The sequence below is a fragment of the Sus scrofa genome, unplaced genomic scaffold, assembly GCF_000003025.6.
Source record: "Sus scrofa isolate TJ Tabasco breed Duroc unplaced genomic scaffold, Sscrofa11.1 Contig1558, whole genome shotgun sequence".
NCBI lineage: Eukaryota > Metazoa > Chordata > Mammalia > Artiodactyla > Suidae > Sus > Sus scrofa.
In genome coordinates this window covers 4,423-76,511 of record NW_018084906.1, presented here as the reverse complement: position 1 = coordinate 76,511, position 72,089 = coordinate 4,423, and the positions used below count along the sequence as shown (strand labels likewise).

The following is a 72,089-nucleotide window of genomic DNA, read 5'->3' as shown; positions in this document are numbered from 1 at the left end:
TCTTAGAATCCTGCAACCACCACAAAGCTCAAAAGGAAATGTGGCATTGAGGCTGAGATAAGATGTGATCACCTTCTGCAACCTTCCAGATAGGTGCTGGGTGGCACCCACACCCACTTCCCCTTCCTCCGGGAGACCCAGGGTGCTCTAGTCTGCCACCCTGCTCCTGGTCTGCCTGCAGCTCTTTGGAGGAGGCTGCCAGGAAGACATGACCACCAGCTGACCCTCGAGGGACATGTGGGGGCTCCTCACCCCACCCCACCCTTGTCCTTGGCATGTGGGTGCCACTCGCCAGACCACAGCCAGATTTATTTGAAGGACGCAGCACTGTGTGGACCCTGGACTCACTGCACCCTGTTAAGGCCGCTACATAAACTTTAAGATTCTGGCACACCAGGCACAGAAATCTATTCTTCCTGCTCCCAAGACAAGCCCTAAGTCCCCTTGCTTGTTAAACCAGCCACCTACTCAGTCCAAACTGTGGCCTGCCTTCCAGCATCCTGTCCCCACTTCCAACTTCCCCCCGGAACTCACAGGGCTTCCAACAAACAGGTCTGCCCACTCCTCAGACAGAGGGGGATGAGCCAATCAGTGCAGCTCATTCCTGGGCATGTGATCCAGCTCAGCCAATCAGAGTGACTTTCCCTTAGGCATGATTGCGCTCTCTCAGCTGGGCAGGATCCTGTGAGGTGCTGAGGAGGCCAGTCTGCTGGTCCAGGGCCCAGGACACGTCTGAGGGCTGGACCAAGGTAGCCCTGGAGACACCGGCAGTCACTGAACTCAAGACACAGTTCAGTGTGACACAGCCACAGTGGATGCCCCACCCTGGTAAAAGGCCCCCGCTACAGCCCCCAAGTTCCTCCTACCCCGCGGGCCCCCTGGCCCTGTGACGCCATGGTCCCTGCGGTGCACGGCGGGGAAGCACGCTTTTCTGGAGGTGAGGACCGAGTGAAGGTAAACCACCTCCTGACTTTGTATACTGACTGTAGGTTGAGGTGATGGTGCTTTCCGGAGAGTGGGGGAAGAGAACATGGGAGGTGGGCAGATTTTGGCTCTCACGTGCTGTTCTAATGGGACCCCCAGGAGAATTTCTGTCGCATGGAGTGGTGTTTTCTTGGCATGGTGGAGGTCGCTCTGGAGAAACCTTGAGTAAAGCAGATGGCAGGGCTGGGCCTGTGATGTGTGATCCCCGGCCCATCTGCACAGTGTAGCAGGTGCTCTTGGGAAGGACACCAGGGCCAGAGGGCATGCGCCAGCCTCCGTGGTGGTCATCACATTTGATCCTTGAAAATGTGTCAGAAATAGACAAATATGTTCATCTCAGCTGCCTTTTAAGGGAAAGGGGTGCCTGGCTGTATGCTGGGTCTGGATGGGTTTGGTCTGAGGTACTAGAGCCACTTTTTTCGCGAGTCTGATGCTCTGAGCATTTGGACCTCCAGGACACGTCTGAGGAAGGGCAAGAAATAGGGAGTGAGTCAGAGGGTCCCAGGTGGAGGGATGGGTTGGGGTAGGGTCAGAGCATTGTAAGAGCAGTGTTACCTACTCTTCCAGCTGAAGTTGTTTCTCAATCGTTCGCTGTATTCCAGTGCAGGTTGTTCTTTTCCCCATTCTCAACCACTCTCACCTTCAGCTTAAAAAGAGAGAAGGGCTTGCTGTAGTCACATACATTATGCATGAATAGGGTCCATTTATGGGACTGGTAAAAGAAGTTAATTTTTTCCATCAGAATCAACATGGAGCAAAACAGCCCACATTCAAAAAAGGCCCCAGGATGCAAGGGCACCAGGAGGAGGAGCCCTCAGGGTTGACCCTCCCACTCACCTGGGGGGACAGTAGGAGTTTTTTTCTTTTGCAGAGGATTCAGTGGGGGTTGGCACTGACCTTGCCCACATCTCAGAAGACTGGGTAGTCCCAGCCAACATCAGGAACACAATAGTGAAAAGTGCCACAATAATAGCAAAATAATGCTGAGAATTATTCAGTAATTTCTAACAGCAATAGCTCTTCCTTCAGAATTGCTTAAGATTGGCATCTTTTTGGCTCAAGAGAGAACATTCCTTATTAGGGCAAAGTGAAAAGGAAAGCAACAATGCCCAAAAAGAGACAGAAAATGAAAAGCCACAAGCTTCTGCCAGTGAAGAGAAGGCAGTTTCTCTCTGCTGGTTCAAGAACAACTAGGCTGTATGGAGTACTCTATAAACAGCTGACTGTGGACTCGTTTGTTTTATCTCCCTCATTACAACATCAGTGTGTGCTGCCGAAAATGGCCAATTCTATAGCAAAGAATCATTCCTCAGAGAAGCTTCTGGGCCTCATTGCTGCTGAAAATGCTTTGGAAACAGAATTTTTTTTTTCTTTCCAGATTCCATAGGCCTCTGCCAAAGATGTGACCTGAACTGATTCTCACAGAATCCATATAAGGAAGGTTTTTACTTAATCTAGTCCAAATTTGCACTGCTTTATTCAAAAGTCATGTCCTTGAGAGGAGTTTAATATGCTGCCTCTCATCCTATCAACTCACCCAGTAATCCACTGTTTAACTAACCATCAACGAAGCAACATCTAGAAGACCTGTGCTATGTTTCAGGCTGTGCTGTGCAGTCTGCAAGCAGCCTTCACTTAATCTTTGTAACAACACTATCGGGTAGGCATTTTTCATTATCCTCATTTTACCCATGAAGAATGGATGCACAAAGATGTTAACTACCTTGCCAAGATGGAAGGAAAAAGGCTGGGTTTGATGGGCTCCTGACTGCAGACATGTAACCCACACTATGCCACTTCCCAGCATACACTTCCTATGTTAATCACCTATAAGTCCGTTTGGAATATTCACTTGTTCATTCATTCATGTATTCACTTAACCTTGATTAGGTGCTTCTAGCTTCCAGGGATACAAAGATAGGTGAAATCAGACTCCTTATTTCAAGAAAGACACCATCAGGCTGAGAATAGTGTTGAAATGTGAAGGATAAAATCTTCATTCATTCATTTTCTTAATTTGTGCTGGGTTTACCATATTAGAGGTTTGTGTTTTATTTTTGCTGGGTTTACCATATTAGAGGTTTGTGTTTTATTTGTTTGTTTTTTCTGTGCTTGGAAGCAGAGAGACCTGCAATTGCAGACTGTAATTTTTTCATTGTTCCATTTTTCTCTCTATTGTATTTTGCATTCAGAACCCACATTTTTTTTTTTGCAAAATCTTCTATCTGCATCTGTCTACTGAAAATATTTGCATCCCAAACTAATAGGAAAGTAAAAGCTCCATCAAGCCAGTTACATGACATCAGTGTGTTTCACTGATTTCTAATTTTTGTGTTAGCCAGTATATGTATACCAAACATTCCAGAGGCTAGTCAGGCTACATTGAGTTTCATTTCACCTGTAGGGTTATTTTATTTTGAATGGAATTAGTGTTTTAAAATGAAGAGGTTTTATATAAAAATCCAGATTTATGGCTTCTCTTGAAAAATTGTAAGCTCTACTAAAAAAACACTGAGCTTTGAGCCAACATGACAACAAGGGCCAGTGCCAAATAGTGCCAGGCCATCCTCTTCAGTAGGGCACATCTGGTTCTTCACAGGCCACATCACTCCCTCCCTATAGTATCCCCATTATTGAGATTCTGTGCACAGTTGTCATCAATTGTCTCACCTATGTTTTTGTTTCCTTATGGTATGAGAATACTTCTGCATCTCTGTCTTTAATCAAAGATAGAAAGTAAAAATCAAGCTAAAAGGACTCGAGATTATTTTTCTATCTTTTTGTATTTTTGCCTTGCTCACTTATTTTGCCTGGTCTCTGTAAATATGCCTCTGGCATGGGGTAGACAAATTCCATTGCAAATCAGACTAACAGGAGCTTATGTAATCAAGTCCTTGCAGAGAACTTAAAAGTGTGTGACTGAAAACTGCATATATTCAACATGTATCATTTATCTATTGCTGCATAACAAACTTCCCCAAAACTCAGTAGCTTAAAATAACCATAAAATAGTCACTTATTTGGCTCTTGAGTCTGTAGGTCAGCAATTTTGCTTGGACTCAGGTATGTAGTTCTTGTGTTGGTCTCACTTGGGCTCATTTATGCATCTGTGATGGCTGGTGGTCAATGCAATAACTCATGTGGCTGAGTGTTGGCTGGCTATTGGTTGAGACAATGAAGGCCACTGGCCTTTGTGTCTCTCACCCAGCAAACTAGCCCAGGCTTGTTCCTGTGGTGGTGGTGGTGGTGGTGGTGGTAGGATTTCTGTGTTAGTCTGCTTAGGTTATCGTAATAGAAAACCATGAACTGGTAGCCTAAAACTACAGAAATTTGATTTTTTTTGTGGTTCTTGTAGCTGGAAGTCCAAGACCAAGGTGCTAGCAAATGTGGTTTCTGATGAGACCTCCCTTCCCAGCTTGCAGCCAGCTGCCTTCTCACTGGGTCCTTACATGGCCTTTTCTCTGTGTAAGCATTCTTTTTGTCACTTTTTCTTATAAGAACACCAGTCCTATTGGATCAGGGCCTCACCCTTTTGACTTCACTCAACCATAATTTCCTCCTTAAAAGCCGTATCTCCTAATACAGTCACATTGGGTGTAAGGGCTTCAACCTATAAATTTTGAAGGGCACACAGTTCAGTCCATAACAGGTCCCAAGAGCAACCAGAAGGCAAGCACCCTGTGTAACATTCACTGTTTTCTCCTTGGCCAAAACAAATCCTATGGCCAAGCTCTGAGGCAGTGGTGGGGACTACCCCTGTGCATGGATACAGGGAAGCATGAACAATTGAGGGATTGTGACAGCAAAACCCCACAGATCCCAGGCCAGTTCTGTTGAACAGCTATCTAGTTGACATAAATAGGCTTTAAGTGGATGCAGTGGTCTGCAGGTCATTCTTCAACTTCCAATTCTAGTCAGCTGACTGTTCTAAGAGGATGATGGACACCCCTTCCCCTTCCAATGGCTGGTTGAGGGGTGGGTGTGGACCAAGTGCTGGACAAAATGGAAATATAGTCTGAGAGTACTTAGGGGAAGGGTTTGGGGAAAGAGAAGTTCCTTCTGCTGGACATTGTTGATACCTGGGCAGCTGCAGCCACTATGCTGTCCACTTGAGGATGAAGCCAATAGAGGGGAAAGGAGCCCCAAGAAATGCATAGAAATGCACCAGAGCCTGATGTGCACATGTGGATCCCATTCTGCCTGTGGGTTTCTTATTGCACGATGTCATAAATGTCCTTGTTGTTTGGAGTGGCCTGAGTCGTGGTGTTTTGTCACTTAGATGTAAGGCATACCAACCAACAATGATACTGACAGGAGAGGTTAACCCATGCAGAGTCACAGAGAGCAAGCAGGCTTCCTGAGGGGTCCAGAATCCCCTTCTCACACTGGCCTTGTGCAGGCTCCTGTCTCAGCTTCCTCTTCCAAAAGGGTAGGAAATGTCTATCCTATAAGCCCCAAACATGGATTTATGATCAGATGAGATAATGCATAGGAAAACATTTCAAACTGTATAAATTGTCAAACCAATGTAAAGAAAAGAGAAAACAGCATCTTTAAGGTTGAAAGAATTGATGGCTAATAGCTAGAATTTATGTCATATCAAAAATCCATCCATTTAGTCAAGTCTGTAAGATGACTTGTCAGATGTGTTTACTATTACAGAGACCAAAATCACCAATACCTATACAACAGACCTCCTCCTGTAATTAAAATTGCAACTAAGTCAAAAGAGTCTGAGCATTGTGTATGAGCTGAGGGTGGTTAAAGGTGGGACAGTGGGCAGAACCAAGTCTGTATCAGTCAGGATAATTTCAGCTGCAAGGAACCAACACCCAACTCACCCCAACTTAGAAAATAAAGGAATTTACTGGCTTAACTGGTAAGGGTCTAATAGTAGGGCCTCAACCAGACAATTTCAGGTGAGGCATAACTCAGTGGTTCAGTGATGCCATTAGGAACCCAGCCTCCCTCTCTCTGCCCTCTGCTTTGATGGTATCACCATCACATTCACACATGGCCAACCAATAATTGCCAGATGCATGATCAGGGAAAATCATCCATGTAGTCATTGCATTTTGCTGTGGAAAAAAGCATCAGTTTTTCAGCCCAAGTATTCAAAATATATACCAATTTTTATGTCCTTGAATCAAGATACATTTTTTAATATGCTGGGACCCTTAAGAACTTGATGAGACGCAGACGTCCTACATCACAAAGAGGTCCTATTTGTGCTGATGCAACCGATGGTCAGTTTGGAAATGACTTGCTTGAAAGCTCTCTTGCTGGAATGCAGCTTGCCTGAGTTTTGGTAAACACACATTTGAAAACTTGTTTTCATTGAGATGGGCTGAAATGCCTGGGCATCAGTTCCCCACATATGAAGAAATATGTGAACCTGAGGTGATAGCAACAGGGACCAATTCTAAATATCTCCCACTGAGATTTAAGGGAGTAAATAAAAGAAGGAAGACCTTGTTTGCATTAATTTACTATCACCCACAGTGGTTGGTATGCTCATTAGAATCTGGCATTTATAAAGAATTTTAAATTGCCCTTGGTCTTCTTGTCCTTTTGCTTAATGATGCCCCTGAGCCAGCCATAGATATTGAGACAGCTAGTACTTACATCTGTGCAGAAGTTTTTGTGCTGATTTCTACTTGAAGGTTGACAGAGCACGTGGTGTGTAGAAGGCAGAGTGGCTAAGTGCTAACAAGCATAAGCCTTATCCCCAGGATTTCGAACAACCATGGTCTGGTCTTTCTCAACCCAATTGAATATATATTTCTGTACATAAGTGAGCCAGATACCAAGTGGAAATCACATTAGATATGCAGAAACATCAGCAAACTTCAGTCTCTAGTCAAGCAGAAAGAAAGAGCTATAAATTCAAAATATCCTGACAGTACATGACATCCAATGAGATGTCAGAGATTCATGCCTGTACTCCTCAGGACTAAGGAGCTTTGGGACAAAAATCTTAAAATCAAATGTTATTTTTGTCCTATTCACTCTATTGGTAGACCCAAGAATAAAACTCCATTTCTTTAGACACTTATAGTTCCTGACTTTTCACAACTTCATCCCTCTCTCACCCCTCATTTTATTTTAATTATTCTGATAAATCACCTCTTATAAGCAGGTCACAATATATTTGACACCAAGAACTAGGTGTTTGTATGCCCAATTATTTGGATGTTCTGAGACCAATTTCCAGTGCAGGTGTGGAGCAGGGGGATGTTCCCCCAACACTACCAGGCAATCCTCCAGGATACCAGCTGACTATCCTACAGTTGAATTCAGTTCTGGCACTATCTACCTGGAAATAGCACCAAATTCCACAGGTAATGACTCAATTTGGGCTGGACTACCACCCCCACTTTAGATGCCAATTCCAAATCTGTCCTCCTCTGGTTCAAGTAATTTGCTAGAGTGGCTCACAGAACTCAGGGAAGCATTCTACTTATTAGATAACCAGTTTACTACAGAGAATACTATTAAAGGATAGGAATCAACAGCCAGATGAAGGCATACATAGCCAAGACATGGGAAAAGGGCTCAGAGCTTCCATGTTCTCTCCAAGCACCACCCTCCCCCCATGGCCACATATTTACCAGCTGGCCCCCATCTTTAGGTGCCTTTTTCTAGTCAATCCACATAACAAAAGACACCCTTTTGCTCTTATCACTTCAAAAATTCCAAGGGTTTTAGGAACTCTGCAGGAAATGGCACAGAAATATGTAGTTCTTATTATATATTTATTATAATTATAAATCACAATGTCATATCATTGCACATCCCCATATTTCTGTTTGTTTCTCCTGTGCACAGTAAATCACATAGCATACAGTCAGTGCCCAATACATATGGGCTAACATTTTGTGAACTGTATAACCATCCCTCTTGACTGTTTAGACATCTATTCCCAAATACCACTGAGATGTGATCTTCCCTGGATGGCTGAGCATGGGTTTGTGGCTGTGTCACACCATTATTTGAGCAACTGGGAAGTTATAGGACAGCATTTTTCATGTTCTCTAATGAAATTATTCCATCCTGTGACCTTTGACAGTGCTAAAGCAAAAGTAAAGAAGCAACTGTTAAGTAGCTTCTCTTTCCCTCAGAGAAGATAACTAGAAGGGATTTACTTTATCATTCCTAAAATCTCAAAAAAAGATTTGTTTTTCATAAGACATTAAAAAAAGTTAATGACCTGCCAGTAAATGTACATCTGACAGTTGTTGCCTTTGCATCCTTAGAGGGAAAAACAAGATCAAGAGTTAGACATTCTGTATTCTCTTTAAACTCTTCCTCCTTCTACCCCTAAGTACAGAACATCAAAACTTCCAAAGCTGGCCTTGCTGCCATTCCTTTAACCTGAAAATGAGCAGGCAGGCCTCATCGCAGAGTAATTTTATACAACTAAAATTATTTAAATTTCTGCAGTAGACTTTTACAAAACAGTATCTGTACTAAGTCCAGAGGAAGGTCTTTTAAGGAAAATAAATCAATTAAACTTTGTAAATAAGCTAAATAGATCAGGGATACAGTTTGGGCTCTTTGAGTCCAGTCCTTTTTAACAAACTCAATTTAGTCTGATGTCTTGCAGTTATAGACACTGTGGATGAATTTATCTGTACTGTTCTGAAACCACCATCCCCATTCTAAAATTAGCCTGGTCCTATATCATTCATTTAGGTACACGTGGGGATTTGTGTCTTCATTAACCAACAGTTCTTTCACATTCCTGGTCTAAAGCTTTCCATTACTGTTTCCTGGCACTGACAGATACAAGTGCTGAGAACTTTATAGTATAATTAGTGGTTGGCCCAAGAAAATGGAATTATTCTTTGCTGCCTTTGAATAATTGATTCAGATATTTAATATTTATCTCCAGTGATTCTGAGACTCTTTGCTAATCCTGCTGCTCCAAAGCATAAAAGACATTATATTTTTTCATGTTTGAAGAAACCTCTCAGTTGTAGTAATATCTAACTGATGTAATATTTAGTTGCTGGCATATCCCATGTTGGATATAAGTTGCTTTGAGTCAACTTCTTTTAATTCAAATAATTCATTTATTCTGAAATGATGAATTTGAAGAAGAAAAGAGAAATACAGTTAGTCCAGGTTACCTTATATACCCAAGAGAATTACAATATGAGAGAAGAATAAACTTGTAGAATCAATAAAGTAAGAAAATTTCAGAGCATTGAAAATACAAAAGTTTCATGCTGAATCTTCAAAATGAAAGGGTTTCAAGGACCTAGAAAAATTAGTGAAATTACAAAAGAGGCCTACATTTGTTGTACATTCTAGGTAGCTCTTTTTTTTTTCTAGAAATAATTTAGCATATATCTCCAAAAGATAAACACTTTAAAATAATCACTTGTTTTGGTCTTTTTAGGGCCACACCTGAAGCACATGGAGGTTCCCAGGCTAGTGGTTGAATCAGAGCTGCAGCCACTGGCCTAAGCTACAGCCATAGCAACAGCAATGTGGGATCCAAGCCACATCTGTGACCTACACCACAGCTCACAGCAACTCCAGATCCTTAACTCCCTGAGTGAGGCTAGGGATTGAACCTGCATCCTCATGGATATTAGTCAGGTTTCTTTTCCACCCAGCCATGATGGGAAATCCACACAATACTATTATTACACATAACAAAAAAAATGGCAGTAACTTCTTAATATCTCCAAATATCCACTGAGTGTTAAAAATTCCCAGGCAGGATTTTTTTTTCTTTCTTTTAGAATTGGCTTATTCATATTAAGATCTACACCAGGCCATACCTTGGGATCTCTTTACAGTTTCTTCCACCTTTCTTTTTCATTCCTTTGCAATTTGTCAATGATGTCATAGAGTCTTCCATATTCTTAATTTTTCTGATCATATCTCTGTGGTGCCATTATATGTGCTTCTTCATTCCCTGCCTTCAGGTTCAGTATTTTGGCAAAAATTCCATACATAGTGTCATATTTTCCATCAGGAGACAAACAATGTCTGATTGTGTTTTGTTTGTTTGTTTCTTTTATTTTTCATTTTTCTGTCTTTTTGCCTTTTCTGGTGGTGCTTCCATGGCATATGGAGGTTCCCAGGCTAGGGGTCTAATCGGAGCTGTAGCTGCTGGCCTAAGCCAGAGCCACAGCAAGGCAGGATCTGAGCTGAGTCTGAGACCTACACTGCAGCTCATGGCTGTTTGTTTCTTTTAAATCCCAGCATTCCCTGGAGATGGCTGCCCCACTCAATGGCTGCATTTGAGGTTAAAATTTTTTTTTTATTTCTATCCTGTCATTCTGTTATTCTTGAGCTGTTGGAATTCATCAACATAAGGAGAAACCTTCTCAAGTAAACTATTTGATTTTAAAATAAAGGCAGGGAAAGTGCTCCCTTCCCTACCCTTATTTGCTAGTTTTCAGAATAGGGTTCTTCCAGAAGAGCCAAAGTCAAAGGAGGTTGTTGTTGTTGTTGTTGTTGTTGTTGTTTAACACATGTCTCTTAACACAGCTGGTGAGTTTCAATCCTCTGTTGTCATTGTTGTTAGTGATACTCCAAGTGTGCCAGCTCTGGCTGGGGAGGCTGCTCAAGCCAGCTTCCAAGCCCTCTGACCCAGGACCCTTCTTTTTTGCTTCCTTTGGCAGGATCAGATCATCTAGTATCTTCTTGTACACATCCTGCCCCAGATCTGGATTCAGACAGATCTCTGAAGAGTTCTATTTTGTTTCAGTGGTGAATGTTTAGCAATCACAGTCTGGTTGCTAGGAGCATCCATTGCTAATAGATTACTCTTGGTTTCTGGGATTTTGCAATGGACAGAGGCAGGAGGTGTGTATTTTAAGCAAAAACACATCAGGAGTCTATACTGATATTTCCAATTCAAAATAAAGTTGCAGCACTTTTAACTTAAATTTCTTTATATTTTTTCCTCTAAAGTTGAAAGTCTTATTTACTGATGACATGAACACAATTTGTTTTTGCCTGTAACTTGCTTAAGTAGCTTCTAAATAGAAATACCGAGGTGGAGACAAGATGGTGGAAGAGTAGGGGGACACGCTCACCCTCTCCCACAAACACAACAAAAAAACCCACATCTACAGGATAAATGACTCACACAGAACAGCAACCAATCGCTGGCAGAAGAACCTAAACTCCAATAATGGCAAGAAGTTCGTGACATTACTAGGTAAAACAAGAAAAAAGAGAGTGAGAGAAGGTGAATCCGAGCAGGATGGGCACTCCCGAAAGGGAACTGTGGAGGAGAAAGGGATCCTGCACCCTGGAAAGTCACCTACTCGGGGGAAAGATCAAATGAACCAGAGGAATCTCCAGATGCAGAGAAGAGTGTAGCAGTAAGTTGGAGTTCTGAAAAGCAGATTGAGAACCAAAAAGGCCATCTGAACTACGGGCACAGTCACCAAAAATTGAGATGACTGGGTGGGGGCTGGGTTCCAGAGGTTAGTCTCTGAGAAAGGGCTGGGGAGGGTGGGGTGGAGCAGAAACTGCTTGGGAGGTCTAGAAACCAGTCTGTCAAGTTTGAAGGGGCAGAGACTGCCTGGGAGACTAGAAAACAAAGCTGTCACAGAGGAAGGGAGCAATATGCTAAGGGCGGGGAAGTGGAAAGCCACATCAGAGGGAACCTGGGAGAAGAGCCTGGTCTGTGCCCATGCTGGGGAGGGGAGAGAAGAAGGGGTGGGTCCCCATACAATACTCCCCACGCCACAGCAAGCTTACCAGCCCACTAGCTATCAGAAAGCTGTGCTTCCCAGCACATCCCCTCCCCCCACCCCAATACCCCCTACACACTCACTGGACCTGGGGCTGCCTGCCATCTGGGAGGGCTGGCTACAACAATTGCCTGATGCCTACCACCACAGGGGCTGTCCCTGCACAGGACTGCTTGCCCTTTGGAGGGGCTACACCCCTGCAGAGCAGCACCAAACACCACCAGCCCTGAGAAAAGGCCTGTAGCCCAGAAAAGCTAGAACAAGCCTAGCCAGGCCATGAAAAGATCTGCCTAATTCTTGGAGAGTCTTTCTGAGTTGGGCTGCCCTGGGAGGAGCCTCCTGGCTTCGCAGTGGCCCAGATAGCTGCTCCAGCCCCCAGGGGGTGCTGCACTCCTGAGAAACAGCTTCCCAACACTGCCAACCCCCAGCGAGAACACCACAGCCTAAAAACACCAGAACAAGCTCTGCCTGAGCAAGTGAAATCTGCTACCATCGTGGTGTGGACCTCCCAGTCCTGTCTGCCCTCAGGAAGTCCTCCTTTGCTTCAAAGAGACCCTGTTAGCCCCATCAACACTCCAGAAAAGCCACACTGCCTCAAAAAAGACTGACCAACAACACCAGCCCTCAGGAAACATTCCACAGCAGTGACAAGGCAAACACTGCCTGGTCACGGAGAGTACAACACCCTCAGGAAAAAGAAAACAACAAGCAAGATGAAGAAGCTGAGAAACCACCCCCAGTCAAACCAACAGGAGAACTCACCTGAAACAGTCAGCAATGGAACAGATCTCTGCAGTCTGACAGACCTTGAGTTCAAAAGAGAAACAGTGAAAATACTGAAGGAATTAAGAGAAGATATGAACAGTAAAGCAGACACCCTCAGAAAGGAACTAGAAAATATAAGGAGGAGCCAAGAAAAACTAGAACATTCATTTGCAGAGATACAAACTGAACTAGGGGCAGTAAAACCCAGAATGAATAATGCAGAAGAACGAATCAGTGATATGGAAGATAGAATAATGGAAATCACCCCATCAGGTCAGCAGACAGAAAACCAAATCAAAAAACATAAAAGCAATATAAGAGACCTATGGGATAGCATAAAGCGGGTCAATCTTCGCATAATAGGATTCCAGAAGGAGTAGAAAAAGATAAGGGAATGGAAAATATATTTGAAGAAATTATCACTGGGAACTTCCCAAATCTAAAGGATACTGAGTTCAAGATACAGGAAGCACAGAGTGCCCCAAACACATTGAACCCATATAGACCCACACCAAGATACATTAGAATAAAAATGGCAAAAGTTAGTGATAAAGAGAGGATCGTAAAGGCAGAAAGAAAAAAACAGAATGTTACCTACAAGGGAACCCCCATAAGAATATCAGCTGATTTCTCTACAGAAACACTACAGGCCAGGAGGGAATGGCAAGAGATATTTAAAGTGCTAAAAGGAAAAAATATGCAACCTAGAATACTCTATCCAGCAAGAATATCATTTAAAATAGAAGGGGAAATGAAATTTTTTTCCAACAAACAAAAGCTAAAAGAATACAGCAACACAAAACCCAGGCTAAAAGAAATACTGAAAGGGCTTCTCTAAACCAAAATGAAAGGAAGGAAAGGGAAGAAAAAAGAAAAGAATAAAAAAAGAAGTAGAAGAGGAAGAACTAGGACTGAGGAAACCACAATCAGAGAGCAGTCACTCAAATAAGCCAGCATACAGATTTAACTACAAACATGCTTCAAAAAAATAAAAAGAAAAAATAAAAAAGTCATCAAAATCATAAAATGTGGGCAAGGGATATTAGGAAATAAATAGACACTTCTTGTTTGTTTGTATGATTCTCTTCTTAATTTTAATATAGTAATGAAGTGTTTGAACCTCCAGGACCATCAGGCTAAAACACACAATTATAGGAAGGGGTTAGCATACTTAAAAAACACGGCAACCACAAGCCAAAAACAAATATTGCATTCGCAAAAAATGAAAGAAAAAAAACATTCCAGCAGATAATAACAGGAGAACATCCAACCAAAAAAAAAAAAAAAAAAAAAAAGGAAGGAAGAATGGAGAACCATAAAATCATCTGGAACACGAGGTTCAAAATGGCAATAAATACTCATCTATCAATTATCACCTTAAATGTCAATGGAATGAATGCCCCAATCAAAAGACACAGAGTGGCTGAGTGGATAAATAGGCAAAAACTTTCAATATGCTGCCTACAAGAAACTCACCTTAGGACAAAGGATACATATAGATTGAAAGTGAAAGGGTGGGGAAAAATATTTCATGCCAGTAGACATGACAGAAAAGCAGGAGTCGCAACGCTCATATCAGACAAAATAGACTTTAAAACAAAAGACATAAAGAAAGACAAAGAAGGAAACTACTTAATGATTAAGGGATCCATCCAAGGAGAGGATGTTACTATTGTCAACATATATGCCCCAAATACAGGAGCACCCAGATACATACAGCAAATATTAACGGACATAAAGGGAGGTATTGATGAGAATACAATCATAGTAGGAGACATTAATACCCCCCTCACATCAATGGACACATCCTCTAGACAGAAAACCAATAAGGCAACAGAGATCCTAAAGGAAACAATAGAAAAGTTAGACTTCATTGATATCTTCAGGACACTACATCCAAAAAAATCAGAATACACATTCTTCTCAAATGCTCATGGAACATTCTCAAGAATCGACCACATATTGGGACACAAAGCTAACCTCAACAAATTTAGGAGCATAGAAATTATCTCAAGTATCTTCTCTGACCACAATGCCATTAAATTAGAAACCAACCATGGGAAAGGAAAGAGAAAAAACCTACTACATGGAGACTAAACAACATGCTACTAAAAAACCAATGGGTCAATGAGGAAATCAAGAAGGAAATTAAAAACTACCTTGAAACAAATGATAATGAAGACACAACCTCTCCAAATCTATGGGATCTGCGAAAGCAGTGCTCAGAGGGAAATTTATAGCAATGCATGTCTTTCTCAAAAAGAAGAAAGATCCCAAATTGACAACTTAACCCTCCACCTAAATGAATTAGAAAAAGAAGAACAAAAAAGTTCTAAAGTCAGCAGAAGGAAGGAAATTATAAAGATCAAAGAAGACATCAATGAAATAGAGATTCAAAAAACAATAGAGAAAATTAATAAAACCAAGAGCTGGTTCTTTGAAAAGGTCAACAAAATTGACAAACCCCTGGCCAGACTCACTAAAAAGAGGAGAGAAAGAACCCAAATAACCAAAATTATAAATGAAAAAGGAGAAATCACAATGGATACTGCAGAAATACAAAAAACCATAAGAGAATACTATGAACAACTATATGGCAACAAATTTGACAATCTGGAAGACATGGACAACTTTATAGAATCTTACAGCCTGCCAAAACTGAATCAAGAAGAAACAGACCAACTGAACAGACCCATCACTAGAAATGAAATTGAAGGTGTCAAAAAAACACTCCCTACAAATAAAAGTCCAGGACCAGATGGCTTCACAGGTGAATTCTATCAAACATATAAAGAGGAACTGGTGCCCATTCTCCTTAAACTCTTTCCAAAGGTTGAAGAAGAAGGAGTACTCCCAAAGACATTCTATGATGCCACCATCACCCTCATTCCAAAGCCAGACAGAGATACCACCAAAAAAGAAAACTATCGGCCAATATCATTGATGAATATAGATGCAAAAATTCTCAACAAAATCTTAGCCAACCGAATCCAACAACATATCAAAAAAATTATACACCATGACCAGGTTGGGTTCATCCCAGGTTCACAAGGATGGTTCAACGTACGCAAATCAATCAACGTCATACACCACATTAACAGAAGAAAAGTCAAAAATCATATGATCACCTCAATAGACGTAGAAAAAGCATTTGACAAAGTCCAACATCCACTCATGATCAAGACCCTCGCCAAAGTGGGTATAGAGGGAACATTCCTGAATATAATCAAAGACCTTTATGATAAACCCACAGCAAATATAATCCTCAATGGGGAAAAACTGAAAGCCTTCTCACTCAAATCTGGAACAAGACAGGGATGCCCACTCTCACCACTGCTCTTCAACATAGTTTTGGAAGTCCTAGCCACAGCAATTAGACAAACAAGTGAAATAAAAGGCATCTATATAGGAAGAGAAGAGATAAAACTGTCACTGTATGCAGATGACATGATACTACACATAGAAAACCTGAAGGACTCAACCCAAAAACTACTTGAACTGATTAATAAATTCAGCAAAGTGGCAGGATATAAGATTAACATTCAGAAGTCAGTCGCATTTCTGTATACCAGCAATGAAATATTAGAAAAGGAATACAAAAATAAAATACCTTTTAAAATTGCACCCTACAAAATCAAATACCTGACCAAAGAGGTAAAGGACCTATATGCCGAGGACTATAAAACTTTAATCAAAGAAATCAAAGAAGATGTAAAGAAATGGAAAAATATTCCATGTTCCCGGACTGGAAAAATCAATACTGTAAAATGGCCATACAACCCAAAGCAATCTATAGATTCAATGCAATCCCTATTAAATTACCCATTACATGTTTCACAGAACTAGAACAAACAATCCAAACATTTATATGGAACCACAAAAGACCCAGAATCGCCAAAGCAATCCTGAGAAACAAAAATCAAGCAGGAGGCATCACTCTCCCAGAATTCAAGAAATACTACAAAGCCACAGTCATCAAAACAGAGTGGTACTTGTGTCAAAACAGACAGAACAGAATAGAGAATAGAGAACCCAAAAATAAGCCCTGACACCTATGGTCAATTAATCTTTGACAAGGGAGGCAAGAATATAAAATGGGAATAGGAAAGCCTATTCAGCAAGCATTGCTGGGAAACCTGGACAGCTGCATGCAAAGCAATGAAACTAGAACACACCCTCACACCATGCACAAAAACAAACTCCAAATGGCTGAAAGACTTAAATATACGACAGGACACCATCAAACTCCTAGAAGAAAACATAGGCAAAACACTCTCTGACATCAACATCATGAATATTTTCTCAGGTCAATCTCCCAAAACAATAGAAATTAGAGCAAAAATAAACCCATGGGACCTCATCAAACTGAAAAGCTTTTGCACAGCAAAGGAAACCCAAAAGAAAACAAAAAGACAACTTTCAGAATGGGAGAAAATAGTTTCAAATGATGCAACTGACAAGGGCTTAATCTCTAGAATATATAAACAACTTATACAACCCAACAGCAAAAAAGCCAATCAATCAATGGAAAAATGGGCAAAAGACCTGAATAGACATTTCTCCAAAGAAGATATACAGATGGCCAACAAACACATGAAAAAATGCTCAACATCGCTGATTATAAGAGAAATGCAAATCAAAACTACCATGAGATACCACCTCACACCAGTCCGAATGGCCATCATTAATAAATCCACAAATAACAAGTGCTGGAGGGGCTGTGGAGAAAAGGGAACCCCCTTCTGCACTGCTGGTGGGAATTAAACTGGTACAGCCACTATGGAGAACAGTTTGGAGATACCTTAGAAATCTATACATAGAACTTCCATATGACCCCGCAATCTCACTCTTGGGCATCTATCCGGACAAAACTCTACTTAAAAGAGACACATGCACCCATGTTCATTGCAGCACTATTCACAATAGCCAGGGTATGGAAACAACCCAAATGTCCATCGACAGAGGATTGGATTCGGAAGAAGTGGTATATATACACAATGGAATACTACTCAGCCATAAAAAATAATGACATAATGCCATTTGCAGCACCACGGATGGAACTAGAAACACTCATACTGAGTGAAATGAGCCAGAAAGACAAAGACAAATACCATATGATATCACTTATAACTGGAATCTAATATCCAGCAGAAGTGAACATCTCCTCAGAAAATAAATCATGGACTTGGAGAAGAGACTTGTGACTGCCTGATGGGAGGGGGAGGGAGTGGGAGGGATCGGGAGCTTGGGCTTATCAGACACAACTTAGAATAGATTTACAAGGAGATCCAGCTGAGTAGCATTGAGAACTTTGTCTAGATACTCATGTTGCAACAGAACAATAGGTGGGGGAAAAAATGTAATTGTAATGTAGACATGTAAGGATAACTTGATCCCCTTGCTGTACAGTGGGAAGAGAAAAAAGAAAAAAGGAAAAGGATCTGGCATTGCTGCAGCTGTGGCAAAGAAATAGGTTTCTTGCAGGATGCTTTACTGTGCTTTTGCTTCAGGACAAGTGTTCTTTTCTTTTTAAAATCTGGTCTACTTTCATCTTTTTCATCCTAGTTTCTTCAGGTACAATTCCATTGCTTCAAATACCAAGACTGTCTATTTTCTATTGTTGAACTGTATTTTTGATCATCTCAGCTATTTGAATTTTTTAAAATGATCTGATATGAGAGTTCTTTGACATAAAGATATTCTTATTGAAAAGGGTTTGTCCTCTGATGACCAGATATCTAATGTGGGGGAAAAAACAACTATTTTTCTACAATATAACAATAGCAGAAAATCAGTGAATTTTATGTTAACAAACCTGGTTAAGCTCTTTCTATGAGTTCGACTATTTTAGATTCTACCTATAAACAAGGTTATGTAGTATTTGTCTTTCTGCTTCTGACTTATGCCACTTAACCTAATGTCCTCTACTCACAGAAGCAGAGAGTATAATGGTGATTACCAGGGGTTGTGAATAGGGGGAAATGGGGAGATTTTTGTCAAGGGATACCAGGTTTTGGTTGTGCCAGATGAATAAATCCTGGAGAGCATTAGCACAATGTGACTATAGTGAACAATATTATGTACTTGAAATTTGTTTAAGGGGTAGATCTCATTCTTATAACCAAAGAAAAAAAGAAAAAATCATTAAAATACCTGAAATTTTCTTTAATTCTCCATCTTTCACCAATCCATAGACTAATTCTGGAAAAATAAATATTTTTCTCTTTCCCCCCTTAAGGTCAGGGGGTTGGGTTAAGTCACATCTGGGATCCTGAAGCTTTAATGATCAGCTTGTGTGTGACATTTCCATGGGCTCTGAGCAATGACTGTAGCTCTGGTCTTTACCAAGAGCTTTGTTGACCCAAATGAGGTCCGAGTGTCTCAGCCTACTGGGAGTACTTATAAGGCCCTGATTTGTCTCTTCCTTTAAGGGAAGTGATGAGGATTAAGGATTCGGGCTACTTAATTGTACTCATGGTAACTCTAATAAATCAAAGTAAGCCCCAGACTCTGATCTGGCAGAGTGCAACAGTGGAAAAACCTGGAGACTGAAAGAAAAATTATTTGCTGAACACCTGTTAAAAATGATGACAGATTTTATTCAAGACTAATTCAGTGGGGTCAAAACAACTGAATTAGTGGAGAAAGACTGAGCTCAATTCCAATTACAACAAGGACAAGTGAGGATTTATGGCCAATGAACAGAATGTAGGGGTCAGTGAGGGAAAAATTACTAAAAGGAGACATCAAGGATGTGGAATTCTTGCTAAGCTGCCTTAACAGGATTCTTGCTAAAGACAAGCCAAGGACTTATATACAAGGTGTTAGATTTCAAAAGTGTGGATGAGGAGTTTGATTGGAAATGAAGTGTATGGGCTTCTTGATAAATTGATTTAACAGGATTCTTGCTAAAACTGTCCTTGGCAATGAAGGACAAGGAAGGTCAGTGCTGAGACCTCCTTGAGAAGAGGTCTAAAATTTGGTCAAAGAGAGACTTCTTTTCAAATCATAAAATGTATTTGGCTTTGAATCTCTGATTTTTCAATTATTAACTTGGCAAATATACAAATGTGAGCAAGTCACTAACTGCTCTAAGCTTCAGTTTCCCTTATATAAATGATGATAATCATAACTGCTCTATAGGACCCCAAAGTGGCATCATGAAAATCAAAATCAAGATGATGTTACAGGTGAAGACTTGGGTAAAGTGTAAAGCTTTGTATACATTTGAAGAAGTTATTCTTATAGGACAGATGATAAGCCATTGTCAAATGACCATAATCTTTCTTTTTCTCAGATTAAGAACATAAGACTATGATGGTTCTTCCTGTTAACTCAAGGCATTTACAATATAAAAGAAGAATCACCAGGGTAAAGAATTTTCAGGAGTTCTCATTGTGGCTCAGTGGTTAATGAATCCAACTAGGAACCATGAGATTGTGGGTTCAATCCCTGGCCTAGCTCAATGGGTAAAGGATCCAGCATTGCCACAAGGTGTGGTGTAGGTTGCAGATGTGGCTTGGATCCTGAGTTGCTGGGGCTGTGGTGTAGGTCAGCAGCTACAGCTCTGATTAGACCCCTAGCCTGGGAACCTCCATATGCCATCAGCATGGCCCTAAAAAGACAAAAAGACACCACCACAAAAAAAAAAAAGAATTTTCTCACCCTGGGAAGTTCCTGTGTTGTGCATTGGGGGATCCAGCATTGCCACAGCTGCAGTGCAGGTTACAACTGCAGCATGAATTTGACCCCTGGCCCAGGGAACTTCCACATGCCATGGGTGTGACTAAAAAAGGTGTGTAGGGGAGACTCTAGCTTGATTTTTCTTAGTAGTCACAATGATCTAAATGCTTAAAAGAGCCTTATAATAATGTATGATAAATGATGTTGTCACCTCAGGACTTCACACTCCTAACTCTAAAATATCTTCACCCAGAGTAGATCTAGAAGAGGGTGCTCCCCATCATGGTCCAGAGCAACCACACCAACATGAAGGAATTCTTCTTCCTGGAAATCTTGTTTGTGGTTTTTCTTGCTGTTTATGTAGGAACTGTGCTGGGCAATGCCCTCATTGTGGTGACCATCACCTGCGGGTCCCACCTCCACACTCCCATGTACATTCTCCTGTGGAACAAATCTGTCCTGGACATTGTTTTTTCATCTGTCACCATTCCCAAATTCCTACTGGATCTTTTATCAGAGAGGAAAACCATCTCCTACAATGGCTGCATGGCTCAGATCTTTTTCTTCCACTTTGCTGGTGGGGCAGATATTTTTTTCCTTTCTGTGATGGCCTATGACAGATTCTTGCAATCTCCAAACACTTGCACTATGTAACCCTTATGGGAAGAGAGGTGTGATTGGCCTTGGTGGTGGCTTCCTGGGTGTGTGGTGGTTTGCACTCCATTGTTCAGATTATTCTGATGCTTCCACTCCCCTTCTGTGGCCCCAATGTCCCAGATGCCTTCTACTGTGATGTGCCCCAGGTGGTTAAGCTGCCTGCACTGACACTTCTGCTCTGGAGCGCCTCAGGATCTCTGACAATGGGCTGGTGATCCTGCTATTGTTCCTCTTGCTCCTGGGGTCCTACATGAGGGTTCTGGTGGTGCTGAGATCTTTCTGGGGAGGGCCAGAACAAAGCCCTCTCCACCTGCACCTCCCACATCCTGGTGGTGACTCTTCATTTCATGCCTTGTGTGTACATCTACTGCTGGCCCTTCACTACGCTGCCCATGGACACAGCTGTATCCATCAATAACACAGTCCTCACTCCCATGCTGAACCCCATGATCTACAGCCTGAGGAATCAGGAGATGAAGTCAGCCATAAAGAGAATACAGAGGAGGCTTGGGCCTTTTGAAAGCAATAAAATGGGATGAGCAGTCAGACGGAGCCTGGAAATCTAATTTGAGTTGGTTACCTCACTGCTAACCTAAGGGTCAGAGACAGCTGGCTCTTTCTCTACAGTCATTTGTCTATATCCCCAGAGCCACTAAATTCTTTTTTATCTTTTTATGACCTCACCTGCCACATATGGAAGTTCCAGGCCAGGGGTCCAATTGGAGCTGCAGCTGCAACCTGTGCCACAGCTTGTGGCAACACTGGATACTTAACCCACTGAGCAAGGCCAGGGATCGAACCTGCATCCTCACAGAGACAACATCAGGTCCTTAACCCACTGAGCCATAACAGGAAGTCCAGTTAGAGATTATGTAAGAACAAAAGGAAGAGATGAGATCAGACATCAGCTAGGGGACTGGGGAGAAGTATGGGGCATGAGGTTGAAATCAATAACCTAAATGTTGGAGTTCCCATCATGGTTCAGTGGTTAGTGAACATGACTAGTATCCATGAGGATGTGGGTTCAATCCCTGGCCTCATTCAGTGGGTTAAGGATCTGGCATTGCTGTGAGCTGTTGGTGTAGGTCTAAGAGGCAGTTTGGATCCAGTGTTTCTGTGGCTGTAGTGTAGGCTGGAAGCTACAGCTCTGATTTGACCCCTAGCCTGGGAAGCTCTGTATGCCCTGGGTGCAGCCCTAAGAAGATGGAAAAAAAATCCCTAAATACTATTTTGGTATGCTCTGTGGCTCTCAAGCCAACATATTGGACCTCATTTTCTCCACCTGCAAAATGGAAATAACATTGTCTACACACAAGGTTGTCATGAGAATGAAACATGACAAATGTTGAGAAGATTGTAGCTTCCAAATATAGCACCACTCCTGTGAATGATCAGGCATACAATGTTCCCTATTGTATACATGTCTGTTCCTAAATATGTATATAAACAGAATATGAATGCATTTGTTTCATACATTCTCTCTCTAGTGGTGTTGCTGTTTTCAGTGGATTATTAGAATCAATTCTTGACTTAATATTGTGAGTGCATAGTCTTCAAAATAGTTCATGAATTAGTGAAAAGATAAGGAACAGTTTAAGTTGTAAGTTCAGATATATACATGAACAAATCTATATACATGGACCAAGCATTTCCTATGCTCAAGTCTGTTATACACTTTTGCCTGCTAAAATTAATCTCAAAAGAATTACAGGAGTTCCCATAATGGCTCAGTGGAAATGAATCTGACTGGTATCCAAGAAGATGTGGGTTCCATTCCTGGCCTCGCTAAGTGGGTTGGGGATCTGGTGTTGCCATGAGCTGTGGTGTAGGTCACAGACTTGGCTCAGATCCCACATTGCTGTGTCTGTCACTAAGCCAGCAGCTGTAGCTCCAATTCAGCCCCTAGCCTAGGAACCTCCTTATGCCTAGAGTGCATCCCTAAAAAGCAAAAAAAAAAAAAAAAAAAAAATAGCAGATTGGGGATATACCTGCACAGAATCCACATTTATTTTATGTTAACCTGAACTTCCTTCTTATCTTTATCCCCTATTTCTATTTCACCCCCAAGACTTTCAGAGCTGGAGCAAAACTATAGTTTTCATCTATGTATGCATAGGCAATTGAAGCAAGTCACTCTGGTATAAAAAAATTACCTAAGGAATAACTTTTCACACACTCAAGACCCATTTTGTGTACCAAGAGAGTAAAAACAAACAAACAAAAATACTGTAAGCATTGACTTTATACAGGGTCACTTAGGAATAGTCACTGGGCCTATGTTATAATCCTCCTCTCTCTCAAGAGAATAATTCCAAGGAAGTAAATCTGCAAAGAGACAGTAAATCTCCTTTTTCTCTCTATGCTCACATGCAATCCCACCTTCTGTCTCCAATCGTCATTAAAAAATTGATCAAGAGGTATAAGGAAGCTGAGGACATTGAAACGTACAGAACAATTTTTTTGCAAATTGTTATGATGGGCTCATATTTAGCTAAAAAATCCTTATAGGTGGCACACATCTTCTCTGCATCTTACAAGACAGAGACATTGGTCCAAGACTCTTAAACATATTGCCAGTGGTTCTCAAATTGTTTTAAATTATTGCCTCCTAGATTTCCTGTTGCAGATCAGTGAGTTAAGAAACTGACATAGTCTTTGTCTGTGAGGATGCCAGTTCGATCTCTGGCCTCACTCAGTGGGTTAAGCATCCAGTGTTGCTGCAAGCCGCAGAGTAGGTCACAGGAGCAACTCAGACCTGGTGTTTCTGAGGCTGTAGCATAGGCCAGCCCCTGCCGCTCTGATTCAACCCGTGGCCCAGGAACTACCATGTGCCTCAGGTTTGGCCATAAAAAGAATAAATAAATAAATAAATAAATAAATAAATAAATAAATAAATAAAATTAACTCATTCCCCCCACCAAAGGATCTTTATTAGATGTTTCTCCTAATTGCTCTCCCCCAAGAAATCTTACTCCCAAAGATATACTATATATCTTTTTATGTACTGATGTTCTCTGAAGAACCACAAATCACTGTAACATCCAAGGGTTTTTTTGGCCCCAAGAACCAGTTTTTGTCTCCTTGGGCATGATGCCCACATTGAGAATGAATGATCATATCATATTAAATGTTTGTACAAATATTTCCCCAATACTGAGAAAATCACACACTATATAGATTTGTCTTCTGGAGCCTTGCAAGAATTTGGAAGTTATTGAAATGTTTAAACAACTTCATGTTTGTGTGTGTGTGTGTGTGTGTGTGTGTGTGTGTGTGTGTGTGTGGACTTTGTGTGGTGATGACTTAGCAAAGGTGTAATAATCCCCACTGGAACTCCAACACTAGCAGAAGAATGTCCATTCTGTTTGCAGACTCACATCCAATAAAATTCTCTTTCTAATTCTCATATTAGGCTTGGGCCTGAGGGACTAAGCCTAGCAGGAACACGTTGGGACAAGCAGAAGAACCATGATGACATGACTTCCTGAGTCTGGCTTTTCTAACAAGAAGGGTGAAGAGAAGATGTTGAAGTCTAGTATAACTCATCTTCAGAAGAACTTCACCTTCTATCATGCTATTTCTTAGCATCATATACACTGAGGCCCAGCTACCCAGTCTCAAAATGTGTCATTTCCTGGTTCGCTGCTGAAGAATTTAGGTAAGGATATAAAACCATCAGAATGTGAGATATTGCAGACCACACATGAATAGTATGAGCATGAAAAGTGCACCCAGTGTATAAGATACCACACAAATAGCTGAAAACTTCAGCGGCAGAAAACAAAGTGTATGTTGAAAATATTCGGTAAGGAGGAATGTCTTCCTAAGAAGAAGAGGACACCACCACATGGTAGGAGAAAAAGCGGTTTCTATTTGATGAAGTGATTGAGTTGCATATAAGGAACAGATTTTGTTCCAGCTTAGGGTTTGCCCATGTGGGTCACAGAGCCTCTTTCTACAAGATGGGTGCTTCCTTAAAAACCATGGTTTTAAGCCCAAATTCCCTTAAAAACTGTGGAGGTTGCAGAGGCAGCCCCGTATAAGTACATTGCCCATGACTCACTGGGTCTCTTTTGCCTTTGATCCAGCCTTAAGTCCCAAACTCAATAACCCAGCACTGAAGTCTCTGGTCCACTTGGTTAATTTACACAAGTTCACTGGAATAAAAATAAGCAAGTTGGTTCAAAGAGAAGCTGTTCTTCTGTTGAGTAGCATTTTACATTCTGCAATTGTCCCCACAAATAACCCTTCAGGGAAGGCACTGTTTTTTCAGGGAAAGAGAAAGGAAATGAATTAATTGAATGCCTATTATATTCTGGGTACTTTACAAAACATGATTATAGTTACTCCTCATGCTACCCAGTGAAGTAAGTTCTGTGCTTCCCAGTTTACAGTGGAGGAAATTAAAGGAAAATAAAGGACTTTCTCTGAGAAACAAAAGGAGGCAGAGGCAGAATTTCAATCCCAGTGTGCCTCCAAACCCCTTGTCCTACCCCACATCACACTAGATCCTGCATCAGACTGCATTATACTAAACTGTCTGTACATTTTACAACTGAAGATCTGAGGCCAGAGTAGCAGCATGACTTTCCCAAGGTCACAGAGCTATTTTAAAGCCTGGATCAGAAAACAAATCTCTACCTGGCACCCCTGAAGCCAGTCCAAAGACATTAACAAAAGGGTTTCTTAGGCTATGTTTGTGAAGATTCTTCTTGCTCACTCATACTCCATTGCCCATGCCTATAAGTCATGTCAAGTTTACTCATTAATTTAAAAAAAATTACTGAGCACCAAACATGTGGCCCAAACTAAGTAAAGCTTTGATGACATTGGGATGGATGAAACACTGAGCAGACAGGATGAACTTGAGGTGTAGCAAGGAAACTATACTGAACTAAGGAAATATAAACATAGAAGAAATCAGATGGAATAAACTTATTTATGCCAGAAGAGAAGTCAGTGCAGGGAATTATGGTCATAAAAAGATGTTAGGAAATTTTTCAGAGAAGAGGGGACGCTGGACCTGAGTGATGAAAACTCAGTGCTCATCCAGGAGGAGAGTCTAAGAGTGAGGAGGACATGGTGGATGGAGAGAACAACAGGAACACAGATCCAAAGGCAGGAGCCAGCAAGAATCTGCATAACATTTCAATATCTGGAGTTCCCATCATGGCACAGTGGTTAATGAATCTGACTAGGAACCATGAGGTTGCAGGTTTGATCCCTGACCTTGCTCAGTGGGTTAAGGATCCAGCATTGCCATGAGCTGTGGTGTAGGTCGCAGATGCAGCTCGGATCTGGCATTGCTGTGGCTGTGGTATAGGCCAGTGACTATAGCTCCAATTGGACCCCTAGCCTGGGAACCTCCATATGCTACTGGAAGCAGCCCTAGAAATGGCAAAAAGACACACACAAAAAAACCCCAAAAACCAAAAAAATAAAGATCTGAAACAGATTGAAGGAAAAAGGGCACTAGATGATACTCAAGATGGAAAAAAAAAGTCTTGGTTGCTATTTGAGGAGTTTGATGTTTTGTAGGCAATAGAGAATCATGGAAAATTTTCAAACAAAGGAATAAATGATCTCATTTGTGACTTATATTTCTGGAAACAACTGAGAGGATGTAGTTAGAGACAACTACACCGAAGACCAGTTTGGGAATTCTTACAACCATCTAAGCAGAAATGGTAAGGGTTTAACTGAGGATGAAGAGAAGGGGACACATGGAGAGCCATGAAGACAGTAGAATCCTTAGGAGAGATGTGACACAGTGTCCAGTTTCCTTGCAATGTGGGAAACTCAGAGAAGTCTTTGAGATAAAATGTGCTACCTATCAGTACAGGCTGTGGAGGTGACTAAGCTCACAAAGACTGACTAAACCAAGGAAACAAAACAAGTAGTCCTGTCCTCCAGACCAAATGAGAGGCAAAGTGTGGTGGGTTTTTGCAGCTCCTGTTGTGACTCAGCAGGTTAAGCCCCTTAGTCCTAGGATCTTTCCATTATACTACACTGCCTGCCAGTTTCATAATACATAAATCCAACAATAACGTGTGTAAGGGACTCTTTACAGGAATTTTCTAGCACCTTCCACGGTGAGTTTCATCACTCCCTCAATTTCCACTCTCCATCACAATGGAATTTTAGACTATTGTTCTTCTATTACCTTGATCCACCATTGGTGCAATTGTTTGGCTGCTCCCATGGCATGTGGAAGTTCCCTGATCAGGGATCCAACCTGCACCACAGCAGTAACCAGAGCCACAGCAGTGACAGCACTGGATCCTTAATCCACTGAAGCACCAGGGAACTCTAACAATGTGTGGTTTTTGTTTATTCATCCACATAATTTCTCAAGGCTCTGAAAGCTTGTTTCAACACAAACTAAGTAGGATGCTTTCCAGCCGGGCACTAATCTAGGGACCATCTCTCTATATAGAGGTTTCAGTAATTCAGAGAGATGCCACGGCTGAGGATTTTTTTTCTCTGAGTTAACTTTTTCCTTTTCACCACTTCCACCATCATAAATCTTCTTAGAAACCGTGGAACTGACATGGGCAGAATTTGAACTGACATGGGTGAAATATGTATTGCGCTTAAAGACTTCACCACTAGCTTCCTATGTGTTGTTATGCATATTTGTTAAGCTTCTTCAAGAACATGATTTTTCCTAAATTAATTCTCAAGCCATAAGACATTGCCTACTCCTGACTCACTTGGGAAAAATATAATGAATTGTCTCTTTCTTCCCCAACAAGGACTCTGCAGTAAGAGAACCAACAGGTCTCCAGGAACCGGGAGCAACCTTTGCTTATATCCTGTGTTACTTTGCACTGCATCAGGAAATGCAAATTGCAAGCTCATCAGAAACTGCTTAATTGTATAGAAAGGGCACAGGAGGAAATCTGCAAATACCTGGACTGAATATTTCACTGTGGTAACATTGCATTTCATGACATTTCTCTGTGGATGCAAGCCTGGACCTTTGCTGTCTTCCTTATGGACTGAACCATCACCATCTTTGTCATCTTCTTTGTGTTAAACCCCAACCCCTGAGTGCTTATGAACTGAACTTAAAGAGACATTTCAGAAAGGTAATAGAAGGACAATAGTCTAAAATTCCATTGTGATGGAGAGTGGAAATTGAGGGAGTGATGAAACTCACCGTGGAAGGTGCTAGAAAATTCCTGTAAAGAGTCCCTTACACACGTTATTGTTGGATTTATGTATTATGAAACTGGCAGGCAGTGTAGTATAATGGAAAGATCCTAGGACTAAGAAATGGAAGACATTTGTGTTACCTTCTCTCTGACACTGATTTTCTGTATAACCTTGAAAATCAGCTTATGCTTATTGAGTTCAGATTCACTATTGTTGAAGTGGAAAAGATAATGCCTTCCCACAAAACTCAGAAGGATATGTTAGGAAATTTTATTGAAATTAGATGTGCAGTTGCTTTTAAAACTATAATATGCTATTGACATCGATCCCTATTGTGTTGTTCCTGAAAGGCATCTAAGGATTGATTTATTCTAATGATGTTTAATCCATAGGAACAAAGTAGAAAATGAATAAAATCGGAGTTGCTCTGATTCATGAAGATGTAGGGAACCTGCAACTGCTTCCACAAAAACTTCCTTAAGTTCTCTTTCTCAGTAACTTCTTGGGGTAGACTTTAACAGAAACCAAGGGCCCCCTCTGACTATAATAGGGAAACAAACCTATAACTTATGCTAATAGGGGAGCTGAAGCAGGTGGAACTGAGTGATTTCCCTGGGTAATATAGTAAGTTCAGGTAGAACAAAACATGTGTTTTTTTTAAATTAGGTATGTTCAATTTATGCATGAGATAAATCTTTGCTTGATTTCATTGCCTTAGTAATATTATTTCCTTTCAAGCTGTACATAGAGGAAAAAATATTATCCAATGGCCTTGAGAAATCATACCACGGTGTCTGAATTTAATTTTTGCAGAATTACCCAGTCTCAAGAGTTGAGCTTGCTCTTATTTTTCTTCTTATCTACAGTATATGTAACAACTGTGTTAGCAAATGTTGCCATCATGGTCACTGTGACCTGGGAGTCTCACCAGCACACACCCATGTACTTCCTGCTCCACAACCTCTCCATCTTGGACATCTGCTTCTCCCCCCTCACTGCTCCCAAGGTCCTAGTAGACCTTCTTCCCAGGAGAAAGACCATCTCCTTCAATGGTTGCATCACACAGATGTTCTTCTTCCACCTCCTCGGTGGGGCAGATATTTTCTCTCTCTGTGATGGCCTTTGATTTCTATGTGGCCATTTCCAAGCCCCTGCACTATGTGAACATCATGAGTAGGGGCCGGTGCACTGCCCTCATTGTGGCCTCCTGGCTGGGGGGCTTTGACTACTCCATTGTGAAGAGCTCCCTGCTGCTCCCACTCCCCTTATGTGGACCCAACATTGTGGATGGCTTCTGCTACGATGTCCCCCAGGTCCTCAAACTTGCCTGCACCAACACCTTGGCCCTTGAGTTCTGACAACTTTTTTCTGGAGCTGCTGATGATTTCCAACAATGGCCTGGTCATTACTCTATGGTTTGTCCTTCTTCTTGTGTCTTACACAGTCATCCTTGTGATGCTGAGGGCTCACATGGGTGAGGGCAGAAAGAAAGCCATCTCCACCTGCACAGCCCATATCACCGTGGTGAACCTACACTTTGTGCCCCTTATCTACATCTATGCCCAGCCCTTCACTGCCCTCTCCATGGACAGAGCTGTCTCCATCACCTTCACTGTCATCATCCCTGTCCTGAATCCCATGATCCACACCCTGAGGAACCAGGAGATGAAGTCAGCCATGAGGAGACTGAATGGAAGACTCATGCTTTCTGCAATGGGATAGCGTCATTATAGATTGCAGATCAAGATGCAAGTATATAATTGAAATATTTTCTTAAACTATTAGGTGTCATACATTGGGGCTCAACCATACCTAAACAATTAACTATGCCAGGATGGCACAGATACAAAGGATCAATAACCTGGAACACAGGCTTTGAAAAGAAACACCAGAAGGAAGTTAGAGAGAAGAACATAGTCTTTGAAGAGTAAGTGACAGCACACAGGGCACAACTGTGAACCATGGTAGAAACTGTGTGTCCAGGTAATGAGGTAAAGGCTAGCACTGCAATGACCAGGCATATAATAGACAACAGGGACATTCATCTTCATGTAGCAGGCATCCAGCATCTTGGTCCCAGTTCAACAATAGTTACTCTATGACTATTTATCAAGTACATGCTATGTAGTAAACACTGTCTGCAAACATTCTGCTTTAACATTTCTGTTTTGTCAGCAAATGTGGACCATCCTTTCTTAAATTTTATTGGAGTATAGTGGACTTACAATATTGTGTAAATTTCAGGTGTACATCACAGTGAATCAGTTATACATATATCCATTCTTTTCCAGATTCTTTTCCCGTATTGGTTATTACAGAATATTGAGATTTCCCTGTGCCATGGAGTAGGTCCTTGTTACTTATCTATTTTATATATAGCGGTGTATATTTATTATTATTATTTTAATAATTATTTCCCCAATACAATTTTTTGTTTTCTACTGTACAGCATGGTGACCCAGTTACACATACATGTACGCATTCTATTTCTGCACATTATCATGCTCCATCATAAGTAACTAGACATAGTTTCTAGTGCTACACAGCAGGATCTCATTGCTAATCCATTCCAAAGGCAAGAGTCTGCATCATTAACCCCAAGCTCCCCAACCACCCCACTTCCTCCCCCTCTCCCTTGGCAACCACAAGTCTATTCTCCAAGTCCATGATTTTCTTTTCTGTGGAAATGTTCATTTGTTCTGTATATTAGATACCAGATATGAGTGATATCATATGGTATTTGTCTTTCTCTTTCTGACTTACTTCACTCAGTATGAGTCTATAGTTCCATCCATGTTGCTGCAAATGGCATTATGCCATTCTTTTTTATGGCTGAGTAGTATTCCATTGTGTATATATACCACATCTTCCTAATCCAATCATCTGTCAATGGACATTTGGGTTGTTTCCATGTCTTGGCTATTGTGAAGAGTGCTGCAATGAACATGCTGGTGCATGTGTCTTTTTTAAGGAAAGTTATATCCGGATATATGCCCAAGAGTGGGATTGCTGGATCATATGGTAGTTCTATGTATAGATTTCTAAGGTACCTCCATACTGTTCTCCACAGTGGCTGTACAGCTTACACTCCCACCAAGAGTGCAGGAGGATTCCCTTTTCTCCACACCCCCTCCAGCATTTGTTATTTGTGGGCTTATTAATGATGGCCATTCTGATTAGTGTGAGGTGGTATCAGGGGTGTGTATGTTAATCTCAACCTTTTAATTTATCCCTCCCACCACCACATTTCCCCTTTTAGACCTTCTTTTTAATCAACCCACCTATAAAATACCCTGGCAAGACCTCCCACCAATATTTGGTATATGTAAAGATTCTTAGCTTTTAAAGATTTCCTTTGCCTTGTGCCCGGATAACTTCATCAGAATTGGATGCTGCAAAGGAAGAGGAAGAGAAAGATAGAACTGTATGTGACCTATAAGTCACCATCTGATTTGTACAGCTCCAGTACATAACTACAATGGCTAGAATCTGGAGCTACTTCTGCTGTGTTCATACCACTGCCTCAACATAACCTAGTTAGATTAGTTGAAAAAGGAAAAATGTATGTTTAACCCAACAAATACTCTTATTTTTCCTATATGTACTTCTTTATCATTTCTCTTACCACTGTCCATTTTAAAACCTCACAAAACTTTAAATCAGTAGATCTAATTCTTCTTTATATTCCCAGGATCTAGAATACTGCCTGACCCCTAAGAAGCTATGAGTAAGTGTTCAAATATGTAGAAAAGGAAGAAATAATGCATGCAAGAAGATGATACCAAATTCTAATTAATCTTGGTTTTTTAGTATTTAAAACTAACTTTAGGAGTTCCCTTTATGGTTCAGCAGGAAGAATCCAATTAGCATCCATGAGGATGAGGGTTCAATCCCTGGCCTCATTCAGTGGGTTAAGGATCTGGAATTGCCATGAACTGTAGTGTAGGTTGCAGATGCAGCTCGGATCTTGCCATTGCTGTGGTAGGCTGGCAGCTGCATCTCCAATTTGACCCATGGCCTGGGAACTTCCATATGCAGCACATGTGGCTCTAAAAAGGAAAAAAACCAAACAAAACTGACTTTATATTTCTATGGAAGCCAAAGGAAATGGAAATGATTGAAGCAGAGTGTCCTAGGATTTAATACTCTAGGCTTTATGCAGAACCACGTCCCCTTATTTTAATTTATTTGGAGCAGATAGGTTTTGCAATTTAAAATTTCTTAGCTTTAAAAAGATAATTCAGTGCATAGATTATATAGTATATCATTTATCCCATTGGGAGCCTCTAATACCCAAACACTTTAATCAATTTCTGCAAAAAAAAAATGGTGAGTATTCCCACTGTGCGCAATTGATCAAAGGTATATATGTCCTCATGTTAATTCATATCAAATTTTGCCACTTAAAATTAGTTCAGATCAGATTTTAACTATTAAATGATCTTAAAAATCATTCAGCATTCAGAGTTTGGAGATTTCAGATTGACAGGTAACAAATACAGAAACAGAATATGAGGGGATGTAGGAGACAATATAGTTACATCTTAGTACCCAGAATCTGTGAATATGTTATAACACATGGCAAAGGAAATTGTGGTTGTAAATGGAATTGTTTGCTAATGAGCTGACCTTAAAATAGGAAGGTTATTCCAGAATATCTGGGTAGGGTCAATGTCATCACAAAGGCCTTAAAAGTAGAAGAGGAAGAAAGAAGAGAAAGTTGGAGTAATGCAATGTGAGAAGTATTTGTCTTTAGAGATGGAAGAACCCACAGCCAAGGACTGTGGGTAGCCAGAAGCTAGAAAAACCAAGAGAGTAGATTCTTCCCTAGAACCTCCAGAAAGACCCATGTCAGATTTTTGACCCACAGAATTGCAAGATAATAAATTTATGTTGGTTTAAGCCACTGAGTGTGTGATAATTTTGTTACAGCAGCCATAGAAAACTAATACAAGAGGGATGCTTCACCTGGGATGAAGAGGAAGAGGAGCTGAAAAGGAAGAGGGAGAGAAAGATAGATGCAAGGAAGAGGGGCTGAGGTGGGAGGGGGAACCTGCCAAAGGATGGTGGCCACTTGATTCTCCCAAGAGTCTAGGAATTAGCATCACACTCATGCACAAATCTCAGGTTCATGGGCAAGAGAGGCCAACCCTAAGGTGTCACCACTTTCTGGGCTCAGTATAGGATGGAATAGAGCATAAGTCTGAAGTAAAGGGAACTTCCATATGCCACAGGTGCAGTCCTAAAAAATAAGTACATGAATAATAAAAATAAAATTTAAAACGGCAGAAGACTTCAATTGAAAAAATGAAATTGGAACCCTATTTTACACCACTCACAAAAATTCACTTGAATGGAAGTTCCTGTGTGGCTCAGTGGAAACGAACCCAACTAGCATCCATGAGGATGCGGGTTCGACCCCTGGTCTCACTCAGGGGTTTAAGGATCCGGCGTTGCATTGAGCTGTGGTGTAGGTCGTAGACACAGTTCGGATCTGGTGGTGTTGTGGCTGTGGTGTAGGCCAGCAGCTACAGCTCTAATTCAACCCTAGCCTGGGATCCTCCATATGCCACCAGTGAGGCCCTAAAATTAAAAATGACAACAAAAAAATTCACTCGAATGGAGGAATATTTAAACATGAAACTTGAAACTATAAAACTCCTAGAAGAAAAATTAGGGGAAAATCTCCTTGACATTGGTTTGGCAACGATACTTTGGGATCTGACACCAAAAACACAAACAACAAAAACAAAATTTAAGAAATGGAGGAGGGAGAATTCCTGTCGTGGCTCAACATAAACAAATCTGACTAGCATCCATGAGGACACAGGTTCAGTCCTTGGCCTTGCTCAATGGGTTAAGGATCCAGTGTTGCCATGATCTGTGGTGTAGGCTGCAGACACAACTCAAATCCCACATTACTGTGGCTGTGGCACAGGGCCAGCAGCTACAGCTCCAGTTCAACCACAGGGAGGGGAGGTCAGGGGTCGGGGCTAAAAAGACAAAAGACAAAAAATTTTAAATTTTTTGTAAGTAAAAAATGTACTCCATTTTAAGTAAATGGAGGTGTTCTCTTGCGGCACAGCAGGTTAAGGATACATTTTTTGTCACAGCAGTGGCTGCTGTGGTATGGCTTCCATCCCTGGCCTGGGAATTTTCACATGCCTTATCTGATATATGATTGGCAAATATTTTCTCCCATTCTGGTGTTGTCTTTTCATTGTTGACGATGTCTTTTGCTGTGCAGAAGCCCTTTAACTTGCTGTACCTCCATTTATTTATTTATTTATTTATTTATTTATTTATTTATTTAGGCTGGGTCCAAGGTAGTTTTTATCTTTGTTGACTAGTTTAATGTACTAAAACAAAATGGAAAACCAGGTAAATCCAAACCCACCATCATTCTGGAAACAGTGAAAATATATAAGTATATAAGATGAAACCATTTAATAAATCAAATTAATTTTAAATAACTGCCATAATTGTGTGGACAGCTTTATCAACATGCTTGTCTAGCTTAATGTATGAGATATCTCAGAGTAACATACTTAATCAAAATTGAAAGATTCGATATAAGTGGGATGTTGGAAAACAAGAAAGTTGTTCAACACCCAAACACCATTTAAGTCATGTTTCTCTACCTGAGACTGATGAGACTGTGAGCATCCTGTGTGTGATGAGAAAGTGGACTAATAACAAAATATTTGAGGCCCAGTTCTCTTCATTTTTGTTTTTGGTAATATAATTAAAACTCTCTTGTCTATGGTGTCCTCTGAGCCTTGCAAGCCATACAAATTGGACACTTTTAGTCCCTCGGGAACAGCAGCTGGCATGTTTTAACAAAGTTCTGATTGAGCTGTGGATAAAGGACTAGATTTCACCTACTGCCTCTAAATAATTTGAAAACCAATTAAAAATTGTCCATGTCCGTGTATGTGTGTGCACATGTGTGCATATGCAAGTCTCAGTGACTTTTAATAACTCTTGAAATGTCATCACCAGCAGCACAATCAGGCACTTGACATCCCCTTCCTTGTCCAATAATATTTCCTTTCCAATTCTTATATTAGGCCTGAAGCTGAAGGATTTGTGTATAACATAGGAACACAGTGAAAGAGTCTTGAAGATGTGATTCTTTGAATCTACCCTTTCTCTCCTGAAAGGGGAGAAAAGACACTAAGATAGATGTATAGATAGATGATAGATACATGATAGATAGATAGATAGATAGATAGATAGATAGATAGATAGATAGAGGGATAGATTCTTAGATAGATAATAGACATATTAGATTAATACATACATATATATTTGCCACACCTGTAGCATGTGGAAGTTCCCAGGCCAGGGATTGAAACCACACCACGGCAGTGACCTGAGCCACCACAGTTAAAACACCAGTCCTTAAGAGGCTGAGCCACCAGAGAACTCCAACACTAAGATATTTAGTCCTCCAAAGGGCTTTACCTTCAGAAACACATTTTCAAGAATTAATGTCACCAGTGTTTTGTTCGGCCCTCTGCCCACGGGATACAATTTGTACTTGGAGTTTCAGGATCAAAGGAATGAGGTAAATACATTAAACATCTAGCCAAGGTTAAAGTTATGCATAGTGAAATTGAGATGTTGTTACTGATTTTGTATAAATAGTTTGATCTTAATATTTCCCAGTTATATTCAATGTTTCAGAGCCAAGGTGATCGTCTCAGTGATAAAGACAGCAAAGGTGGGTGTTAACCATCAGGAAGAAGGATGTTGTGTTAAGAGGAATGCAGAAATTTGGGTCATTTGGCATGACTTTCAGAGTCCCTTTCTGTCAAATGTTTATCTTCAGATAGACTTCATGAGACATTTTTGTTATACAAAATTATACTCTACGTGTGTGTGTGTGTGTGTGTGTGTGTGTGTGAAGAGGTTATTTAAAAAGTTACTGTTTAAGGTCTTTTTAAAAAGAAACTGTTTCTTTCCATCCTATTTCTATCTATTCCTTCCTTCAACCAAATATAGATTCATAATATATTTCATATGAAAATCAAGAATAACAGTACTTATGGAGTTCCCATTGTGGCTCAGTGTAATAAACTTGACTAGTATCCATGAGGACACAGGTTCAATCCCTGACCTCACTCAGTGGGTCTGGGATCCAGCATTGCCTGGAGCTGTGGAGTAGGCCAGCAGCTACGTTTCTGATTTGACCCCTATCCTGAGAACATCTATATGTCATGGGTACAGCCCTAAAAATACATGCACACACACACAAAAAAAAATAACAATGCTTACTAAAGGGTGATGGTAAAATTAAATAATCAACTTTTAATACCTCTTCACATATAGTAAGCTCTCTAAATATAATAGTTTTTGTTACTGATGAAAATCGACATCTCCTATCATCCCCTATCCCACCCAAATCTGCACTTCATCATGCATTTCTCATTTGATCATGCATTACATTCATCAATTTGCACAAATCAATCATTTTTTTAGGCTGTAAACTCTTTGACCATGTGGTCCAATTTACCTATACACATTGGAAGATTGTAGTAAATGTTCACTGGCTAAGTATAAGGAGGAACAAATAAAAATTATAAAATTTCCAAAAAGTGGTCAGTAACAGCTTATGTAAAAAAGGGCAGTATGCTAATGATACCAGTGTCTATCCCTGCTGTGTGATTCCCTCCACTCTTTGAGCTTCAGTCCACAAAAGGAAAGAGGCAGAGGAGAGTATGCCTGATGCGACATGGACCACCTCTTGAAAGGTCACCATCTTTATTCTCTACCCACCTCCCCAAGCAAGGATTGTGTCAGTTATACAAGATGAATATGTTCAAAAGATGTCCTGTACAAAACCATGGCCATAGTTAACAAAACTACATGATGCACTTAAAAATTTATTAAGAGAGTAGCTCTCACATTTGTGTTTTAACCACAAGAAAAATTACAATGTTCTTTGAGATTTGGATTTACATATCTGTTTTCCAATAGCAAATTTTATATATTTTTAAATAATTATAAAGCAAATAATCTCTTTAGGGTAAAGGAATCAAAATAACAAGTTACCTATACAAAATAACAGGCTGAAGTTTTAAGAAATCTGACATAAAACAGCCAAGAGCAAGGAAACTGACTCATACCACACAACACTGTAATCATAGCAAGATAAAACCCTCTTGAAAAACACAATGTTTGCTATTATGAATATTAAATCTGTAGACTCTAAATCCACAATGGTTGGAGTCATGTCTTTTTTTATTATTTTATTTTATTTTATTTTGCTGTTTAGGGCTACACCCACAGCTTATGCAGATTCTCAGGCTAGGGGTCAAATTGGAGCTATAGCCACTGGCCTATGCCACAGCCACAGCAATGCAGGATCCGAGAAGTGTCTTTGACCTACACCACAGGTCACAGCAACACCAGATCCCTAACACACTGAGCAAGGCCAGGGATCAAACCTGCATCCTCATGGATGCTAGTCAGATTCATTAACCCCCAAGCCATGCCAGGAACTCCTCTTTTTATCTTTACATACAAAGATATGGTTTGAATATGAATGAATCCTTCAGAAAGTTCTTGATATCAATAAATTTGTATGGAATTTAAGTGGGATCCTGCTGCATAGCACAGAGAACTATATATATAATCACTTGTGATGGAAAATGATGGGGGATAATGTGAAAAAAAGAATGTATATATATATATGTATGACTGGGTCACATTGCTGTACAGCAGAAATTGACAGAACATTGTAAATAAATCATAATAAAAAATGTTTAATAAAAGGCAAAAAATATGCTACAGGAATATATTGTACAATATAAGGAATATAACCAGTATTTTATAGCAACCATAAATGGAATATAAACTTTAAAAATTGTGTATCACTATGTTGTACACCTGAAACATATAATATTGTACAGCAACTATACTTCAATTTAAAAGAACAGAAAAACAAATAAATAATAACAATGAAATTTTGAAACCAAAATAAATCCATATAAAATAGGCTATGTAAATATCACTACTGAACACATATGCTTATTCTTTCCAAAAACAGTATTACTGGAAAAGGATTATTGAAAGACTTCACATGTGATCATGTAATTGGATCACTGAAATGACTGCTATATTAGATATTTGGACAGCTCAACAAATTATGAATACTACCACCACGTGGGAAAGATTCTGAATTCTACTCATGGTGCTGAAGAAGAAAACATTTTAGAGGAAGGAGAAGGAGGAGGAGGAAAAAGAGAAGAAAACACATATAGCCAAGTATTTTCATACAAAGTAGCTGAAACAAAAGAGAAAAAGAAGATGTTCCAATGGAGCTGGGGAACTGCACTGCTGTAAAAGAATTTATTTTCCTTGGCCTAACCCAAGAGCAAGAACTGAGCTTGGTATTATTTCTTGTCTTTCTTTTGGTGTATATGACAACTCTGCAGGGAAACCTCCTCATCATGATCACTGAGACCTGTGAGTCTCGCCTTCACACACCCATGTATATTTTTGCTCTGTAATTTATCTATTGCCAACATGTGCTTTTCCTCCATCACAGCTCCCAAAGTTCTGGCAGATCTTTTGTCACCAAGAAAGACCATCTCTACAATGGCTGCTTCACCCAGATGTTCTTCTTCCACCTTATTGGAGGGGTGGATGTATTTTCTTTGTCAGTGATGGCATTAGATCGGTATGTGGCCATCTCCAAGCCCCTACACTACACACTACATGACCATCATGAGTAGAGGCTGTTGCATTGAGTTTATAGTGGCCTCCTGGGTGGGGGCTTTGTCCACTCCATTGTGCAGATTTCACTTTGCTGCCACTCCCCTTCTGCACACCCAATGTCCTTGACACTTTCTACTGCAGTGTCCTCCATGTCCTCAAACTTGCCTGCACTGACATTTTTGTGCTTGAGCTGCTGATGACTTCTAACTGCTCACCATGCTGTGGTTCATTTTCCTCCTCGTGTCCTACCTGGTCATATTATTATTACTAAGGTCTCACCAGGAGGAGGGCAGGAGGAAAGCCATCTCTACCTTCACATCCCACGTCACTGTGACCTTGCACTTCATGCCCTGCATCTATGTCTACACCCAGCCCTTCACAGCCCTCCCCAGAGATAAGGCCATCTCTGTCACCTTCACTGTCATCTCCCCACTGTTGAAACCCTTGATCTATACCCTGAGGAACCACGAGATGATGTTGGCCATGAGGAAACTGAAGGGAAGACTCGTGCCTTCTGTCACAGGATAGACTGCTAGCTCACCCCACTCACCATCTTTGAAAATGTTTGTCCATCAAATAAACTATATTTGATTAATTTTCATATTTCTGCTAAGATACTATGACTTACAAATGTTGTGATCATTGTGCAATGATGGAAAAAAATGGGTTTCATGTTTCAAAATACTTAGCCAGAAAAGTGTATGTCACTTTTGCTATGCAGCCTTGGAAGAGAGAAAGAAAATGGAATCCAAATACACTCAGACCATCTTATCACATTAGATAGTTGTAGGGTTTTTTTTCAGCTCTACAGAGATGTGATTGACAAATAAAAATGACTTCTATTTAATATGTACAACTTGATGTTGTGAAACCATCATTGGGGGAAAGTGAGTTAAGCTGGGATCCTCCATGTTTTTTTTACAACAACATGGGAATCTACACTTGCCTAAATGAATTTTTCAATTAAAAAGGCAAAAAAATTGCTGTATATCCAGACATTCCCATTAATTCCTACACTGTTCACAGGAAGAGAGCTGAGACATATTAGAAAATAACACAGTTTGGAAAGACAAACATCATGTGATATCAGTTGTAGATGGAAGGAATCTAAAAAAAGATACAAATGAATTTATTTACAAAGCAGAAACAGACTCCCAGACTGTGAAAACAAACCTCTATTTGCCAAAGGGGACAGGTGTGTGGGGGGGAGCAATGGACTGGGGGTCTGGGATCAGCATATGCACATTATTGTACATAGAATGGATAGTCAACAGAGACCTGATGTATAGCACAGGGAACTCTGCCCAATATTCTGCTGTAACCTACATGGGAAAAGAATATGAAAAAGAATGGATATGTGTACTTGTATAACTAAATCACTTTGTTGTACAGAAATGATCACAACCCTGTAAATCAGCTATATTTCAATACAACTTTAATTAAAAGAAGAAAAAGAATGCAGTTTTAACATTGGGATTCTATAAAGTCTTTCACAAGGTAATTACATCTTAAGAAAGTAAACATATCCAAACGAAGTTCCTCTCTGGCTGTAAAATATGCATAAATTAAATATCTATTACCTAAGGAGTTTTCCATCTAAAGCCTGCATGCCAGTAGTTGATGGAAGCAGCTTTGAAGTTAGCAGAGCTTGAATTAGAGTTCCCATCATGGCTCAGTGGAAATGAATCCAACTAATATCCTTGAGGATATGAGTTCGATCCCTGGCCTTGCTCAGTGGGTTGGGGATCCAATGTGGCCATGAGCAGTAGTGTAGGCCAGCAGCTGTAGTTCTGATTTGACACCTAGCCTGGAAACTTCCATACACCATGGGTATGACCAAAAAATCCAAAAAAGCCAAAAAAAAAAAAAAAAAAAAAGAATATGGACCTCAGCAGTCATGAGTCCCATGACCTGGGAATTCCTACTGTGGCACAACAGGATCAGCTGTGTCTCTGGTTTGCAGGGACACAGGTTCAATCCCCTGCCCAGCATAGATTAAGGATCCAGCTCAGCTATGGCATAGGTTGCAACTGTGGCTCAGATCTGATCCCTGGCCTGGGAACTACATATACCACAGGGCGGCCAAAAAGAAAGAAAGAAGTAAAAGAGAATGCAACAAAAAAACCAAAAAAAATTAATTAAATGAAAAATCTCTATGAGCTGGTGCAAGGTCTTTCCTCTGACCTTCCTCTGATGCCCTGGCCCACTGGCCACCATCCACTACTCTTCCTCAGCACCTTGAGCTTGGCTCTAACCCTCATGCCTTCTTAGCTTTATGCTTTGCAGTTTTATCCAAGAACCTGGCAGAACAAGCAGAACATAGAAAACACTCATACAAATTTTAAAAATCAAGGGGTTCCTACTGTGGTTTGTTGGGTTAGGAACCCAAGGTGGTGTCCATGAGGATGTGGGTTCAATCCCTGGCCTTGCTCAGTGGGTTAAAGATCCAGCATTATGGCAATCTGTGGTGTAGGTCATGGATGCAGCTCTGGATCCAGTGCTGCCATAGCTGTATCATAGGCCTGCAGCTTCAGCTCTGATTTGACCCCAGCCTTTGAATTGCCATATGCAATAGTTGTGGCCTTAAAAAGAAGAAAAATTAAAAAGTCAATGAATGAATATTTCCTCTCACTCGTTTTTGCTGCTCAAATCCTTGGAGAATTTGGTGAAAAAAAAAAACCATCAGATTTACTTTTATTCCCTGACACCTAACACTCTAAAACACATAGAAAACTCTGAAGCTTCTTCAGACTATGCCTATACATTCAGAAGTATTGGAAAGACATGGAAAACACTAGTTGACGTATCAACTCGACTTTTGTTTGTTTGTTTGTTTGTTTGTTTTGCTTACTTATTATGCTATTTACAACCTAGGAGGAGTTTTTTGGTTTTTTCATTTGTTTGTTTGTTTTGCTCCATTTCTGGAGGTATACTATGGATCTAAAAATATTTGAAACTAGGAAAATGGTGATGTTATGGTACACATCTCAGGCCACAAATCAGATGTGCCAAGGCCCTAAGGTGGGGGTGTGCCCTGAGCATCCATGAAACAGCAAGGAAGTCTTTGTAATTTGATGAGAGGAAGAAGGAGGAAAGTGGTAGTAGTTGAGGTCAGAGAGATGATTGGACCATGGAATCAGTTCATTATGACCTTTGAAACCATCATAAGAATTTTGTCTTTCACATAAAGTAAGATGGGTTGTCATTAGAGGGCTCTGAAAAGTGGAATAATTATGCATGTTTTTGGAGTTCCTGCTGTGGTTTGGTAGGTTAAGAACCTGACAGCATCCAAGAAGATAAGAGTTCAATCGCTGGCCTCACTCAGTGGATTAAGGATCCAGTGTTGCTTCAAGCTGCAGCATACATCACAGATGTGGCTCAGATCCAGCATTGCTGTAGCAGTGGTGTAGATCTGCAGCTTCAGCTTCTATTCAACACCTAGCCTGGGAACTTCCATATGCCGCAAGTGTAGCACTAGAAAGGAAAAAAAAATATGTATGTTTTAACAGAATTGCAGGAGAGGTAAGGACAAAATGGGAAGACCAGTTAGGAAGTTACTACAGTAGAAGTTATGAAGGTATGACTTAAGTTAGTCACCCTGGAGGCAGTGAGGATTTTGAAAAACTTTGAAGGTCAAGCAAGTAGGATTTGTGTATCCCATGAGAACTCCATCACCCACTTTGTTCATCACCCTACTCAGATCTCCTTCACTCTCACCTACATAACCCTCAGATCTAAGGTCTCCTGCCCTTACCTGTGTATCACCCTTCAGGAATGGATGAAACTGCCTAAGGAAGTTGCTCACAATCCCTAAGAACTGACATACATTTCCCACTAGGAAAATTACCAAGAGGTAATCATCAGGGGCGAGGGCAGGGGGCATCGTGGCTAAACTGACCTAACAAGATTCTTGCTGAAGGCAGGCCAGAGTGATCAGACATCATCTGGGGGGTGAGAGAGGATGAGGATGGCAGGTGATCAGATATGGTGGGTGGGAGAGTCTGGCTACCGTAGCTTAGCAGGATTTGGGCTACAACTGGATGATGCAGAGACAAGCATGGAGCTTGTCAAAAGTCAAGGCTTTGTTGAAAAATTCAGGGGTGGCTGAGCAGTGTTGCTCAAGGAGAGAATCTACCACTGCTGGAAAGTTTTAGAGCCATGACAAAATGTGTGTTCCTAAGTGTATATGCCTGAGTAGTTTCTTAATTACTCCCACTGAAACAACCTCTCATCAGCAGAAGTGTTCCAGCACCACATCCAACTATATGCCCTCTGATATTTCTCACCCTGGTTTGGAGATTAAGGAATTGGTCAATACAACAGGGCGTGGTATATCAGCATGGAAGACTCAAGAAAATACTATCCCCAGTGTCTGCCCTTTTCCACATAAAGGTGAAAGAGAAGCCATTGAAATCACTGCTCTTCAGAGGGGCATTTAAGAGAATTTTCTGAAACTGAATGATTCATGTGACTATTACTTAAGATGCTGGAGACCTGGAAGAACTTGGCATTTTAGATAAGATGCATAACTCTACCTGGGCATGTACATTTGTGATGTCTGGGTACCTGTACTAAGAGTGAGAAAAATTGAAAGCTAGATGTAATTGTTAATACTTACAAATAGATTTTGACTGCAAATAATGTAATAAGTACACATGATGCTGCATGCCAGGATGAACCTTCAGGTCTTCTGAAAGATGACCAGTATCATTAAAGAAGTCATGTGTCTGTGAGAGTTACTAACCCAGAGTTTTTCTTTAAGGTCACACATGTATAATCACATTTATTAAGGATTAGGCAGTGCTCCAAGTCCTGATGCTTTACATAGATGAATTCATTTAACCCTTACAAAAATCATAGGAGGGAGATGCTCCTGTTTCTAAACACCAGTGAAGAGCCTGACGGCAAGTGGGTGAAGGAACCTGCCTGTGTTTGCATAACCAGTAAGTGCCCAGCTGGGATCTGAATAGGTTGGGTGGTACTGTAATCCCCCTGTATCTGCTGTATGCTGTGATGCCTAAATAGGCTTTGGACAAAATTGCATACAAAGGAAAAACAACTTGAAGGGAAAGTGAGCTGGAAAAAGTACACCCCAAAAGTGGGAGGGAAGTGGCTTTCACTTTTCCTTTGTTTCTGATTATAGCAAGAAAAGAGAGATAAACTGCAAAGAAAGAAGTTAAGATCCATTTCAAGGATCCACCAAAAAAAAAAAAAAAAGATAGGAATTCATAAGCCATCAAGAGTATACCGTGAGCACACTTTTAACATTTTAAGAAACAAGCAAATTGTTTTTTAAAGTGGTTGTACCATTTTATGTTCCCACCAGCATTCCAATTCCTCCTCATTTTTGCCCACTCTTGATATATCCATCTTTTTAATACTAATCATTCTAATTGGTACGTACTATTATCTCACTGTGGTTTTCATTTACATTTTCTCAGTGATGAATGACACTAAGCATCTTCTCCTATGCTCATTTGCTGTCTTTCTACCTTCTTGCTCAAGTGTCTGTTCAAACCTTTTGTCCTTTTCATTTTAATTGGTTTGTATATTTTATTATTGAATTTTAAGAGTTACAGCATTCCACTCTTAGATACTTACCCAAGTGAAATGAAAAGATATGTCCATGTGAAGACCTACTCATAGAAGCTTTAAGATAATAGCCAAAAACTAAAAACAACCCAAATGTTCATCCACAAGTGAGTTGATAAATAGACTGTGGCATAGCCATGCAATAAAAAGGAATAAAATGTTGGTCCACACCAAAACATGGATAATTTTTATGAGTAAAAGAAGCCAAACAAAAAGAGAGTACACATTGTAAGATACAGTTCATAAAAAAATTTGGAAAATACAAACTAACTGTCTTTCTTTAATAGATGCAAACTATTGCATCTGGAGTGGATAAGCAATGAGATCCTGCTGTATAGCACAGGGAACATATCCAGTCACTTGTGATGGAACATGATGGAGGATAATGTGATAAAAAGAATGTGTGTGTGTGTGTGTGTGTGTTTGTGTGTGTATATATATAGTATATGTATAGTTATATGTATGTTATATGTAGAGTTATATGTATAGTTATATGTATATACATACATATATAGTTATATGTATGTATACACATATATATAGTTATATATATACATACATATATAGTTATATGTATGTATATACATATATATATATATAGTTATATGTATATATAACTGGGTCACTTTGCTGTACAGTAGAAATTGACAGAACAGGGTAAATCAACTGTAATGCAAAAATAAAAATCATAAAATAAAAAAATGAAAATACAAATCAATGTATAGTGACAGAAAGCAAGAGGCTCAGTGGTTGCCTGAAGAAGGAGGGGCAGAGGAGACATTATGAAGGGTCACAAGGATGCTTTGGGAGTGATACACATGTTAATTATCTTAAATATATTGAGGATGGCAGGGGTCTGTGCTTGTCAAAGCTTATCAAAGTGTACACTTGAAGTACATGAGTCTATATGTCCATGATCACTCGATTTTTAAAAATTAATTTTAAGAAATAAACTAAAGCAATGAACTGAAGCTCTGAGTTACACTTTTATTTCCATAGCTGTTATTTTGACACCCAGGGGTTTGAGTACCTAAAGTACTTTAAAGTAAATGCAGAAACAAATAAAGGGGTTAAGGAAGAATAGATCAATAATGAACTTAAAGTTTCCTAACTTTTCATAGAATTACATTTGTGGTTTGAAAAAGAAAGGAGTGCTTCTGCAGAATGAAGTCCAAGGAGAACCACTCTGAAGACAGCAATTCTTAAACCATGTAAATGAGCCACCCAGCCTGGGGGGAGGGGTGGAAGCAACACATTCCTGTGGGATTTATAGAAACTCAGTCATATCATTAGGCACTTTCTTACCCACACACCAAATTGACTCCATATTTATATCCTTCATACCACAATACCTCCTTTGTTAATATTTAAAATCCACCTCTTTATCTTGAATATTTAGAACATATATATTTAGAACATTATTTTGTGCATTTTCTAAAATATTTATAATTTACAGAAGAATAATTTGGGGGCAGCACCTGCGGCCTCCAAAAGTTAATGGGCCAGGAATTGAACCCTCACCACCCAAGCCACAGCAGTAACAACACCCAATCCTTTAACCACTAGGCCACAAGGGAACTCTCAGAGAAAGAACAATAAAATGCATGCTTCTGTTATATCACTTCGCACACACTAACAATAACCCCAGAGCAACAATACAGTGGGGATAATATCTTACTAGATTTTAGACCAAATACCTGACTCTATAAGCCTGAATCTATTAAGAAAAAGTAAACACTTTCCAAAAATAACACTTTTAATTTTTTCCAATCTACAGAGGAAGAGGAAACATGATTCAATGGAGATGAGAAATGGCACCGAGTAACAGAATTTATATTTCTGGGACTGACTCAGTGCCAAAACCTAAGTTGGTCTTATTTTTTTTTTTTTGAGCTTTGTGTACATGACAACTCTTCTGGGAAACCTCCTCATCATGGTCACTGTGACCTGTGAGTCTTGTCTGCACACCCCGATGTACTTCCTGCTCTGAAATATAGCCATCCTTGGTATCTGCTCCTCCTCCATCACTGCCCCCAAGGTCCTAGTAGACTTTCTGACAGAGATAAAGACAATATCATATACAAGCTGCATGACACAGATGTTCTTCTTCTACATCCTTGGTGGGGCAGATATTTTCTCTCTCTCTGTGATGGCCTTTGATCACTACGTGGCCACCTCCAAGCCCCTGCACTATGTGAACATCATGAGTAGGAGCCAGTGCACTGCCCTCATTGTGGCCTCCTTGCTGGGGGGCTTTGTCCTCTCCACCATGCAGATCTCCCTGCTGCTCCCACTCCCCTTCTATGGATCCAACATTGTGGATGGCTTCTACCACAATGTCCCCCATGTCCTCAAACTTGCCTGCACCAACACCTTTGCCCTTGAGGTCTTAATGATTTCCAACAATGGCTTGACCTCTACACTGTGGTTCATCTTCCTCCTAGTGTCCTACACAATCATCTTGATGATGCTGAGGTCTCACCAGGGGGAAGGCAGAAAGAAAGCTATCTCCACCTGCACAGCCCACATCACCATGGTGAACCTGCACTTAGTGCCCTGCATCTACATCTATGCCCAGCCCTTCACTACCCTTCCCACAGATAGGGCCATCTCTGTCATCTTCACTGTCATCTCCCCACTGCTAAACCCCTTGATCTACACTCCGAGGAACCATGAGATGAAGTCGGCCATGAGGAAACTGAAGGGAAGACTCATCCCTTCTGAAATGGGATAGACTGAGGCTCTCCATCCTCTTCATCAACAAAGACTCCATGCAATATTTTACCCATGGAGTCAATTTATATACTCATATATACTGTCAATAAACCAACTAAACTCACTAGATAACCCTTTATTTTCCAATATAAGTTAACAGGATACTGATAACCCAAGCTTCTGGTGAACATGAAGTATCTTGTGTTATAGAATTGATCTGATTGATACATTTCCACTCAAAGACTAAAAAAAAAAGACAATTATGAAAGTTTTATGGCATGTGAAGAGTGATCCCTTTTCCAAGAGGTGAGTAATATGAAATAGAAGAAGAATAGAGTGGTTTCCTCAAGATCTTCTATCAATTTAATCAGAGATAAGTCCAGATGGTCAATTCTTCTTGCCACAGGAATGCAATTTATTTCATTGCTGGACCTGTCCATGGCCAAACTGCAATCCTGTTCTAGAAAGAGCTCATGATCACTGCCTCTGGAATACACATATATGAGTATATATGGGCCTATCACAGATTAAGAACATTTTTTCTGCTGAGTTAAGCTCCATATGGGCTTGTGACCCATGGAGAACCTCAAAGGTATGTAGTGGTTTTCCTCCTAGATTCCTATCAGGAATGAAGAAGCTTTGGAATATTTCCCATAATGTCCTTAAGGGATTTATCTTATGCAGAACTAGACATACCAAATTCACATTCTCATGACAAAGGCAGGCGGAACCTCAGGGATCCTACACCAAGAGCAATCTGTTCTCACTACTCAAGAACTTGTGTGCTGTTGCAGTCTTACCAGAGCAAATATCAGACTGACTACACCATTGAGGATTTACATTCTGCCCACTGGAGAAAGGGAGGAAGAAAGAGAAAGGGTGCTAAAGAAGAATAAAACTCTATCTTTCAATATGTTCATATTTGTGAAGAGGCAATATAGGCTTGTGGTTTTGTCTGGAAAATATGGTTAAAATTAAAAAAGTGAAGCACTGTGGCTGAAAGCTCTAACTTCAGAGTTAAACAGACCTGGGTCCAAATCCTATCTCTGCCATCCATCCGTGTGATCTTGAGCTATTTTAATTCTTCACAGGTCACAGTTCACCTACACAAAGATGCTGACATGATCCTTCTCTTGGAGTTGTTGTGAAGCTTAGAATGAGATGGTATATGTAAAACATACATGGCAGACAGTAAATGCTCAGGTAAAGGAAAATGGATCCATTTTAATAACTGAACTATTATGCCTAATTCACATTCCATTACCCATTGACCTGTTACACTCTTCTCCTATGTATGATCTATACTCATCATTATTAGGGGAAAAAATGGTGTGGAAAAGATGGAATGTACATAGAATTAAAAGCACCTATCATCTTAAAATTTCTAGCTTTTTTTTTTCTTAAAAAATAGTGGATCCTGGAATTCCCATTATGGCACAGCAGAAACAAATCCAACTAGAAACCATGAGGTTGTGGGTCCAATCCCTGGCCTCGCTCAGTAGGTTAAGGACCTGGCATTGCCGTGAACTGTGGTGTAGGTCACAGACACCACTCATATCTCTCATTGCTGTAGCCACGTTGTAGGCCAGCAGCTGTAGCTCCAATTTGACCCCTAGCCTGGGAACTTCCATATGCCTCAAGTGAGGCCCTAAAAAGCAAAAATAAAAAATAAATTTGGATTCTTAATCCACTGAACAAGGCCAGGAATTGAACCCCCATTCTCATGGATACTATGTAGAGTTTTAACCCACAGAACCACAAAGGGAACTCCTTAAAATTTCTAGCTTTGTCATTAAAATATGACAGTAAGTGTTCCTGTTATTTACGTACAACTCAAAGAATCACCCTGAAGCTGATGAGGTACACAGTGCAAGAGAGTTTCATAGCAAAAGATTACAGTGGGTCAAAGATAAACTATGGCTTAGAGAGTAGAGATAAGGGGTCAGAACATGAAGGCAGAGCCAGTGGGTTAGAAGAGCGCCCAGGGGAGGTAACCAAAGCTTGGCGAGTGTTGAAGACAAACTTCACTTCTGTCCCTCATTGGACCTGGGCTGGCCCCATAAGCATCCATTAACTTACTGACTCACTTGTTCATTATTTCCTGCTCCCATCAATCAGCTCTAACATTTTAAGCATTAACCCAGCCCGCGATTCTTGTCAAGTCACCACTCATAGGGTTCTGCTACTTTTGCTCAGGCAGCTCTCATCTCTAGACTGTTTTTCTTTATGAAATTGCCTATAAAAAATACATACCAAAAGCCACTTTAGAACCTAGTTCATACAAATGTGTCCTTTCCTTTTTTTTTTTTTTTGCCTTTTCTAGTGCTGCACCCAGAGCATTTGGAGGTTCCCAGGCTAGAGTCTAATCAGAGTTGTAGCCGCCAGCCTATGCCACAGTGACACTGGATCCAAGCTGCATCTGCAAACTACACCACAGCTCACAGCAATGCTGGATCCTTAACCCACTGAGCGAGGCCAGGGATCAAACCCACTACCTCATGGTTCCTAGTCAGATTCGTTAACCACTGAACCACAACGGGAACTCCTGGGTCCTTTCCTTTTCTTTCTACCCCTTACAACTCCCTCAGATCAGAGTTTTATCCCTATGTCAGATCTGGATGGCATCAAAGACCTATAGAGTCTGAATCACTGTATTCCAGAAGTGAAACCATGTACAAACTCCTGAGTTCTCATGTTTTGAAGTAAAAGCCTTTTCCTTTCACCTTCCAGGCCTCCCCTCAGTCTCAAAAGACTAACTCCAGAATTACTGATTAGGAAATTTTGTTACAGCTAAAAAATAACTAGTTAAAACCATCTCCATTATGTTATGCCCTGCCTTGACACACAAACGTATTACTAATGTTTACTTTCTAGTTAGAGTGTATTGCACCTAGTGTCTTATTGCATCTAGTTTTTCTTTTGTAATGGAACACCACCTATCACCACTTCCCTGTAAGCAATCTTCTTTCCAAAGAGAAGGTCAAGGAATGATAACCACAAAGACAACCAGACACTGATAGGGATGGAGTGGGATAGTTGCACAGGTGGTTGTTGTGGGAGGGGTGTCCCAATGGGGAACCATGGATGGAGAGAGGGGACCTGGGGACCTTTGGGAGATCATTGTGGGTTGGTGCTCACCTGGGAGGGCCTTCAGAAGGAGGCAGGCTTGCTTGACTAGGGGAGGTGCCAGATATGCACCTCAGGTCATTGGGTGGGGGATGGGGTGAGGCTGGCATTCAGGTTCACACCAAGGGTAGGAGTTAAGGACCACCCTTCTGCTGTTTTGAATAAGCACCATGACAGTTCTAGTTTGACCTTATAGGGTCAAATACTCTGATACTGGATACCAAGGAGAAGCTACTACTTGAAGAAAGAGAAATAGGTGGTTTTTCCCACCCCCATTTCTCTTGGATTATAAAACTGTAGCCCACCTAATCCTTAGGGTAGAGCCTCCTTGCCTGCCTGCTTGCATCTCTCACCAGCATCTGAATAAATCTTGCCTATCACTGTCTCTCTTGCTGAGTTTCTTCTGCACTGAGACACAAAGAACCTGAACCTCAGTAAGTCCAGACACCAGATGAATGATTCTAATGTAAAAACTATAGGTTCAAGTCGCAATCTAGCTTTTGGCTAAATTTGCTTCCCAGCACATGGGCTCAAGTCCCAGTCTGGGTTTAGGCTGGGTTCAAGTCCCAGTCTGCTGGCTGGGTTCAAGTCATAAGCATTGTCAGTTTCAAAACCATCACTGGACCGACTGATGGACCTAACGACTCTGAAATGATCTATGGAGGGAGAATAATATAGACACCTTAATCAATAACCCTGTCTTCTGAGCTGAATCTATAAAACTCTTTGCTATTTCCTCTCAAGATGGGACACAGTTTTGAGGCCTTAGCCTGCTATGGCCTCCTTTGCCTGGCAAAGCAGTTAAGCTATTCTTTCTGCTTCACCAAAAACTCTTTCTCTGAGACTTAATTTGTGCCAATGCACAGAGGCAGAGGCCACACTTTGGCTACAGAAATATGATCCCAGGGGCAGGAACTCAGAAAGCCCTGCCACACCATTGTCTCTGACACTTCCTCAAACTATGTCTGAACACAAAATACAACCTGATTCAATAACTCAGTGGAGGGGGAGGTCAATTGCATCTGTTTACACACATGTCTATCATTTATCTAGATGACATAAAATCACAAGCTTGGGATTCCCACTGTGGCACATCAGTAATGAATGAGACCAGTATCCATAAGGATGCATGTTCGATCCCTGGCCTCCCTCAGTGGGCGATGAATCTGACATTGCCGTGAGGTGTAGTGTAGGTCACAGACAGGGCTTGGATCTGGCATTGCTGTGGCTGTGGTGCAGGCTGGCAGCTGCAGCTCAGATTCAGCCCCAGCCCAGGAACTTCTATGTGCCATGAGTATGGCCCTAAAAAGCAAAAAATAAAAAATAAATATAAATCTACACCCTCCAGTCTCTGAGAGCTACCCCAACAGTAGCCACTGAGTTCTGATTCATTTTTCTGTTGTTACCCTTTTACTTAAGTTTCATTTCCCAGCTGGTTGAAAGCAAAACAATTTTGGTAAGAAGGAAAACCACACGGTCCATGGTGTGGTGCAACACAACATGTTCCTCCTAAGCCAAGGATGATAATGCACTGTCTCATGGGCTTCCTCTGGAGAAAAGGCTACATCCTGAAGATGCACTAGTGTCTCTGCATGCACGTGTGAGACGGGGCAGAGAGGCGACGAGGGAGATAGAGAGAAAGGAGGAGGACTTGGTGACATTTTAATGACTCCCACAAGAACACCATCGAATTGGCCACTAGGCTTCCACATTCATATGCAACAATATTCCCTTTGCTAATTTCTTTATTAGGCTTGTGGCTGAGGGACAAGAGAGGTGGTCGAGGCACTGTCAGGTGAAGAGTCGGAATGAGGTGATTCCTCAAGGCTGCCCTTTCCCAGCTGAAAGAAAAACATAACCAAATTGCTAGCCTTGAGGTAGGCTGTCCATGAAACATAGAATTTCCCCAGAACCTACTTCTAAGATGCAATGGGAGCATCATAATAGGGTTGATTTTTTTCACTTGGAGACTGAGTCTGTTAGTGCTTGCCTGTGAACTTCCAAAACTCAAAAGCTGTTGGTGTAGATTTTTCAGAAATGCTACAAATGTATAGAATGTTCCTTTTGAAACCAAGACTTTTAATGAAGCCAAGAAAAGTGGTAGTTTTTCACTATGTGGAAGAAGGAAATTGTGGCTTGTAAAATAGAAGAGGAAGTTCAGTTGGCTCCAGGGGATGTGATGCATTTTACTTGGGGGTGGGAGGGAAGATGGTGAGGTTTGAATTGCTTTGAAGGTAGTTGATTAGGTGCCTGGCTACTTCCTGCCTCTCAGGAGGACAATTGCCTTGGAAAAACAGCACTGAAAGTCAGCAATTCCTGAATTTAGTACATGGAATCTGGCCAGCTTTGCAACTCAATATGCATAAGGCTTCTAAAAATTTAGGGATTCAATTAAGAGTAGAGGTTTTTCAATATTGGGAGAGAGAAAATCATGACATAGGAGAGCTCTCATAGATTCAACTCAATGTAGAGAATGGAGCAGCATTCTTTCTGGGAAGCTGGGTACAAGGTAACCCTGGGTTTACAGGCTCTGTCCAAGATAAGCTTGTTTCCAAGATAAGCTTGTTTCGATAAGCTTGTTTCCAAAGCTTGGGTGCTTATTTTGATAAGCTTGTTTCCAAAGCATGGGGTGATTTCCAAATAACCTTTGGGGTGATTTCTGAGAAACCCTAATGATCCTTCTTTTGACTTTGCAAAAACAGATAAAATTATAGCTCTTTTTTTTATTGAAGTCTAGTTGATTACAATGTTGTGTCAGTTTCAGGTATACAGCAAAGTGATTCAGATATACAGCAAAGTGATTCAGATATACATACAGATATATGTACATATTTCTCTTTCAGATGCTTTTCCCTTATAGGTTTCACTTATAGATGCCTTTCCCAAAATATTGAGTTCCATGTGCTATACAGTAGGTCCTTGTTGGTTATCTGTTTTATGTAGTGTAGAGTGTATATGTTAATTCCAAACTCCTAATTTATCCCTCCCCACATCTGTATTTCTTTATCCACTTCCCCTTCCCTCCTTCTTTATTGGGCCTGTGTTTTAACGCAATGTGTACAATGCTGTAGATTCAAAGTATCCTCCCCACTCTGTACAAAGACAGCATCTGTAGGAACCCTCAAGATCCATTATTTTAAGAAGGAGCTTGTGTTTGAATAATGCTACCCAGAACACATTTCTGCACCTTGCATTGGAACACTCTGTGGTTGATGGAGGTTCTGGGTGAAGGTACCTCTAAAGACTGTAAAGTCAACTTTTAAAATTCTGCTTTTGTTTTTCCAAGTCACTTCTGACATCCTCTCATGTGAGTCACCTTCAGCCAAACCTTTTATTCACCAGGCTCCAGATTCTAACATCATCACCCTACACCCACATTCTACTTTCACTTGCTTGGCAAAGGATTTTTTTTTTTTCCTTTCCAGGATTTTCTGGGAAGGGCTGACCAACACTGGGAAGAAGTATAGTTGCAGTAGTTAGGGTTTCTGTTTGTTTTTTTGGCTGTACCCATGGCGAATGGAAATTCCCAGGCCAGGGATCAAACTCATGCCACAGCAGCAACCTGAGCCAATGAAAAAACAGTACTAGATTCTTAACCCACTGCACCACAAGAGAACTCCCAAGACCATAGGTCTTTGGAATAAGACTGATCTTGGTTTGTGACATGGCTCTACCAGGGGTGAAAACTTGAACAAGTTACTTAATTATTCTGTGTCTTGGTTTCCTCATCCATGAAATCAGGAAAATAATACATATTTCACATGGATATGATGGGTTTTAGAAGCAATAAAATGAACATAAATTTTCACTAAAAGTGAGGGAAAAAATAAACAAAACAGAGCTCCATAATCCTGCCCACATTGCTATAATGCTGAGACTTTGAAAGTTGCCCACCCCCATACCCCAAGGCCAGGTATCCAGATGACTGAAGCACAAATTGAAGATTGCAGTTTGCTTTCTTTCTGTAAAGGTTTTTTTTTTTTAAATGAAAATGCTTATATTTACATTTGCATGCAGAAATAAATTTATTTATAAGCAGACGTGTGATACAATACTCAATTTTTTTTAACACATGCATTAGTTCAAATTCCTAGGCCAAAAAAAAATCCCTAGAAGATAAATGGCACTTTACACTTATTTCCAGTTGTTGGGAAGAGGGCTTTGAACCACAGCATCAGTAGCAAGATGAGCCATTCTCAGACAAGTCCCCACAAAGGCACCTGGCATGTATGAGAAAGAAGGGCTCACCTGGAGCTGGTGAGACAGGGTAGCCACTGGCAAAATCAAAATCCTCGGCTCCTTCCAGTTTGCAAAATAGACATGCAATCTCACCTACTCTTTAGAAGAGTCCCACTTATGAGGTAGGTCTTATTATCATCATATTGTAGATAAATTTTAATGGTGAAGGCTGAGAACTGACTCTAACCCATATCTTGTGACCCTCTCATATATTTCTCATGAGTTTGGTGCTATGATTGAGTACCTGGCCCAAGCTCAAACCATCTAGGAAGTGGTAAAGCCCAAATCATGTAAATTCTCTAGATGATGCACATATGTGTATCCAAAATGCAAGTGTGGGATGTGACACTGTCCCATAAAACCTCCAGGACAAAGTTTACAAACATTATAAGCCCAAGAGGGACTGTTTTTAATATAAATCCTCACAATTTTGATTCTCCTCACTTTTCTCTCTGCCAGTCCCACAAGCTGAAACACTCTTATTGTCTCAACTGTAAATTACTTAAGGAAAGGACTTATATTTGAGTCAGCTTTCTCTTAAAAAGATGATCTCAACATCTTTATGATGATTAATGTTATGTGTCAACTGGACTGGCCACAGGGCACCCAGTTTAAACACTGTTTCTGGGTGTGTCTATGAGGGTGTTTCCAGATGACATTAGCATTTGAATCAAGGCTTGCTCCTTCGAATAAAGATGAGTTTCTCTTCCCCCCCAATGGGTAGACAGGATCCAATCCATTGAGGACACAAATAGAACAAAAGAGGTGGAAGAAGGAGAAATATACCCCTTTATTCCTGCCTTACTGCCTGAGCTGGGACTTCTCATCTCATCATTTACACCACTGGCTCCCTTGGTTCTCAGGACCTTGAACAAGACTGAATTACAATATAAGATTTCCTGGGTCTTCAGCTTTCCTGGGTCTCCAGCTTTCAGAAGGCAGATCGTGGAACTTCACCTCCATAATAGCACAGTCAATTCTACATAATAATTCTCTAAGTGTGTGTCTATATATATGTGTGATAGATATAGATAGATGGCATGGATATAGATATAGATCGTATCAGTTCTGTTTCTGTAGAGCACTAATACAGTCATGGAAATGGTATGTAGAGGAAGGAAAAAATAGAAATAGTCAAGAAAAATAGGAGAGAGAAAGAAGGGAGGAGAACACAGGAAACACAGGAAGCTGTTCTTGTCACAGAGATTTCTTGAGTAGAAAATTTGAAAACTATTCACTTATCCTTCCAATAGCAAAAGAAAAATTTTAGAGTAAGATGCTGTCATCCATTGAAATATTTTTATATTCTGAATCAACCAAAGACTCCTTTGGGCATGATTTCTCCACTGTCTAGATATGGTAAGTCGTTAGCCTGGGGAATTTTAATTCAGGGATTCTGAAATCTTTGATCACTATTCGGAACATTTATTCTTATCATTCCATGTTGTTGCATGAAATGTCAAAAATTAATGGAATGAAAAAGGAGGTTCTTATTCTTATTGAGTAGAAAGGAGAGTGCTGCTTGGGGAACTGTGAGCTTGAAAGGATTTTTTCCTAAGTCTAGAAGAGCAGGAGTTCCCGCTGTTGCCACTGGGGATCAGCAGTGTATCTGCAGCGCTGGGATGCAAGTTCAATCCCCTACCTGCCACAGTGGATTAAGGATCTGGTGTTGCTACAGCTGTAGGCATAGGTCGAAAATGTGGTCAATTTGATCCCTGGTCTGGAAACTCCATGTGCCGCAGGGTATAATGGAGGAAAACATACAGTAATTAAAATCAGATCAGAGAAAGGACAATAGGTGGACAGCAGAGCCACTGTGTAAGACAAGAATAAGTGAGACAAGAATGAGAAGGTAACTCTCAAGTTGTAGCAGCTCTAACTTTTTTTATTATAAAACAACCATTATGAAAGCGAGTGGTCAATTAAATTTTACTTTGTGAAGTTTATTCTTTACAAGAGATTAAAATGTTTGAAGCCATGTTGATTTTGTTAACATTTTACTGAAGAACATATACAAAAACACACATAAGTCTCTACAGGTCAATGGATTTTCACACAAGCTGAATATATCTTTGCCATAAGCACCCAGATTTAAAAAACAAAACATTATCAGCACCTCAAAAGCTTCCCTCATATTCCCTTAGTTTTGTATATTTTGGTTTTTGTATGAACAAATAAAAGCATATGTACTCTTTTGTGCTTGGATTATTTCATCTAACATCATGTCTCAGATTCATATATATTTTTACACATAAAGTAGATCATCCCCATTGCTGTGTAGTAGTATGTGATTTTAACACAGTTTATCTTCTCCACTGTTAATTGACATCTGTGTCATTCTCCAGTTTGAGGCAATTACAAACTGCTACAAATATTCTAGGATACATATTTGGTGAACATAACATATGTACATACTTTCTAGAAATGGAATAGATTTTTTTTCATAGATAAGGTTGCATTTTCTTTTGAAGCATAGTTGATGTACAATATCATATAAGTTGCAGTTGTAGCTTAGAAGTCTGAGCTGCTGTTGTGGCTCAGTGTGGTAAGAATCAGACTAGTATCCATGAGGATGAGGGTCATTCCTGGCCTTACTCAGTGGGTTAAGGATCTGGCATTGCCATAACCTATGGCATAGGTCACAGATATGGCTCGGATCTGGCACCGTTGGGGCCATGCTATAGTCCTGCAGCTGCAACTCAGATTCAACCCCTGGCCCCAGGAACTTCCATATGCCACAGGTGCAGCCACAAAAAAGAAAAAGAAAAAAAAAAACTCATGACAGAAAAGACAATAGTAGATTTCATAATACATTCTTTAATATGCTGTTATTTCTTCCAGAGATATACTTGAAAAAAGAAATCTGTGATCCAACAGATCAGGGAAATTATACCCGAGTGAAAGAATTTATTTTCCTGGGAATTACTTAGTCTCAAGAGCTGAGCTGGGTCTTATTTGTCTTTTTGCTTTTGGTGTACATGACAACTCTGGTGGGAAACCTCCTCATCATGGTGACAGTTACCTGGGAATCTCATCTGCACACACCCATGTACTTCCTGCTCTTCAATCTCTTCATTCTTGACATCTGCTTCTCCTTCATCACAGCTCCTAAGGTCCTAGTTGATCTTCTGTCAGAGAGAAAGACCATCTCCTTCAATGGCTGTGTCACCCAAATGTTCTTCTTCCATCTTCTGGGGGGAGCAGATGTTTTCTCTCTATATATGATGGCCTTTGATTGCTATGTGGCCATCTCAAGACCCTTCCACTATCTGACCATCATGAGTAAGGAACAATGCACTAGCCTCATGGTGGCCTCTTGGGTGGGGGGCTTTGTCCATTCCACTGCACAGATCTCCCTGCTGCTCCCACTCCCCTTCTGTGGACCCAATGTTCCTGACACTTTCTACTGTGATGTCCCCCAGGTCCTCAAACTTGCCTGCACTGATACCTTCACCCGGAGCTCCTGATGATTTCCAACAATGGACTGGTCAGCTGGTTTATATTCTTCTTTCTCCTCATCTCTTATACAGTCATCCTCAGGATTCTGAGGTCTCACCAGGGGGAGGCCAGGAGGAAAGCCATCTCCATCTGCACCTCCCACATCACCATGGTGACCCTGCACTTCGTGCCCTGCATCTACGTCTATGCCCAGCCCTTCACCACCCTCCCCACAGATACTGCTATCTCCGTGACCTTCACTGTCATCTCTCTGCTGCTCAATCCTATGATCTATACCTTGAGGAACCACGAAATGAAATCAGCCATGAGGAGACTAAAGAAATGACTGGAGCATTCAGAAAGGATTTAAATTCTGTGAGGACAATGATAAGCAATGAGGTCCCACATGATGGAAGATAGTATGAGAAAGGGATTGTGTGTGCGTGTGTGTGTGTGTGTGTGTGTGTGTGTGTGTGTGTGTATGACTGGGTCACTTTGCTGTATAGCAAAAAATTGGCACAACATTGTAAATCAACTTTAATTTTTAAAAAAGAAATTTTTAAATATGAAAATAATTCTATGAATATGAGCCAATACCAACATGTAAAGACAAATACCAAATTTCATTTTCTCAAAAATGGGAAGAAGGCTCAGCTTTAAAGAACTCAACTAGTATCCATGAGGATGCACGTTCCATCTCTGGCCTCACTCAGTGTGTTCAGGATCCGGTGTTGCCATGAGCTGTGGTGTAGGTTGTAAATCAACTGTACCCCAATAAAAATTTTTAATTTAAATGTTTAAAATATTTCTTTATAGGCGTTCCCACTGTGGCTCAGTGGAAACAAATCTTACTGGCGTCCATAAGGACCCAGGTTCAATCCCTGGCCTTGCTCAGTGGGTTAAGAATACAGCATTGCCATGAGATGTGGTGTAGGTTGCAGACATGGCACTGATCTGGTGTAGCTGTAGGCTGGCAGCTACACCTCGGATTCTACCCCTAGCCCGGGAACCTCATATGACAAGGGTGCACCCCTAAAAAGACAAAAAGACAAAAATTAAATTAAATTAAATTAAATTTTTAAAATTTTCTTTACAAAAGGCAGATAGTAAGCTCAGATCTGGCAGCTTGGATATGGCATTGCTGTGGCTATGGCTTAGCTGCAGCTCCAAATCAACCCCTAGCCTGGGAACTTCCATATGCCACAGGTGTGGCCCTAAAAGGCAAAATGAATAGAATAGAATAGAATAGAATAGAATAGAATAGAATAGAATAGAATAGAATAAGAACTTTTTTTAATATGAAAAACAATTCTATGAGAACAAGATAATACAAAATGTTAAGATAAATATCAAATTTCACTTTCTTAAAATGGGAAGAGATCACCATAATGCCAAAAGCAATTAGTATCTATGGATACCATAGGGTCTTAATGAGGTTGGTCCTATAGTATGTGCTGGGAACCTATATGTGATACCATTTTAAAGTGAGTCCCATTCACACCTTCCACTACCTGATTTCAATTATTCATCCCACAGGTATTTACAGAGCACTAATTATGTGCCTGACAGTGTTAGGAGTCAAACTGCTGCAGAAGGATTCAATAGAGTCACTGTCTTAGAAGCCTACCTCAAGTTGCTTTCAAGAAGACAAGAACAAAGTGTAGTGGAAATATTGCAGGCACTTTTCCTGAGAGTTTCAAAAGATGTTTGACAATACACCCCTTACTATTGCCAAGGGTAGCAAGACAGAGAAGGACAATCCAAGCAAATAAATCAGTATGTGCAGAGGGAGAGGCTGGTGCAGAGTAGGTCACACTTGTGCAATGGTGAGCTCACTGTAGCCACAAAGCCAGACACCCATGGAGTGAAGACCAGTATTTGACATTTAAAAGGAAATCAGGAAAAGAGAACTCTAGCTGTGGTCCCCCAAACAATGCAAATCCACGCTTTTGCCTGGGGAGAGAGGATCCCCAAATGGCTCCAAGATTTCTTCCTGGGCAGAAATAGGTAATATTCTATGTGGGAGTATTCATACAGAAATAACACTGACAGGCAGAGCCTGTAGACAGTGCACCTGAATTTCTGAAAGGCTTAAGCAAAGACAGGTGCTAAGCAGGGCGGGGGGAGAAAAAATTGGGAGTTTGAGGTTGACATATACACATTACCACCTACAGAATAGATAACTAGCAAGGACCTAGTGTATAGCACAGGGAACTCAGCTCCATATTCTTCACATAATCAAAGACATTTATGAAGAAACCCACAGCAAATATAATACTCGATGGAGGAAAAGCTGAAAGCCTTCCCATTAAAATCTGGAACAAGACAAGGATGCCCACTCTCACCACTGTTATTCATCAGAGGACTGGAAGTCCTAGCCCCAGCAATCAGACAAGCAAAAGAAATGAAAGTTACCCAAATTGGAAGAGAAGAGGTAAAATTGTCACTGTATGCAGGTGACATGATACTACACATAGAAAACCCCAAGGACTCCCCACAAAAACTACTTGAACTGATCAACAAATTCAGCAAAGTATCAGGGCACAAGATGAACATTCAGAAATCAGTTCCATTTCTGGATACTAACAATGACATATTAGAAAAGGCTATATGCTGAGAACTATTAAATATTAATCAAGGACACTAAAGAGGACTCATAGAAATGGAGAGATATTCCATGCTCCTTGGTTGGAAGAATTAATATCATAAAAATGTCCATACTACCCAAAGCACTCTACAGATTCAGTGTAATCTCTATCAAATGATCGATGACATTCTTCATATATCTGTAACAAACAATCCAAAAATGTATATGGAAACATAAGAGACCCCAAACTGCCTAGGCAATCCTGAGGAAAAACAAAAACCAAAAAACAAACAAACAAAAAACAAGCAGGAGGCATAACATTCCCAGACTTCAGGCAATACTACAAAGTGAAAGTAATGAAGACAGGGTGGTGCTGGTACCAAAACTGACACACAGACGAAAGGAACAGAAGAGAGAAACCAGAAAGAAACCCAGACGCCTTGGGTCAATTAAACGTCAATCAATGAGGCAGGAATATAAAATGGGAAAAAGATCGTCTTTTCATTAAGGGGTGCTGGGAAAACCAGACAGATGCGTGTAAAACAATGCAACTGGAACACACCCTCACACCATGGACAAAAAATAAGCTCAAAATGCAGTAGAGACTTGAAAGGCAAGACAAGACACCGTCAAACACCTAGAAGGGAACATATACTATATTAATTCTCTGTACCAATCTGGTGCTGGCCATAACCAAACTTGGCCCTAGAGGGAGGGCCAGACTGTTCCTCAGAGGAGCATCCCTAGATTAGCGAGGGGCACTTGCTGGTCTCCTACCTTGCCGTTGGCTGCTGAAGCTGCAGGAAGATCTCTGACCCAAGGCAGGGGGACCTACCCCAACCGCGCAGCTGGCTGTGAATCCTGCTTCTAAGGAAAGTCAGGTCGAATTGCCACGCTGGAGAAAGAGAACGGGCATTTGTGGGCGTGGCAATGGGCGGAGCGATAGGCCCCCCCCTTTCTGTGCGTGCTGGGCTTCTGAAACGCGGGAGACTAGCAGGTGGCCTAGGAGCTGGGCAGATGGAGAACAAAGGGGACCACTGGGCCCTACGTGCCTGCACCGCGCCAGGCGGACCTGCCCAGCTGGAGAGCAAAGGGGGGTCGCGGAGGTCTGCGAGCCTGCGCAGGACCTGCCAAGACCATGAGGACCTGCCGGCCAGGCAACGCCCCTTGCCCCCGTGGCCCCCTAGAGGGCGCGCTGAAAGGAAGAGGACAACCCTGGAGAGCTCCGCCTCAGCTTGAGGCCAACTTGAAGGTAAGTGCTTGCAAAACCAAATTGGGGCCAGCGTGTGGTGGGCGAGGGGGAGTAAGCGGCGCTCTCATTGGGAATGCATATCAAGATCAATTCACACAAAGATCAAGTCTCAGGACAATTTCTTAGACAGGTAGGGGAAAAGCCACACAACACCGTCCCCTGCACACATTAGGGCAAGCTGGGTAGTGATCATTTCTGCAGTTACCACAACCCTTCGGTTAGCCTGTCACTTAGGCTCTTTTCCCACTAGGTGGCAGTCAAGTCAAATAGCAGGCAAAGTCCAACTCCTTCATATTTCACCCAGAAAGGGAGATTTGCTTGTCTTCAGAAAATTGACAACCCTCTGGCTGGACTCACCAAGAAGATTTGAGAAAAACAGCAACAACAACAACAACAACAAACTAATAAACAAAATTTCAACAGATAATGCAGAAATAAAAAAATAACCATAGAAGACGTCTATGAACAATTATATGCCAACGAATTTGACAACCTAGAAGAAATGCACAACTTTCTGGAGACTCACAGCCTGCAAAAACTAAATAAAGAAGAAATATATCAAGTGAACAGACCAATCACTAGAAATGCAAGTGAATATATAATAATAAAAAAAAAACATTCTCTACAAACCAAAGTCCAGGACCAGATGGCTTCAAAGGAGAATTCTCCCAAACATACAAAGAAGAACTTATACTCATCCTCCTTAAACTTTTCCAATAGGTTGAAGAAGGAACATTCCCAAAGACATTCTAGGAAGCCACGATCACCCTAATACCAAAACCAGACAGAGATACTACCAAGAAAGGAAAATTATAGGCTAATAACGTTGATGTATATAGATGCTAAAATGCTCAACGAATTCTAGCCAACTGAATCCAACAACATATAAAAAAGGTCACACACCACGACCAGGTGGGATTCATCCCAGGTTCACAAGGATGGGTTCAACATACACAAATCATCCAACATCATACACCACATGAACAGAAGTCAATCCACATGATCATTTCCACAGAGGCAGAAAAAGCATTTGACAAAGTCCAACATCCCTTCCTGCTAAAGCCTCTTACCAAAGCGGGAACATTCCTTAACAAAATCAAAGCCATTTGTGAATAAGCCCACAGCAAATATACTACTCAATGGAGCAAAGCTGAAAGCCTTCCCATTAAAATCTGGAACAAGACAAGATGCCCACTCTCACCACTGCTATTCAACATAGTTCTGGAAGTCCTAGCCACAGCCATCAGACAAGCCAAAAAATAAAAGTTATCCAAATTGGAAGAGAAGAGGTAAAATTGTCACTGCATGCAGACAACATGATACTTCATATAGAAAACCTTAAGGACTCCACACAAAACCTATCTGAACTGATCAACAAATTCAGCCAAGTAGCAGGGCACAAGATGAACATTCAGAAATCAGGTACATTTCTGTACACTAACAATGACATATTAGAAAAGCGACACAAAATTGCAATACCTTTTAAAATTGCACCCAAAAAATCAGCTGCCTAGAAATAAACCTGACCTAGGAGATGAAAGACTGATATGCTGAGAACTATTAAATATTAATCAAGGAAATTAAAGAGGATTCAAAGCAATGGAGAGATATTCCATGCTCCTCAATTGGAGGAATTAATATCATAAAAATGTCCATACTACCCAAAGCACTCTACAGACTCAGTGTAATCTCTATCAAATGATCGATGACATTCTTCATAGAACTGTAATGAACAATCCAAAAATGTATGTGGACCCATAAAAGACCCAGAATTGCCTAGGAATCCCGAGGATCAAAACAAAACAAAAGAAGCAGGTGGCACAACTCTCCCAGACTTCAGGCAATATTACAAAGCTCAAGTAATGAAGACAGGGTGGTGCTGGTACCAAAACCGACACACAGACAAAAGGAACAGAACAGAGGAACCAGAATAAACCCAGTTGCCTTTGCCCGCTTAATCTTCAATCAATGAAGCAGGAATCTAAAATGGGAAACAGACCGTCTTTTCATTAAGTGGTGCTGGGAAAACCAGACAGATGCATGTAAATCAATGCAACTGGAACACACCCTCACACCAGGGACAAAAAGAAACTCAAAAGGCAGTAAAGACTTAAAAGGTAAGACAAGATACCGTCAAACAGAAGAGAACACATTCCCTATTAATTCTCTGCACCAATCTGGTGCTGGCCATAACCAAACTTGGCCCTAGAGGGAGGGTCAGACAGCGTCAGATCATAAACCCCCTGAGTGAGCCCAGAGATTGAACCTCATGGATACTAGTCAGATTCCTTTCCAGTGAGCCATGACAGGGACTTCAAGGGAAAGGATTCTAAAAGAGGTGAGATAACTTGCCCAAGATCACACCAAAAGTGGTAGAGCAGAGTGGGGTTGGGATCTGAACGTGGGTTGTCCAACATCAAGGCGTGTGCTCTGAACCAGTCAGTAACTCTGTCACTCAGAGGAAGTAAGGGAGAATGAAACAGGAGGGAAGCAGGCAAGTGTGAAGACTTGGAGACCCGGGCAGCAATACAGCTGGGAGCTAATGGTGAACTAAGCCCTGTCTCTCAGAACATCACTAAGAACTTAAACTAAAGGGCCACTTACTTCAGGCATGTGACTTCACAAGATGGACCTGGTGGGCTTTGGCTGAAGATGGCAAAACTAGGTGTGCCTAGAAGAGGCCAAAAAGAAATCAGCAGTTTAATACAGTCTTTCTTCATACAATTTGTACTTTATCAGGAAATAATATATATTGGTACATCCAGGCACGCTGCCATGTACTAAATGCTTCCACGTGCCAGGAACCTATTCGTCTCAGTCACACTTCCAACTATGCTGTGAGCTATTCTCCCATTTTATAAATGAGGAAAGTCAGGCACAGGAAGCTCAGGGAAATTGCTTCACATCCCAGTTAGTTAATGGCAAAGTGGGGATCAGAACCCCAATCCACTGATCTCCTAGTCACCCAACCGGGGGTAAGGGTCACACGCCTCCCCTCCAGGCTGTGGAGACCCTAGGACAGGGGGTGGGGGGGGATTAGACCTGAGTGCACCTCTAAGCCCCATGCTTCGACTTTAGCCAGAGCAGCACTGACCAGCATGTCTGAGGCCAGTGCCCAGATCTGCGCTGACCAGCGGGAGGCTCATGGGGCCTGGTGGTGAGGCCCCTTCCCCATCACTGCAGGCTGGCTGGCTGAGGCCATGGGCCCCCGTACCGCCCTACCCTGGAGAACAACCCCTTGGTAGAATTCGCCCCCTCTCTGAAGGCGCCAAGTCCCAGAAGGCAGATGACCCGGCCTCCAAGCCACCCCAAGCCCAGAAGGGGCCCACAGAGAGAGGAGGCGAAAGTGCAGTCACCTGTTCTGTCCCCCTGTCGCAGAGTCCCCAAACCCAGGAGCGAATACTAAAGTCATCCATTTGGCTTTGCTCTGCTCTTTCAGCTCTTGCCGGGGGTCTACAGATGGCCATCCAGGGGCCCAGGAACCACCAGGTGTTTTGCTTTCTGTTGTGTTTTGTGTTTTTTTGTTTTGTTTTGTTTTGAGGAGGTCAATAGCTTCCCTTAGATTTTCCAACAGAGAAACCCTCTCCCCCATCTCAAATAATAAATTAACCTGAAGCTGTTAGCTGGAGCTCTGCTGACATCCTTACCTCAGTCCCACAGGCTTGCGGTGTCCCCCAGCATTCCCTTCGGCTCTCCCTGCGCCTCCAAGCACGCCTCCAAGCATGCAACCCCAATGCACGCGGGGCATGCAAGCTGATCCCTGCCTCCCTCGCCCCTCCCCGCCCCCGCGGGTCCCCCCCCCCCCCCGCCCCAGTGCTGTGTGCCTGCAGCTCAGAAGCCCCTGCACACAGGATAATCCTCCAGAGCCCCGCCCCTCTCCCCTTTCCTGGGCTCAATCCCTGGCCTCTTCAGTGGCTTGGGGAGTCCAGCTATGGTGCTTACCTTACCTCAGTCCCCCACTCTCCCAGTGTCTGCCCCTAGCCTGGGCGTTCCTCAGCATTCCCTTCCGCTCTCTCCTCTCCACCACATAGGTCTACACGCACGCACTGCCTACACACGTCCCCTGCCTGGACCCTCTCTGCACGCATGCGGGTCTTCCCATACCCCCCACCCCCCGCGCCCCTGTGCTCAATCATGCGTTCCCCCCCATCCTGTGTGCACACTTGGGGCGTGGGCCGGGTTTGAGCACAACCTCGGGAGCCCCGCCCCTCTCCCCTTTCCTGGGCGTGCCCCGTCCCCCTCTGCTCTGCTGCCCTGCCGGGCTCCCTAGCTGCTTTTGCAGCGGGGTCCTCCCCCGGGGGCGCGCTGATCTCACCCCATCCAGACTGGGCCATCACTTCCCTCTTTACATCCCAGGAGACACCAGGCGGTGTGCATGCAGCACCTCCCAGGCTTGACCACCGGGGCCTTCCGACGACAGGGAAGTTGGAGGGAAACTCCCTGGATCTCCTGCCGCTCCTAATGGAGTGGGGTGCCGGGTGGGGGAAGTGCGGTGATTGGCGGTTCTTGTGCTCACTGGGGAAAGCGCTCACCTGGTACCCAAAGCCCATTTGCCCTTCCTCTCCTTTCTGCCAGAGGTAAGAGAGAGCCAATGTTTTGGGGGCTGAAAAGGGGAAATGACTCAAAGAGGAGGCAGCTCAGGGGAAGGGGCTGGCCTGGAAAGGGGGAGTATTGGGAGCTGGAGGGAAAGGGGAGGAAAAAAGATGATGGGTAAACTGGGGCGGGGGCGGTTTTGAAGGTGTCTAGCCAGGTCTTGGGTATCCTGCCGGGTCATCCCTGGATTCCAGGAGCCACTAGGCTGGGTATTTTTCCTGGATGCTGGCCCTGACAACTCCTTTAGCCCACGCCAAAGGCATCCAGAGCCCAAACCCTTGCTAGAGGCTTCCAGGCACCACCAGGGAACCTGCTGGTCTGGGCAAGGGCATAGGGATTAACTATTCATGTCCTTTGGAGCCAGTACTGGTCTTTACCTCCTAGCATTGCTGGGAAAATTAAATTAGTTACTACATCTGAAGTGTTTAGAATAGTATCAGGGACAACTGTAGGCAAACATTCGGTGATAGCTTCTGTTATTACGTAAGTGTCCATTTATTGGTGGTCTGTCTCGCCTCTAGGTTGTGCATCTTATGAGGGCAGAGACTGCATTTTATTCATCTCTGAATTCCAGCTCCTGATGCAAGGAAGTTATCAATAAATTATTTGGTGAATGAATGAATAAACGAGTGATTGAACGAATAAGTGAGTGATCGAATGAAAACTTGGACTAGTGGCAATCCCAAGACCCTCTCCTCTGCCGCATAAGGGGTGCATTAGTGGAAGTTTTAGGAAGAAGAGCTTTGATTGGGAAAGGTGGCACATTGGACCCTTATTGGTTGCTATATCAAGTGATCTGCTCTGCCCTTGGAAAATGGAATGTCTTTGTCAGTTTCCCACATGGCCATATGGAAGACATCAGACAGCTGACCTAAAATTTAAAACTGATCCGTGTCTAGCTAGAGCAGTATTTGCATCTTAGTAAAGAAGGAAGGAGAGAGCTAAAGTGGAAAGCTAAAAAGTAAGTGGCAAATGTAAGTGGGGGAGATTGGCAGGGGAGCCCTGAATGAAACTAAGTGTGTATGGAGGAGTACAGTTGTCTCCAAAGGGAATCTGATGGAAATTGCCAAGAGACATTTCTCTGTTTTAGTTATAAAGTTCCTGATGATCTGCCCTCATGTCACAACATTCTTGGAGTAGGTATGCAGATTAGGCTCCTACCACCACATTCACTAAACTTGTGCTTATGGAAATTAATACTTTTAGAGCTAGAAGGGGCCTCAGAAATTACTCATGCATTTCCTTCATAGTTGAAAAACTAAGAACCAGAGATAGATAGCAAAGGATTTGGGCTTTTGGGATTCACTGGCATTGGTACTGAATCTTGCAGGGCCTGAATTTGTAGTGTGTGCCATTATCCCTTTAATCCCTGGCCCATCCCTCCCCAGAACCTGGAGGGACTGAATGAAAGGACACCAATAGAAGGTCAGCAGAAAGGAGGGACAGGAAGTTCCTCAACAGACTCTAACTTCACTTCCTTTTGTTCCTCTCCATGGAAGGTACCTGGGCCATCGGCTGCTGTACAACAGCACCACTGTGGTACTGTGGAAACTTTATGCTATCCACATAAATTCCACAGACAAAGGCTTGAACCACAGCTCATCTGAGTCTTGGCAAAACACCTGTGATCCTCCCAGAGCACAAGAAGATGGGCGGTTTCCAAGAAGCTGTTTCAAGGCCATCTCCCGCTCACCTCTTTCTCTCTCTTCTCCCTTGGGAGACTGTAAAGAAGCAGTTTTTCATTGCCTCCCACCTGCTGAGATTTTTTTTTTTTTTGCTTTTTAGAGCCACACCTGCAGCATATGGAGGTTCCCAGGCTAGGGGTTGAATTGGAGCTGTGGCCACCAGCCTACACCGCAGCCACAGCAACACCAAATACTTAACCCACTGAGTGAGGCCAGAGATCAAACCTACATCTCATGGATACAAGTCAGATTAATTTCCACCACCACTGGAGCACCCCACCTGCTGAGATCTGATGAGATAAGGGTCTTCCTGACTCATCCCCCTTCAAAGAGAGCTACAGACTCTAAACTCACTTAGTTGCAGTCTAGAGCTGTCTTCATACCACCATTGCCATTCTCTGAATGGCACTCCCTTTTGCTGCAGTGTCATCCTTTTTGCTGCTTGAGACAAGGATCACAAGGACCAGGAAACTTTGACTACTTTTTTCTTTCACAGATGTAAATAATAAACTGAATCTAAAAGTAATTCATTGTCTCTTTACCTTCTAAATGAGTCAGGCCTTGGACTTGCCTTTCATTGTGTACTGGCTGCTTGCTGTTGAATTTCACATTGCTGGTGTTTCACAGCACCCTCCCTTATCACTGAGGGAGTTGAGCTGGATAAAAGATAGGCCCAGCATAATGACTTTTTCCTGTCACTGTACATTAGAGAAAATAAGCCCAAATTCCATTTTTTCTGGGACTTCCATTCTATCTGGAAGAGTAGCAGATCCTCTTTGCATTCTGTATGCATAAGGGTAGCCTAACAGAAAGTAGAGTGGGCATCTATTTTCTTTTACTTGAAAGACTCCTCTTGTCTCAAAGTATGTTTCCAACAGGCTTGCCAGAGCATCACTGGCTGATCTTTCCAAAGCTAAAAATCTGGGACGACTACCCACCTCAGTCATCCCCAGCTCAGACAACAAAAACATTGCCTCTAGAAGGTTCTTGTTACCATTTTCTTGTTTTTTGAGAAGGAAGGAAGAGGTAGAGTGAGAGGTTGGTAGGGATGTGAATTTTGCACACACCCTTCAGTTAGCACTTTATTGCTGGCTAATACAGGTAACTCTAATTGTTCCCTTTGAAGACGACTGGTTATAAAAAACAATAGCCTATTAACCAAGAGGCAGTTGTGGGAATGCTGGACCGGAGACAAATGCCTGGGAGAAATTATATGAATGATGGTGTGGAGTTCTCCTAAAACAAACCTCACAAAGTATGAGGTGGTCCATTTGTCATTTGTCATTTTGGTTATCAGGTTCTTTTTTTTTTTTTTTTTTTTTTTGGTCTTTTTAGGGCCACACCCAAGACATATGGAGGTTCCCAGGTTAGGGGTCAAATCAGAGCTACAGCGGCCGGCCTACAGCACAGCCACAGCAACACCAGATCCAGTTGTCACATCTGTGACCTACACCACAGCTCTTGGCAACACCAGATCATTAGCCCACTGAGCGAGGCCAGGGATTGAACCTGTGTCCTCATAGATATTAGTCAGATTCATTTCCACTGAGCCATGACGGGAACTCCATCAGGTTCTATTTCTATTCAACCAGCACTTACTAAGAATCTCCCATGTACAAATTTGGTAAGAAATTCCACTCTCACACCTGCGTCTCCAGTATAGGCCTCCTTTTTTCAGCTACCACTAGTAACTCTAGTTCATAGATCAAAGACTATTTAGCAAGAATTATCAGTTGAGTACCCCACCAGATTAAAAAAATGTTAGGAATACTTTTTCATTTTAATATGCTTCCATAGAAATAAGTAGAGTCCTTGGGACATAAATAAGCATGTCATGAATGACCAAGCCAGACCAGTCACAACTGCAATTTGTGTATTTATGCCCAACAAGACTCCCTAATCCTCCACTTCTAGAGATTCACAATGAGGGAGAGTCATTGTCATTTGCTGTCATGCTGTATACATTTCTAAAATTCATGCACCAGCCTACTTGGCCTCCATTACTCCTAATCTTTCTTGCCACATTTTTTTTTTTTTATTAAGGCAGAGTTGATTTACAATATGGTGCCAATTTCTGCTCAGCATAGTGACCTAATCTCTCTCTCTCTCTCTCTCTCTCTCTCTCTCACACACACACACACACACACACACACACACACATTCTTTTTCTCTTATTATCTTCCATCATGGTCTACCCTAGAGACTGGATATAGTTTCCTGTGCTGGACAGCAGGATTTCATTGCTTATCCATTCTAAATGTGATAGTTTGCATCTACTAACCCCAAATTCCCAGTCCATCACACTCCCTCTCCCCTCCCCCTTGGCAACCACAAGTCTGTTCTCTCGGCATTACTCCTAATCTTTGTAAAAACCACCTCACCCCCACCTTCAAGCTCAGCTTCACTGAGACTCTAGAACCAACCCTATTTCTAGGTAGAGGAGTAAAAAGAACCCCATGTGTGCTCTGGCTTGTCGCATTAACATGGGTCCAGCCTTTCTAAACATCACATTCCCCCAAATGTATAAACTCTTATCTGTGGGTAATAGCCTCATATTCAGCTTTTGCTTGGGTGTTTTCCAGTTAGACAACTAACCCCTGACATTCCAAATTTTTACCTTTTAATCCTCTTGCCTTTGGGCTATAGTGCCTATAGGCCCTTGGTCTGACAACCAGTTTCAAGTTAGTTCTCTAGCTGCCACCCTTTTCAGGCCTTCATTCACAATGCATGCCTCCTTTAGTAACTCTGATTAAAGTATGTCCAATTTCAGCTCTGGGGTGGCAGTGGGGGGTGGGGAATCTCCTAACTGCCCCCCATGTTCCTCCTACATGCTAGATGTTTAACAGCAAGTAAGCTCACATCTTCCAGATCTCCCCTGACTTTAACTAATAGGTTTCAGCACTGGGATTTTCTTCATTCATCCTTAATGCCCACCTTTTTTCCCAGCACTGAAACCAAATGTGTTATGTTTCCTTGGCCTTATACCTTCATTCTTTGGTCTTCCTAACTATATCTTGCTCCTGAAACCAAACTCTTCATGATTGGATCACAATTTTCAGATGTTATGGATCTTTCCTGCCCAAATCTCTATCTATTATATAGTAATTAATTTCCCCCAAGTCATTTAGACAATTGCAGCAACTCATGACCTCCTTCCTTTTAATCCCCCCCCCAACTTAAACTCCAGCAGAGTCAATAAAGAACTCGTGAATACATATATATATTTATTTAATTCATAATATAGCATTTTTGGATGGGCTGGGATGTTTTAGAGGGATGAGGCTGTGTAATCCACAGATGCTCAGATTTTTGTCACTAGGAGAGACACTACTGTCCAGAGTTCCCAGTACAAATAAACCTGGGATAAAATATTTGATAAAAAAGAGTCCAACAATAGCCTAATAAATATTCTAGCCAAGAACTCCTCAGTATATATCTGAAGCTGGCAGACCAGATTGTAAAAGGCAGCTTCACCTTACCTGATGGCAGTCCACCTGGCCAACCTGTAATACACAGCCAAGTACAGTGCAGTGACTCTGAGGCTGCAATTTGCTTCAAGAATTGAAATAACTGTGGGAGTGGTTCTCATCTGTCAGCCTCACATTCTCCATTCTGTAGGAGAAAGGGTATCAAATATTTGCAATTATCAAAAAATCCTTCTGTGGATCATTCCATCCAGGAGTCATATATAAATGTATAAACCATGGAAGCTTAGAAAAGTCACCTAGTGTGTCTTAGCTTAAAAGGACACAGATGTGATTTTGCTGCAATGTAAAATCTGCTGCATCCAAAGTTACACAATGGAATTACATGATAAAAAACATAGACAGATGCAGTTACTCTTACTTACAAGTAGCCAGAACTCCAATGTGGCATTTAAATTTCTTACATATTCTCAAAAAAGTTTATTGTTGATTTTTTTGTGCTTTCTTCAGTAAGATGATATAAAAAGTGGAAATAAGCATACATTACAGAGAGAAAGAATAATCTGCTAGCAGAAAGGATCGTAGGAGAACAAACTGAGGACAGCAACAATTAAAACTTATGTAGTCACCTTCCTTGAAGATGTTAAATACAGGTCCTGTTCCCTTTGTCAACTGGGTTTAGCTAGAGATAGGTCAATGACTTCTTTCAAGGTACCGGGTATTGCCAGTATTCTATGCAAC

At 41.5% G+C, this 72,089-nt stretch overlaps 1 protein-coding gene and 4 pseudogenes across 1 annotated transcript; all 5 read left to right on the top strand.

Annotated features, from left to right (window-relative positions):
• Nucleotides 1-20,435: 20,435 nt before the first annotated feature.
• On the top strand, nt 20,436-21,366 carry LOC110258206 (annotated as a pseudogene).
• A 6,205-nt stretch (nt 21,367-27,571) lies between these two features.
• On the top strand, nt 27,572-30,055 carry LOC110258204 (annotated as a pseudogene).
• An 8,175-nt stretch (nt 30,056-38,230) lies between these two features.
• LOC110258205 lies at nt 38,231-39,816 on the top strand (annotated as a pseudogene).
• A 3,747-nt stretch (nt 39,817-43,563) lies between these two features.
• On the top strand, nt 43,564-47,438 carry LOC110258208 (annotated as a pseudogene).
• An 8,306-nt stretch (nt 47,439-55,744) lies between these two features.
• Nucleotides 55,745-58,223, top strand: LOC110258207 (olfactory receptor 4D9-like). The gene is given in 2 exon segments (XM_021081398.1): nt 55,745-57,821; nt 57,824-58,223. Coding segments are annotated over 2 exon segments (804 nt in total). The 5' UTR covers nt 55,745-57,346; the 3' UTR covers nt 58,153-58,223.
• Nucleotides 58,224-72,089: the final 13,866 nt, after the last annotated feature.